A 70,804-nucleotide genomic window follows, 5' to 3' on the forward strand; every position below is an offset into this window, starting at 1 on the left:
TAATCTTTGTTTTAGTTGTGTTTAGTTATGTGCTTCTTGCAGGTGCCTGAATCAGTGCCAGGAGGAGAGAGACAAGAATGTTATCGCCTTCACGCCTTCTTGTTCGTCCTTGGAAAACTTTTACTTCTCACACTCCGGCCTTTTGTTTTAGGAATGGAGGGAAGGCTGGGGCCCGGTGGAAGGGCTTACCTTGTAACTATTTTTGTGTTAGTCATTTTTGATAATTCCACAGCTCAGCCAAGATCAAATGGTGCAATGTGGATTCCATCTGTATGTTTAACTATCATCATAAAAGCCCTTTTGAAATCAAAGGACTATTGTCTTCCTTGCAGATCAGATAGACTGCAGCTTTTGGCACACCACAGTCTAACATCTCCTTCCTAGCGCCTAATAGTTAAAAGAGATTATGACTGAAATCTCAAGTTGTCTCAACATATGTATGTAAGCTTAAAAGTTATAATGTTTTGCCTTTGTTAAGAAGCAACAACGTGCTGTCATGTTGGGTTATGGTTTAGAATTATATGGGTCCAGATAAATGTAAACAAATTTGATAGGAGTAAATCTGCTCAAGAAAAAGCAAATTCAACCTAGTATAAGTATCCAAGAAAGCAAGGCTATAGAATTAAAGGTGTTATGTATTGTATTACCTTCTCTCATCTGTAATCTGACCTGAAACTGAAATTTAAAGTATATTTTCAAAGATTCTTGGTATTGTTTTCCTAAACAATTAATCATGATTTTTGTGTTTAAAGATGTTTCTTTCAGGAGTGAAGAGACCACTAGTAAGCAGAAAAGACATGTAGTCATCTGGCTACCAAATTATTTATTTTGTTTTTGGATCTGATCTTTCAAAATCATTGTTGTTGTTGTTTTTATAGAGAGACAGCAAGTGACTCCATTCTTAAGCCGTCCTCGGTACATAACTTCATCCATGTTCATGAACCAGGTCCTGAAACCAGCATCAGCATGTGATTAACGTGGTGCACTAATGTGGGGGAATTGAAGTGGTAAGCTCACTCCTAACCAGAAAGACTGCATGGTAAAGATGTGATAAGACATGGGCCTCTCAATCCGATGTGTTTTCATGTCAATGCTCAGTAAAAAGAATAAAAGGAGAATGTGGCTTATTGCACTACAAACCCCCTCTGGGCTTTGGATGTTGACTTCTGGAAAAACAGGTCCTGAGAGAGAGAGAGAGAGAGACCCTCTTAGGGTGCTTGTATTCCAGTTCCCCCCTCCCAACTGTCCTGTTTATTTTTATTGGAGTCCTTGTAATCTCTAAAGGTTTTGTTTATCCTGACTAGCAGGAAGGGCCTAACAGGTAACTCACTTGTTTGTTCCTGCCAACGCATGCCCTCCTAGCCTCAAAAGGTATTCAGTTAGTTTTAAATTTCTAAGGATTATTATTGTTATTAATTATAGCTTGCACAGCGGTCTGCTCTCTCCTCATATCTTAAAATGCCTTACTTGGAAATTGTATTTTCTGTGGTCCTCCAGTTACTTTCTTGTATTTATTTTTAAGTAACTGTTGTTGTTGTTTTTTTGTGCTTACCTTAAATTGTTATTGTTGGAGTTAAGCTAACTTGATCCTGTGCTTAATCCAGTTCCAGCTGTATTTCCTCTGCATTAAAGATAAAAAAACCTAAGCTACCCATTTTCCAGTGTTTAGTTTCATGAATGTCATGGATGCTCTGATGTCAGATTCACAAGAAGGCAATCTACTGGTATTTCCACTCCCCTTTCAGGCCAAAGAGTAAGTTGTGTATGTGTTATTATCTATTTAGAAGATCTACATGAGGCCAGCACTCAGAAGAACTTTATTTAAAAGTAATACTCCTCAGGCCAAATGGACTTGGAGCTGCATTGATAACTTTAGAAAAATGTTTTACTGTGTGATTGGTTTTACAGATACAGCTCATCAGATTGAAAAAAAAAAAAAGGTGACCTGTTTCTTTTGCTAGATGGAATCCATGACTGGAAAGTCTATTGAAAGCTCTGAAGAGTTCAAATAGATGGCACTATGTATTATCCTGCCTGCCTACCTACACTCCTTAGTATCTATGCTTAGGAATGCACAAGTTGAGATACGTCTTCATTTTATGTTGGACTTCTTTCCCTATAGCCAAAGAATAGTATGATACTACAAGATATAAATGTTTTCCATGTTGGAAAGAACAATACCTGGCTCCTGGAAGAACAGCAGTACCTGATTAAAATCCTAACCATAAGCGAAGTCATCCCAGATGAACTATTTGAACTATTAGCCCTTCAGATGAGCACCACCTTTGTGGCTAATTGTCAATGTCTATTTATGATGTTGCCTTTTCTCTATATATATTGTCTTGTATGTCTATTCGGGATTGATATTGAATTTTTGGGCAATGCTTACATATGGTAATTATATTCTCTTGTATATATTTTATACTGTCTTGTAAAATATTAGTATCCGATACAGAATTTGTTCACCAGTATATAGAACACATGTGTCTATGTATAAGTGTCTTAATAATATAGAATGTTTCACTTGTGATAAGGAATCTCAAGAGAAACAAAGGGGGGATTTGTGGGATTGGCAAATATTAGTAAAGACTATGGATTAATCATAGCAATAATGGTGAGCTAGCAAGAGGCATAAGATGGATTCTTTGTGTTTTGAAGTGGCTGGTCTCTGTCTTTGGCCACCACCCCCCTTCTTCTCCCTAGCTGTACATGGAAAGAAAGAATGTCTATCCTTGAAGATAGATAACTGGACATTCCTGCCAGTATACGAACAGGGCAAAGCTAGAAACAAAGGGAGAATTATAAGTTCCACCCCTTCCCCCTTTTTGGAGAAGAGAGTTTGTGTAGAAAAGTAACCAGTTGTGGAATGAAGGAAGATGCTGCTATGGAGACCAAGAAAGGATGGTACATGATGTTGTCGCGAGACTGAACGGTGGACAATAGTCCAATGTAAAGGTATAAAAGTGATCAGGTGCCTTATTCTGAATGTGACTTTCGTTTCTCCAAAATGATGTCACAAGCCCTTAAAAGAAGCATGTGCTCCTTTGTTCTGTGGTACATTCTAAGCTCATTTTGTAAGCTGGTACCCTATATTTGCAAATATACTCTGTTACAACAGCCCTTGTCTGTCTCATCTCTCTTTTGCTCAGAAGATTGGAAGGGGCAAAGGGAAAGAGCACTTTTTTGTGCAACAGTAGGGTGGAAAAAATAACATGCCAAGAACGTTAGTTTCCATTTTTGAGTAATTAATTGTCCTGCATTTTTCCTAGACCCTCCCACTGCCAACCGCTACTGAGGTTTCTTTAGAGCTGTTTTCTTGGACCTTTTCCAGAAATCCCATACCTTTTAATTAGCCCAAGTCCTCAGCATAATTAAACTTGATACTAAGCCTTCAAAACAGAAAAAAAATTCCTCAAGACCCAGTTTGAAAACTGGGTAGTGTTTTTTTTAAAAAAATTATTTACTCTCTTTGCGAAGTTCCAACATAACTTTAAGAAATATAATAAAAACACTCATTAAGATGTTTAAGCCACCACAGAAAGAACACCCCAGCTTTGTCCAGAAACTCAACTATTTCTCAGGCAAAAAAATCTTAGATAACTTCCAGAAGTCAGATACTGGGTACTTCAAACTCCTAGATGAAGAAAGATCCGAAATTGGGGATCAGCCACCAAGAATTACCCCCCTCCCCCAAATGCTTCCATTATTCAAATTTGCCACACAGAAGATACCACTTCCTGAATTCTCAGGAAGACCGAGTTGAAATATGGGAGGAAATGATCTAGAAGGCACATTTGGCACAACACATTTAGGGCTTTATGGAAACAGCAGATCAACTTGTGCTTACACCACATCTCGGAGCCAGCATGCTGGAGCATTGGCCCATGGTCTTCCTAGCAGGTCACCTGCTGGAACAAAAGACCTCTTATCCTGCAGCAGCTGAACAGATCCCACAATCCACACATGAAGTTACGAAAGCACAATGGATGGTCACGGCGTATGATCCCAAAAGGAAGATTCACAGCTTGGAACCAGATGCCGGCTGGATGGAGACCTCCCTGGGGGTCATCTTAAAAGTCTCCAATGATGAATACCAGCCAGCAGTATGAAACCCCCTTTCTACCTCCCCTTTTGAACATAACTGAAGCTGGAGCTCTTGGCTTCCGCAAAGAGAGAAGTAGGTTTTCCACAGCGAGAGCTTGGGGATGGTGCTGGCATGTCATTCCGAGGGCATTCATAAGAAGTGACAGAGCTTTGGCCCAGCCATGCAGCAGTAACATACCTGGACAGGCCACTTGACAAAGAAATTTGGCAAGTGCACAGGCAATTTTAAAACCCCACCTGCGCCCTGGAACAGCCGATCCACACCGTTGCCTTTCTGAGAAGCAGACGGAAGCAACCGGCACCTTTGACAGCCGAGAATTAATTCTTCTGGAAAGTGTGTGACCTGATGAGTCCCATGATGCAACTGGGCAGTTCTTCTGATGGATGACGTGAGCCCGTCTCTTTCAGCTTCTGAGGGTCTTGGCACCGAGCCTGTCTCAGCCCCCGTGATGCCTCCTCCCCACCCAGTGTCCTGGGTGACATAGCTTATTTCCCACTGGATAGACGTCATGTCAGGAGGAAAAAATATGCCTTGGTCCAAACCACTAATTGTCTTTTGTCTGGAGAAGTGTTCCGACTGCAACAGAACTTTGGAGGCTCATTCACTTCTCTGTCACATTTGAGTAACTCCATTGGTACACTGGATGTGACTGAGAGGGCTGGCTGCCCGGATCAATATTTCCCCTCAAAAGCCCCAGAGAAACTACAGAGCAGTGGCACCTAAAATGTGGGACATTTTCAAAAGCTCTTGCTCTCTGTGCCAAATGGCATTCTGCTTTTGAAAGGGCCCTGCTGGGATAAGCCTGTTGCTTCAAGGCACACCTGGGTAAAGTCTTGTTGGCATGTATTGTCGAAGGCTTTCACGGCCGGAGAACGATGGCTGTTGCGGGTTTTCCGGGCTGTATTGCCATGGTCTTGGCTTGTTGGCATCTTTTTGAGTCATTCATTTTTATTATTATTTCATCTTGAAAAGCACCTCAGAACATTTTACCAAAGAGCATACCAGTTTGGTAAAAAAGTAAAATTGAACTGTTAAGGCAGTACGATTAGTTTTCAAAATCACAGGAGTTTTGTTATCTCCCTCCTCTCCCAACACTAAAACACAACACAACCCAAAATTTGGAATATTGTAAACATTGAAATCAGGAGAATGTTATCCCCTCCCCCCCGACACACACGCACACACACCATGCGTGCCCCTCTCCTACCCCTTCTGGCATCACCTCTAGCTTACAAGCCACCTTCTGGCTGAGTATCAGCAGGCAGGTTTTTCCCTTGTCTTCCTGCTTCAAGCTCATCTTGAAAAAAACTTTTTGCATCCCTTTCTTTGCAAACCTGGTGGGACATTCCAGAATGTAAGAGGAAGGCCCAGAAGACAATGTTTTCCAGGCAGCTCTTCCAAGAGCCAAGCTACACGTGACGCCTGACACAGGTTGGACACTTGTCAGCTTCCCTCAAGTTTTGATGGGAAATGTAGGCGTCCTGGTCTTGCAGCTGTAATGGAGAGCCAAGCTGGAAAACCAGGACGCCTCAGAGGACCCCGCAGTACAGAGAGAGTTGGGGAAACAGAAAAGAGTGCCATCTGCCGGCTGTCAAGAATATCTCGTTTAATCTCCCAATTAGCGTCTTGTGAAAGGATTTTGGATGAAGCCTCTCCGAACCGTAATTGCGCTCAGAGGTGTGAGAGGTTGCTAAGCAAGGCTCCGCTCTTGCTGATTTCTCACATGCTACTTAAAAGTGTTTTTGAGCCTCCCCCCTGCGGTGTAAAAGACAGCAATGAAGTTTTGTATCAGGTTTCTAAATGGATTTGTGTCGTGAAGGAAGATGGAGTTACAATCACATTTCAGACTGCCTGCAGTTTGCGAGCCACTTGCAAACATAGGAGTTCGGCACAGGAACAGACTAACTGCCCTCCTGTCTGGTCTGAGGGTTAGACTAACTCAGCATTGTCTACTCGGGGGGGGGGAGCAGCTCTCCGGGTTCCAAGGCAGAGACATGTGTTCCCCTAATGCTAGCTACCTTTACCTGGTATCTGAAGAAGTGAGCTGTGGCTCAGGAAAGCTCATCCCCTACCACTAACTTTGTTAGGCCGAATCCACACGTCTCAAGTTTTCCGCTTTCCCCCCGCCCATTATTCGCTTCTCAGAGGGCTGTTCACATACTCGTACCTCAATCCCGCCATTCTCTCGTGTCTTTCGCGTTGCGCCTCAGACGAATTTGTCATGCGTTCAAACGCTTCTCTTGCGCGGTTCTCACCGTGGATGTGGACAAATAGAAGCGTTTCACAAGGAGACCCCCCCCCCTTCAAACCACCCCTCTTCCGTGTTTGCAGCCTTTCCGGAACACCGTCCCTCTTTGCCGTGCAGTTATCAAGCTTTCCCACTCTCTCCGCAGCATGCCTGCCTACAGGAATGGCTACAGGAACTGCCCAGCCTGCTTGGCCATGTGCCAGATGTAGGATTTTGGCCCAACCCCTCCATCGCCACAGTCAAATGAATATTATTTTTTTTCCAGTTGAATAAAGCTGTCTATGTGCCTTGTAACATACTTCTCCTTCGGGCAAAACAAACAAAAAGAGAGATTTCACCTGGGGAGGGGCTCTGTGAGCCAGCAGCTTCTGATGTCAACCTTAATGTTTCCCTTTGGGCATCTTGAGGACTTTATGACCCAAAAGCCCCCAAAGAGAATGCTTGCTCTGCAACTGGAGCAGTTCCGTCCCCACCTGTTCGAGGGCGGAAGGTCCAGCACTGAAACAAATTCCCAGCACACGAAACCTTCCAGCAGGTATGTTGCACAATACAAAGAGAATATATTTGCAGCATAAGAAAGAGCAGGACACCCCAATATGTGTGGCTTTCCCGCTGACTGTTATAAACTTGCAATAGAGCTGTAAGAATGTAGCATGCAGGGCTGAGATGCAGGTTTTCCTCCGCTTTCCATGCCATGTGCACGATGCAGCAGGGGAAAACCTAGAGGAAATCTGCTGTTATGGGGTAAAAAGGCTGGATGGATCTCCATTCCCAGTGTTGTTGGCAAGGAAAGTCAGTCTGGGACCCAAGACGGATATGTGAGCCGCACTTTCTCAATGAGGAAATTAATCATCTAAACCACGCACTTCAGGCAAATGGCTACTCCAGAAATGAAATCCGAAGAGCAATCAAACCCAGGATGAATCAAACAACCAAAGAAAAACAGTCTCCCACAGGAAAAGTGTTTTTGCCATATATCAAAGGAATTACTGATCAGATGGGAAAGCTTATGAAAAAGCATAACCTTCAAGCAGTATTCAGACCCACCCGAAAAATACAACAGATGCTACGATCAGCAAAAGACAGTAGAGACCCCCTCACCTCTGCAGGAGTATACCGTATACCCTGCAGCTGTGGACAAGTTTACATCGGGACCACAAAGCGTAGCATCCAGACAAGAATAAAAGAACATGAAAGACACTGCAGACTTGGACAACCTGAAAAATCAGCAGTGGCTGAACATAGCCTAACTCAAACAGGGCACAGTATCTTATTCCAGGACACCAAAATACTGGACAACACTTCCAACTACTTTGTCAGACTGCACAGGGAAGCCATTGAAATTCACAAGCATAAGCAAAACTTCAACAGGAAAGAAGAAACCTTAAGAATGAACCGAGCATGGTTGCCAGTTCTGAAAAACACCAGGCTAACAAAACATTCTATCCCTGACAATAGCCCTGCAGAGAAGATTAGCACATCAAGTACCAATCCATATGCAAAAGAACCTCCTCAGGATACAGTGAAGCCTCCCGCCATTAGCATTCCACACCCTGGGAAAAACTTACAGGATGACTCAGCTCAACCCCACCCCTCCTGAGTAGATACAAATGACCTACATCTTTTCCACACTGTGACACTGAGAGATCTCTGTCTTTTGGTGCTACACCTCTGAAGATGCCAGCCACAGCTGCTGGCGAAACGTCAGGAACTACAATGCCAAGACCACGGCAATACAGCCCGGAAAACCTACAACAACCATCTGGGACCCATTGCCTGAGCAACCTGAGGGGTCAGTTGGGGTGGCGATATTTCAGAGGTGCCACCAAAGTGCTGTGTTGTCCAACATACGCTTCCTGGAGCACAGGCATGCCAGTTCGTTAGCCAGGGAGAAAAAGACAAAATGTTGTACCTGCAAGGCTTCAGACATGTCCAAGCAGGCATTTCGTAGGCTCCCTGTTGGAGCTATATTTATATAGCACCAACAGTGCACAAAATGGCAAATTTGTAAGCCTAACAGACAGATCGCTGCCCTGAGACAAGCTACATTTAGACTGGGGATGGGGGGGGGATGAGCACAAGGAAGTAAGAAAGGGAGGAATCAGAGAAGAATTTGAACAACGGCAGTGAGATCTTCTGAAGTTTCATTTCATTGGGGGACGAGGCTGGAAGGACCAAGCAAGAGACAACGATGACGACAACAAGGTACACCCTGAGGAAGGGCTGAAAGAAGAGAGAGAGAGAGGGTGCCCTGGCAATGTTCGGGGAGGGATTTCCAGGCAGAAGGGGAAGTGGGGCGAAATGGGTGGAGCTGTTTAAGAAATAAGGAGACTTGCAAAGGCCAAGGTACTAAGGAAAGGTTCAGGGGCAAAAACCTCCTGGGAAATAGGAGCAGAAAGAGAGGGTAAGGCAAGGTGACCAAGGGGATTTGCGCTGGGTGTGAAGCAATATCAGGGACTCTGCTGCTTAGGTCACACCTGAAACTTCTCGGCAACTAAAATCTCTGCCCAACATCCTTCTCTGGGCTTCTCAGGCTGCCTTCTGAAGGTAGGTAAGTAGTGACTGGAGGAAGGGGCTTTGTGGTGGGGGTACCCCAATTATAGAACATCCCCGCCCCCCAAGCACACAAAGATTAGCTCAGTGCTACCAGTAACATTTTTTATGCCTTCTTGAAGTCCATCCTGTTTTCCTGTGCAATTATTTCCATTTGGGGGCTATTGGGTTTTGAAATCTCTGATTGGTTATATCATAGCTGTTTTTATACTGGACGCACAGATTTGTATTGAGTTCAATTTTTAGGTGTTTTGAATACTTCAGAAACTAGAAAAGTATGATTAAAAAATCTCTTCAATAAATAAAGATTCAGGAAAACAAGTTAAGCAGCCATCCCAAAATCTGTTCCATCCTGACCCCAAGTTCAATGTTTTATTATTTAAAATATGCATAACATTTGAAACTGTAAAATTGTGGTGTGATCCCGTCTGCCATTCAGTGCAAAATATTTCTATCAAAGAGTTCTTGGAAGATAAAAAGCTCCAGGCCTGGACCTCTGGCAAAATATAAAAATACCCTTTTAGTTGTGTCTATTTTTACTTTGCTTTTTGACAAGATGCAAAACAAATTCGTACTAAATCAAGACATCAAAAGATTCGGTAGGGCATAAACATCAGGAATGCTGTTGTGTAACCTAAGGAAATGCAAGCATATATGCATATCGGGTGGGTGGGAAACGTTGGGAGAAGAAGCAAGAATAAACATTGTTTAAAAATGTATAAGCACAGAAGGAATATTTTTTTTCAAGAGGGGAAAGAAACCAAATTACAAAAGAAAAATGTAATCTAATCTTGGCGTGAAAAGAAACTAGGACAGTGTGTGTTTTTTCCAAATTCAAAATAAATAAGAAAAAATAGCAGAAGCAACGATACAGGGTGAAAAACAGACAAAGCCGTTGTGAGGCCTGGCACCTTCAGCCAAGAGATGAAACTAAGATCTGTTTCATACGAGCTCTTTAAACCCACTTTGGCTTCTGAGGGCAAATGGATTTTTTAAAAGGTTTCACAGACCTTAAGGATAAAAAGCAACACAGAAAAAGAACACCAGAGCAAAACAGATTTGGAGAAACCTGGGTAAAACTATCACTAACCATGGGGGAACAAAGTTTTATCCTTAAGCGGTGTGAAACCTTAAAAAAATCAGTTTGCCATCAGAAGCCAGAGTGAGTTAAAGAGCCTGTATGAAAAGAGACTGAACTTGGATGGAAATTCTCTTTTCTAAATGTCTAATGGTGTTAGACATCCTCAGTTTTCCCAGTTTCCATCTAGGCCCAAGCTTTACCAGTAAAGGGCTTTCCTTGCCCAAGAGGGCCAGCTGGAGCACCCCCTCCCCGCTGGCCATCCCACCCACCCACACGAGCGTGCCCCAACCACTGGCAATGGCTGGTCAGGTGGCTCAAGGTTCCCTTACCTAGCAAATACAGCTACAGAAAGGAGGGAGCGGTCGAACCATTGTGCACTCTGTTGGGCTGTATTCTGCTGAGCTCCCTCCCCTTTCCAAAGCCTGCACTCTCCAAACTCCACATCTAAAATCTCCAGGATCTCCCAGCCCCAAGTTCACAGCCCTGCCCTGCATTTTGCTATTACTCAAAATCTAGATGTTCAAATGTGATACATGAATTAACATTTTAACCTTGAATGGATCTCCACAGACTGGCTCAGTGTTGCGACAGAACTCTGAAAAGGTACTCCGCATTCGTAATTAAACACAAATGTAGAACCGGCCCCTGAACAAACAAACAATATGATCTGAACGTTCTGAAGACAGCCTGAAGCAGCAATCTACTTGCCGGATTCCTGTCCCTGAAGATGGGAAGGGGGAGACGGCAAGGCCCTGTCCTAACAGAATCTAATAATGATCAAGTTCTCCAGCCAAAGGGGGCTTTGAGGCGATCTAGCCCAACCTGCTGCTCCATCCAGGAAATCTACAACTAAATCTGTGCAGCCTCTGCTTGGAGACCCTCAGTATGGGGAAACACCCACCACCCCACAGACCTCATTCCACTGTCTCACCCATAGCAAGTTCTTCTCCTCCCCACCCTTCTGCCCATCAGACCCAGCTTTGCTTTCTGGAGCAGAAGGAGACAAATCTGTGCAGCCTCTTCCGTGTGAAGGCTCCCCTGTTATTTGACAAGTGTGCTAGCCTCCCTCCTCTGCCTTCTCTCCTCCAAGCTAAACATATCCAGCTCCTTCTACCTTTCCTCACAGAACTTGTTCTCCAGGCTCCTGACTATTATTCTTAATAATTTTATTCATACGGCGCTGTCAGATTACGAGGCTGTTTACCAAGCTTCATAAGGAAAAGAGGCAACAGTTCCTACCACTAGACGATTAAGAGCTTTGAGACAAACAATCTCCTTATCCCCACCATAGTTTTGACTTAATCCCAATGAGAGCGAAGGAATCTTGTAATCCAGGAGAGGTTAGTCCGTGGCAGCAAAAACAAAAAGAGTCCCGTGACACCTTAAAGACCAACAAGATTTTATCCAATGTAGATTCTGTTTCTTTATTTAAATCATTTATTGGCTGCCTTTCTTCCAAAAGTGCCCAGAGTGGCTTGCAGTATAAAATACAGACAGCATAAACATATTTAAAAACACAGTTAAAGTACATTAAAAAGCTGTCTCAAACAGGGCTTTTTTTCAGCTGGAACGCAGTGGAACGGAGTTCCAGCACCTCTTGAAAATGGTCACATGGCCGGTGGCCCCGCCCCCTGATCTCCAGACAGAGGGGAGTTGAGATTGCCCTCTGTGCCACTCAGCAGCGTGGAGGGCAATCTCAACTCCCCTCTGTCTGGAGATCGGGGGGCGGGGCCACCAGCCATGTGACCATTTTCTCCGAGGGCAACCCACTGAGTTCTGCCACCTCTTTTCCCAGAAAAAAAGCCCTGGTCTCAAATAAGTAGCAAGATTTGAGTCCAGTGGCAACTTAGAGACCAACAAGATTTTCAGAGTGTAAGCTTTTGAGAGTCACAGCTCCCTTTTTCAGGTACAGGGATTTGATAAGTGTGAGCACATCTCTCCTCTGTCTTCTCTTCTCCTGTATCTTGTTGGTCTCTAAGGTGCCAGTGGACTGAAATCCTGCCCTTCTATTGCAGACCAACATAACTATCTTCCCAAGACTGTCCTAAATAAAACAGCCTTCAGCTGCCTCCTGAAGCTACTGAGTGAGGGGCCAGGAGTAGAGATGGGCATGAACCACAAAAAAACCGAATCATGCAGTTTGTGGGTTTCCACGAACCAGGAAGCGCAAACTCCCACGAACTGGGGCAAGTTTGCGAACCAGTTCGTGGTTCATGGGGTTTAAATGCCCCTTTTCAGCTGCCTAGCAACAGGGAAAGGGGCCTTTGATTGTTTAAACGGCCCTTTCCTGCGGCTTGCAAGCAGCAGGTCCCTTTAAACTATCAGCTGGCAGGCGGGGGGAATCCTCCCCACTGCCTGCCAGCTGATAATTTAAAGGGACCTGCTGCTTGCAAGCGGCAGAGCCCTTTAAACGGCTGGTTCGTGGGTTTGGGGGGGGGTTGTATTCCAGTTCGTGCCCATCTCTAGCCAGGAGCACTCCCTGGGGAGATTGTCCCACAATCATGGGGCTGCCACAGAAAAGGCCCTCTTCACTGTACCCACCAACAAAGCTTCTTTGGTTGAGGGAACAATCAGGGGGACTTTAAAGGATAGTTTCATGGACAGAGCCCCCCAAGGGTAAAACTGCACTGAGCAAGCACTCAGAGGCCCACCAGCCACGGTCCTCTCCCAGGATCTCGTTAACATCCCGTTTTCTTTCCACATGGGCCTCATGCCTTCCTTCTCCTATACATCAACATCATAGGGTTGAAAACTCTGGGTTCGGACATTCCTGGAGTTGTCGGGTTACACTTGGGTTTCTGCCATAGAGTCCATAAGGCCATAGTCCACCCTCCAAAGCAGCTATTTTCTCCAGCGGTATTAATCTCCATAGTATAGAAAGAACCCCGTGGCGCAGAGTGGTAAGCTGCAATACTGCAGCCCAAGCTCTGCTCATGACCTGAGTTCGATCCTGGCGGAAGCTGCATTCAAACAGCTGGCTCAAGGTTGACTCAGCCTTCCATCCTTCCGAGGTCGGTAAAATGAGTACCCAGTTTCCTGGGGGGAAAGTGTAGATGACTGGGGAAGACAGTGGCAGACCACCCCGTAACAAAAAGAAAATGTCATGATGCAACATCCCCCTGTGGGTCAGTAATGACTCAGTGCTTGCACAGAGGACTACCTTTACCTAGTATGGAAATAATTTGTAATTCCGGGAGATCTTCAGGCCCCCACCTAGAGGCTGGCAACCCTAATGCATATCTAAAACACATAGCAGAACAGCAATTGAGTGGCCTGGCCTGGCTTATGCCTTCCATGGGCACATTTCCAAAATCAGAGAGATCAGCCATAGTGGTTGCAGGGTTTGAGTCTTCTCTTGGGGTGGCTGTTTCCAACAGCTCCTCGCGGTTTGGGGTGGGGGGTTGCCTTCAGCTCAGGCCCCGTCAACACCAAGCAACGCTGCTGCAGCTGATCCCGCTGCCCTGCTGCTCTGAAAGGCCAGTGATTTACAAAGAGCAATATCTACTAACATGCACATTCTCCACATGTAATTGTGCATGCTTCCAATGCCTGAACAGCAGTGACCAAATTGCCAAGAATGGACCGAGCATGGAGCCATTGTAAGGTGGCAGCGGTGAAAGCAGCAGCAGGGCTGCAAAGACGTAGACCTTTCACTTGTGTTTGGGGCTGGAGATTTGGCTCACGCTTGCAGCTAGGAACTGGCACCACACAGGGGGATGCAGGAGGAATGAGAGCAAAAGCATCCCTTCAAAGGGCAGCAGCACCAGACCCGGCTTCTTAGAGCCCCTTGGCCGATCCAGGCTCCAGGACCCCCTCCCCTCAGGTCTCCTGCTCTCAGCGGCTGTGCAGGCGCATCTTGCTGATCTTGTTCTTGAGGTTTTTCTAGTAAAAACCTCAAGAACTTTTCTAGTAAAAAGACACTGACTGGCTTTTGTGTGCACAAGGCAACGTATGATGTGCATTTTTCAAAACCTCTCTCAACCTCCCAGGGTGCTAGGGTTGTTTGTCACAGGCCTGGGAGCCCAGTCCTCAGAGACAGCCCTCGACTCACACAAAGCCGTGATTGGGAAGCCAATCGGAGCTGAACATGCCATCCAGGTCCCCAGGCAGGGAGCAGTTTTTGCTTCACAAAACTGGCATCTGTTTGAGCTTAGCTGGGAAGGAGTCCCCGAAGATGTGTTTCTTGGAGAGCTGCTGAGGGTTTGTTGAAATAGCCTCCCAACTGTGGAACATAATGCCAGGACTGGGGAGGAAAGCCATACTGACCCTCTTGCTCTGCACTTGGCTCTAAACTCGGGCTCTGAAGGAATCAAACTGCCTGTCGCTCTGCCTAAGAGTTCTTCCAGGATTGGCAAATATTGGCAGCCAGGGTAAGTTTTCAGCAAGGTGCATGGGGTGGCATTTGTTTTGCAAAGTCCTTCTTTGGAGTCACTGCAAGAGGAATCCTGTCCACGCAACAAGGCTTTCCTAAATCCCCCTCCTCTTGTGTCGACCAAAACATTGCTCCGGAGTGCTGGGGGATCCTGCAGAATGGTGTGAGATGCCATGTTGGGAGTGCTTGGGAAGGGGAGGAAGAAATCAGCAGAGAGGGGAGTCCTCTGATTCTGTGAGTTGAAGCTCCTTATCGTCCGTAAAGACACACCCACCCACCCAACAAAGAGACATGGGTGCAAAGAAAAAATGGCAAAAGGCGCTCAGTGTAGCTTCTAAGCTATGCGATCATTCTGTATACGACTTAGTACTCCTATTGTGAAGAAGGGAGGTGTGGTTCACGAAAGCTCACACCCTACCACAAATTGTGTTCGTCTTATAGGTGCTACTGGACTCTTGCTCTTTTCTATTGCTACAGACAGACTAGCATGGCTGCCCATCTTGACCTACTCCTGTTCTGCTCTTCACAATATATATCAATATGCAAATACACGATGCACCAAACAATCTGTGTCTGGGTTCCCTGTAAATTGACTCTTCCCTTATCTACCTGTAAATGTTTGTTACATGAGAAGGGAGGGCAGTAAAACATTAAAGGCTACGAGATGGGAATCTATGAAATCCTATAAGCTTAAAGTGCAAACGAGATCAGAATGGAAACCGTTCACACTTTGTGACAGTGCGGTCCCCTTGTTTGGCTATTCTGGTTCATGCATTTCCTGGCAGCATTTATATCCTGTCTTATCTCCTTAGACTCAAAGCTGCTAACAAACCAGCAACAAGTTGCAAACACATTAAAACATTACAGCCGTCCGTCAAGAAAAGGAAAACACCTCTCAGTAATCGGCTATAGTGGAAGAGAAACCCACAGACTCAATTAAGACCAACTTTATTAATAAAACCTAGTCTGGCAGGATCATACTGGTATCTGAAACTATTTTGCTGAAGAGAGATTTGGGCCAACGGATCAATAGCAGGAACATAAGCACTTTGCAGATAGAGTGCTGAGAACCTCAGAGACTTGGTATTTCCAAATATCTGTCATGAAAGGAATAATCAGGAAGAGACGTATGACCACGACGTATCTAGTGAGAGCTGCTGTAGCACAGTGGTTAAGTGGTTGGGCTGTGAATCAGCACTCTGCTGGTTTGAATCCCACTCCTGCCATGCGCTCAGCAGGTGGCCTTGGGTGAGCCCCTCCTCTCGGCCCAGCTGCCCAGCTGTACTGTGGGGATAATAATAGCACTGGCTTTGTTCACCGCTTGGAGCATGGCACTAATCTGTCTAGAAAAGCGGTATATAAATGCAGTTGTTGTTAATATTAACAGTGGAGCCCTAGCTGGGTAGCCATGCTAGTCTGTGGTAGAAGACCAAGATTCGAAGCCTTTGAGAGTCAAGCTTTCTTCATCAGATACCCCTGCGTAGCCCCAGTAACCAACTCAGAGAGAGATGCTAGAGGGGCCGATGATGCTTGCATGCAACTCCGTATCTCGAGGATGGCCTGGAGAGCTCCAGAGGGAAGAGGGGTGGGTGGGCTTGGGGAAGGCAAACAAAGGTCAAGCCAGGGGGAAAGGTGCCGGAAGGAAGGAAGCAAGGGGAGCCAAAGAGAGAAAGGGACAGGCCAGGGGACAGGCTAAATAGGGAGCAGGGGGATAAAAGGCTTGTGTCTCCTTACAGGTTATAAGGTGACCTTGAAGCATGGGACATAAAATCAGTTTAAAGTAATGGGGAAATAGGCTAGGTTCCCCCCAATATAACTTGGGAGGCAGACCTTTACCCAGACACGGAGCTACTTACTAGGAACCTCAGACCTCTACTGTCAGCGTCCACAGTAGATTAAAACCACCACGTGGTAGGACCCCACCAAGACCTCCAGCCACCCACTAACTCCTAGGCAACCTGCCAGAGGTGCACCTGTTCCCCAGACTCACTGAGACACCTTTGGGTTGGGACTGATGTGTGGTGGCAAAAGGCAGGCGTGGAAGTGCTTGAAATAAAATCAAGAAGAGCTGCTCTTTCAACATGATTGTCTCAGTGGCACTTTGAGGAAACCTGTGATCAAGAACGGCAGCTTCCTGCCCCCGCACTTTAGGGAGAGGCCGAGCTATTCATCTAAATCACATTTAATTTCATGTGCTGCATCTTCTTCAAGTTCAACAAAGGTTCAAAGAGTTCGGAGTATGAAAAAGATGGATGCGTTTGGTTTAGACCCTCCAGGAAAGATCTAGGATGGGTGTATATTGTCACAGCTCCTGGCCAGCCATTTCCTTGCTTGGAGGATTGTTGCTTAATAGTCCCAGAGGGAGCTAATGGTTAGGACACGGTTGTCTGATAGCTCCCTGGAGAAGGTAACACCCCTTCATTTGACCGGAGGAGGCAGAACGACAGCAGAAAAAGGGCAGTTTGTAGTTTTGAAAGCAGAGGAGAGAGAGAGAGAGAGAAAGAAGGTTTGTTTTTTTTCTGGAGCAGGCAGGCTGGAACAGTCGCCAGAGGTGCTCTCTTGGAATCGGATGGCAAATTGGCAGCTGTTGTCTCAGCTTGTAGGAGAGCATTTGCCTCTGCTTTGCACTTTCTAAATAAAACAAAGGAACCACAAGTCTCCCATAGAATCTCATTCAGAGGACTTGGAACCGAGTGAGCAGCCTCTACAGCTGGGAAGCACTACACAGGAGCCATACTTTGCTCCAGGGCTTTTTTCCTGGGAAAAGAGGCGGTGGAACTCAATGGTGGAACTCAGGATTGCACAATGACGTCACTTTGGGTCAGCTGGAACAAGGGGAGAGTTTTTTAAAGTTTAAATTGCCCTCAGCGAAAATGGTCACATGGCCGGTGGCCCTGCCCCCTGATCTCCAGACAGAGGGGAGTTCAGATTGCCCTCCGTGCCAGTGGCAATCTAAACTCCCCTCTGTCTGGAGATTGGGGGGGGGGGGCACCGGCCATGTGACCATTTTCAAGAGGTGCCAGAACTCCGTTCCACCGCGTTCCCGCTGAAAAAAAGCCCTACTTTGCTCCCACTTTGGAAAATCAAACCCTCACCCTCCACACACCCTGCCTCACCTAAAAAAGAGGTCTGCCAGAGAACCAAGCTGCATACCGGAGAGAGTGGTTGGGTTTGCTTCTCTGGCAGCCAAGCAGATAAATAGAGCAAAGGAAACATAATGAGCAGTTGGGCATTAGTAGTGAGAACAGGATGGGGAAAGCATATCTCAGATTTGTAGGTTGACATACTTCTTTATGACTTTCCAAACTGAATAACTTCAAATAATCTTTGTTATGCTAAGGGATATCAAATAGGCCTTTAGATATCAAGCTAGCCTTCAGTTCACCATTCTGACCCAAACCCTAGAAAAGCAGATCTCTTATCAGGGAGCACAATGCAATAAAGCTGGCAGTGCATAGCCATCTGTTCCAACTGTTGCCCTGTGATGGAGAAATGGATGTTTGTCTAGCCTTATGGTGCCATCATAAAACCAGGTCTGTGGGCAAGGTGCTTAGGTGCAGCCTGGCTATGGAGTCTGGGAGGGATGGTCCTCTCTTTCAAGGAGGGAGGGGGCATCTGGCCTCTCTGAGGAGAGTGTTTTAAAGATTCTGCAGTCTTTTATGGTGTGTGGTTCATCTGCAATGGAGAAAGGGGGGAGTAGAGGAGGCTTGCCCCTACTCCCAGAGTATCTTCCAAGAATGGCAACCATCCTCATGGATGGTAAGATGTCTTTGTAACTTACAAGTGCCGTAGCTAGACATTAATCATTTCCTTTTCCTTCTTTAGTGTGTTATATCTTCCTAGATACTGTGTGCTCTCGGTTTTTATATCCTAATGTAATCCAATAATGATGACCTTTCTTTGGTTAAGAACAAGCTGTGTTAAAAAGGCGTCCTTACCTACTGGCCTACGGTTCAGCAATTTGCTAGTACTTTGTGCATGTTCAGAGGTTCACCAGTGTTGAAACAGCAGGTGTGGGCTGGAACTTAAAATGTTTGATGGTGGCAGCGAACAAAGGGATTATGACTAGGAAGGAGTGAGCAGCCCCCCCTCCCTGAAATAATCTGAAAAGAGAGAGCTGAGAGTGTCACAGGATTCAACAAGCGGGCTCAGTGCTTGAGTTCTGCAGGGAATACAGCTGAAGTTGGTTCCCAGTTCCTTATTTGCAGGTCCTAGTTCCTTATTCATAAATCCAAACACCAGTTTGGTGTAGTGATTAAGAGCGCGGGAGTCTAATCTGGAGAGCCGGGATTGATTCCCCACTCCTCCGCTTGAAGCCAGCTGGGTGACCTTGGGCTAGTCACGGCTCTCTGGAGCTCTCTCAGCCCCACCCACCTCACAGGGGGATTGTGGTGGGGATAATAACAACATACTTTGTAAAACTGCTCTGAGTGGGCATTAAGTTGTCCTGAAGGGCGGTATATAAATCGAATGTTGTTATTATTATTATTAAAAATATTGAAGAAACTGGAACAGCTCTGCACCCCCAAATAACATTTGGAGCAGCACATATCATATGTTTCCATGTTCAGGGGACTCTGCCCTCCAAGTGGACCTATGCTGGGTCCTGCTCCAAAGCCCAGTTCTTGTGCTAACTGTTTCAAAGTAGGTTGCCCCCAGGACAAATGCATAGGCAGAAAGGAGGTAAGCTCCGCCCCAAAACCACCTTTGGATCTCCCCGAATCACTCCAGAGACTGTCTCCTACAAGAAGTGCTAGTGCTCTATCCAAATACTGGGTCTGGCACAAAGAGCTTCTATTTTGGCTGCCCCCGAGAAGTTTGTATTGGGGAAAAGATGTTAATAAGGAACTGGAATGGCTCCATGTCCTTTGGACTCCTAATTAAGTCTCTGGGTAGACTTCAAAGGAAGACCTATGTACGGTGCATTACAGTAGCCACGTTTTGATGTCACCACGGCCTAGATCCAAGTAGCCAGATTCGCTGTGTCAAGGTACACCCTGCCTTTCTCCCCACTAGGAACCCAAAGCGGCTGTCCTCCGTGCTATACTCACAACAACCCTGTGAGGTGGATTAGGCTGAGCTTGTATGATTGGCCCAAAGCCACTGGAGCAAGAAGCAGCGTAGGTCCAAACACTAGTTCTGGCCCCCCAAAATAACTTGTGATGCAGCCAGATTCCCAGATTCCATTGTCCTGCATATAAACTTTGGACCAGCACCTCCCTCAGTTTAACATTAACCTTACTTATTGCTTTCTGCAAAACTCTGTTATCTCGAAAGCTATTCAGTCCTTTACATTTTTCAAAAAAGTTAATATTACATTTTGATCACTAGTGTGGTGTTTATCTAGTAATACTCAGTTCTGGTTGATTCCTGGGAAGATATCGGGAGCTGCAAACTTTGAAAAATGCTACAAAAGTCCTATCCATACTGCTTTGATCCAAAGTGTAGCATTCACAGGCCAGTGGCAAAATGGTGTTCGGGGCTTTTAACTACCAGGACAGCACGACTGACATCAAGAGGCTTAGCAGCAGACATGGATGGATGGGTTGCATTCTTCATTTTTCTGTTGATTTTACGAGGAAGTAAACAGAATTATCAGGATTTTTTTCTCCACGTGGCTTGTGTGTGTGATCTTGCATTCTGTGGAACACCCCTCACCTGCTGCAGGTGCCTCTCAACAGCATGCAGAGCAAAGGGACGTTTGGGCCGGGATAGCTGGCTGGAATGGCCGTTGTTTCATCTGGCATCATTTTGCCCCCCTCCAACTTTTCAAAAATTTTTTTTTTCATGAAGTGGCTTGTATGCAGCCCACAACACATCACCACGTGTGTTTTCTGTCTCCTTGCAGTGGTTGTGATGCAGTTTTCAGTCACAGCAAACAGACAAAGGGCCTTTTTGGCTGCGGTACTGGTGGGCCTGGCCATGCTCAGCTATTTTCTGCACAGGACAGAGATCAAGGTAAGACGAGGGACTTTGCCTGCAGAGTGTCCCACGTGCAGTTCATGTGGTGCCTCTGCTTAAAACAGACCTCAAGCAGCAGGGGCAAGAAAGACCTCTGCCAGAGACCTCAGCCAGTAGCTACACATTGGGGCGCGTGTTCCTGGTCTGGGTTTGGCTCAGTATACAGCTGCCACAGAGGGAGGCCGCCCTGTCTCCTGTTAGAAGAGGCCTCTTCATAATTGTCTCATCAGTATTACAGGGGCAAGAACACTGAGCCCAAATACTGCAGTTCTCAAAATGCGGATTCCAAAATCTGATGTTCAATTCTGAACCGAATTTGTGTGTGCGTAAAAATCCTATGGAATTAAGAAGAGCTTTCTGACTGCTTTACCATAAAACATGTGGCTTGAATCACTTGCTTGAGTGCTCTTGGGCTAATGCAAGATTTGAGTCCAGTGGCACCAACAAGATTTTCAGAGAGCAAGCATTCAAGAGTCCAAACTCTGTTCTGCAGACACAAGGACTCGGCTACTGGTTCCAGGCGACTTCCTATGATTTGCACCTGAGCTCTCATTATGGCCCACCCCATTCAAGAGACTTCCAATGGTGAATGTCCAGGGCTGTCGATCACGTAAATGGTTTTGATTGACCAGCTGTCTTCTCATTCATTATTTGATAAAGTGATAAAATACATTTGCAGGCAGCCGCTGACTCGACAGACCCTCGGGGCCAGAGACCCTGGAGAGCTGCTGCTAGCCTGAGCAGACAGGACTAACCTCGAGGCATCCAGGGTCTGGGTCCGCCTATGGCGGCTTCATGCATGCTCATGCGTGTTTTGTTCCTTTACCTTTACTGTAGCCAGTGAAGGGGATTCATGGCACTGATTCTGTTCCAAGCCAGAACTGAAGCCTCAAGTACAGCTAAAAGTCGATGGTTCTCACTAAAATCGGCTTGCAGGCTGAGTAGTAAAGGAAATCCTGCCCACAAGTCTGAGTTGACTTCTGGCGACCTCTGCTGGGGCTTTCAAGGCAGTGTTCTGCCATGACCTGCCTCTGCAGCAACCTTGCTCTCTGTTGGAGGTCTCCCATCCAATTATTAACCAAGGCCGATCTTGCTTAGCTGCTGAGATCTGATGAGATCAGACTCTCCTGGGCTATCCCACCATGCTGAAATTTCTGGGATGTCTGCCTTCCTTGTACTGAGCATAGCCGGGGAAGACTACCAGACTGGCTTTATTTATTTACTTCATTTATAGTCTGCCTTTCTCACTGAGAGCCAAGCTACAAGTGACGCCTGACACAGGTTGGACGCTTGTCAGCTTCCCTCAAGTTTTGATGGGGAATGTAGCCATCCTGGTCTTGCAGCTGTAATGGAGCGCCAAGCTGTAAAACCAGGACGCCTACATTTCCCATCAAAACTTGAGGGAAGCTGACAAGTGTCCCACCTGTGTCAGGCGTCACTTGTAGCTTGGCTCTGAGATTCAAGGTGGATTACATGGTGTAATTCAGCACAATCAATATGCATGTAAATGGATATATACATGTAACTGGCCGTCTTCAGGACCCATATTAGATCATTAGATTAGATCATTTCAGCCCTCTTTTCGGGGAAGAGGTGGACAGGATTCTGCAGGTGGTACGGCCTACCACGTGCCCCTTGGACCCGTGCCCGTCATGGCTGGTGAAAGCCAATGTTGACGGGCTTCGGGATTTCTTGGAGGCGATTATAAACCTGTCCTTGAGCTCTGGGGGTTTTCCCAAGGTGCTGAAGGAAGCTGTGGTACGGCCTCTTCTGAAGAAATCATCATTAGATCCTGCTGACCTGCTCAATTACCGACCGGTTTCCAACCTTCCATTTTTGGGGAAGGTGATTGAGCGGGCGGCAGAGAAGCAACTGCAGAATTTCCTGAAGAAGACCTCGGCCCTAGACCCTTTCCAGTCTAGTTTCCGCCCAGGACATGGGGTCGAGACATTGCTGGTCGCCCTCACAGACGATCTCCGCAGACATCTGGATCAGGGCGGATCAGCACTGCTGATTTTGCTGGATCTGTCAGCAGCGTTTCATACGGTCAATCATGAGCTTTTGACCCACCACCTTGCCGATGTGGGGATTCAGGGGACAGCACTGCAGTGGCTGGTCTCCTTTCTCCATGATCGGGGACAGAGGGTAGCGCTTGGGGAGAGAGTGTCATCTCGTAGGCCACTGGTATGTGGTGTGCCACAGGGAGCGATACTCTCTCCATTATTATTTAATATCTATATGCGCCCCCTTGCCCGGCTGGTGCGGAGTTTCGGGCTTGGGTGTCACCAATATGCGGATGACACCCAGCTTTATCTGTTGTTGGACGGGCGGCCTGGATCGGCCCCTGATGCCCTGGAGCGTGCTTTCGAGGCTGTGGCTGATTGGTTGAGACAAAGTCGGCTGAAATTGAATCCCACGAAGACAGAGGTCCTGTATGTGGGCCGTGGGGAGATGGCTTTGGGACCTTGGCTTCCTACACTTGATGGGGCAGCACTTACACTGGCCCCGAGGGTTAGGAGCCTGGGGGTGATTCTGGATTCCTCCCTGAAGATGGAGGACCAGATCACTGCAGTTGCCAGGTCTTCCTTTTATTATCTTCGGCAGGCCAGGCAGCTTGCCCCTTATTTGTCTCCCCGTGACTTGACTACAGTGGTCCAAGCAATGGTCACCTCTAGGTTGGATTACTGTAACGCGCTCTACGCTGGGCTTCCCATGGGCCTGATCCGGCGGTTACAGCTGGTACAGAATGCAGCAGCGCGGGTCATTGCTGGAGCACCGGTGTGGGAGCATATTACACCGGTGCTACGCCAGCTGCATTGGCTGCCAGTGGAGTACCGAATCAGGTTCAAGGTTTTGGTGTTAACCTACAAAGCCCTACGCGGACTGGGACCGACGTATCTGAGGGACCATCTCTCACCATATGAGCCCCAGAGGACTCTCCGCTCTGGTGGAAAACATCTTTTAAGTGTCCCTAGCCCTAGGGAGGCCCACCTGGCGTCAACCAGGGCCAGGGCCTTTTCAGTCCTGGCCCCGACCTGGTGGAATGCTCTGTCTTGTGAGACAAGGGCCCGGCAAGATTTGCTTGCATTTCGCTGGGCCTGTAAGACAGAGCTATTCCGCCAGGCATATGGCTGACGCCGGGCAGTGCCCGCCCCCCCGTGAAGGGGGGGGTTAAACCATCGCCCCTATGCGAACACAGAGGCATGTATGAACCACTATGCAGCATGAATTGTAATGTTTAATGTTTTTAAATGTATTATTTAATGTTTTTAAATGTTTTTAATGATGTTTGTATTTGTTATCCTCCTTGAGCCTGCGAAAGCGGGGAGGGCAGAATATAAATATAATAAATTAAATTAAATTAAATTAATTTGCAAGATTTAGAAAGAAAGCAAGAAAGCATTTTTTTAAAAGATTTAACAGTGTTGTGGGAGCTACAAATATCAGTTTTTGTTTCTGTTCTTTTTTCTTGTTACATCTTCAAGGTTACTTTCTTTGGAAGCCACTCTGAAAGTTGCATAAAGCAGTTGGCGCAGACAGAGGAAGCATTTTGCCACTCGTTCACTGGGGACAGAATTGGTCAGAGGGACCAAAGTGCCCTGTGTACAGTCTGGGCGCAGCAGAGAAGAAAAAAGCAAGAAATGGAAGATATCCTGACAAAGCTGGACCAACAGATGCCCAGCATCACTTTCAGGGACGTGAAAACCACCACAAGTGCCAAGAATAGCAAAGCCACCCTACTAAGCCACAAGGACTCCTACTGTGTTGGCGATCACTTGATAGTTAGATTGGATTTGTACGATCACTTGGGAAAGAGGAAGAGGTACGGGGGAGACTTCCTAAGAGCCAGGGTCTATTCGCCCGGTCTTAAAGCCGGAGCTTCGGGACAGGTAGAAGACTACAAGAATGGGACATACCTGGTCAATTTCACACTATTTTGGGAGGGGGATGTCAGAGTTTCCATCTTGCTCATCCACCCCAGTGAAGGAGTTTCTGCCATGTGGGCAGCAAGGAAGAAGGGGTACGAAAAAATAGCTTTCACCGGCAAATTTTTAAACGGGACATCGGAAGTCTTCACCGAATGTGGCTTTAATATAACCACAAAGGAGGAGCTGTGTGAGTATCTTGATGAGAGAGACCAGGAGGCATTTTACTGCGTTAAACCCAAGCATGTGCCTTGCGACGCTTTCATCCACTTGAAGTCCAACAACAGACCAATGTCCTACCTCACGCCCTTGGAAAAGAGTCTTTTTAACAGGTATTCACAGCTCTGAAGTTAAGGTTGCCAACTCCCAGTTGGGAAAGCCCTGGAGATTTGGGGGCAGGATTTGGATAGGGGAAAGACCTCAATGGGGTATAGATACGTGTTAGTCTGTAGTCGCAAAATAGTAAAGAGTCCAGTAGCACCTTTAACTATGCATCTGACGAAGAGAGCTGTGATTCTCGAAAACTTATGCTACAATAAAGTTGGTTAGTCTTAAAGGTGCTACTGGACTCTTTACTAAGCAGGGTATAATTCCATAGAGTTCACCCACTAGAACCACCATTTTCTACGGGGGAACTGATCTCTGTAGTCTGGAGATCAATTCCAAGAGATCTCCAGGCTCCACCTAGAGGTCAGATCTGTAATAAATCTACAAGATATTTTCAGTTCCTCAGACAGGAACATACAACTAGAAAGTGCAGGAGATACCCTTGTGCTCCTTTGGCATCTGGAAATATTTGTAGGAAAACAGCATGTGCTAACTTTTGCGAGGAGGACTTTAGGGCAGAAGGGGAATCACCAATCTAGGGACCACTGGGGAACTGAAAAGCTGGAATGGATCTTGGTCAGAGCTCATTAGCCACTCACTCCCCTTAGGGCTGCCACCTCTAGGTTGGAAAATACCTGGAGATTTTGGGGGTGGAGCCTGGAGGGAATGGGGTTTGGGGAGGGGAGGGACCTCAGCAGGATATAATACCATAGAGTTCATCCTCCAGAGCAGCCATTTTCTCCAGGAGAACAGATCTCTGTAACCCAGAGATCAGTTGTGTGATTCTGGAAGATCTCCAGCCACCACCTGGAGGCTGGCAACCCTACTTCTGTACCATAAACCTTTTCAACATGGCTTCTGCTTTGGGATTAAAGAAGCAGCAGGTACAAGAGACACCAAATGTAAGCTTGTATTAAATACCAAATTAATTTGGAAATTAGACAAATGTTTCAGGACACGTGAAGCTGCCTTATACAAACCCTGTTGACGTTACAGAGAATGCACATACTATCTGTGTATTGAGTAATTCCCATGTTCCATTCAACACATGTACAGGCACTGGTCCCTGGTTTCCATTGTAAAGTAAATGCACGTTGACTCTTCCTTACAAACAGATGTATGTGCATTCACTGTAACCAGGGCTTTTTTTCTGGGAAAAGAGGTGGTGGAACTCAGTGGGTTGCCAGCACAGGAGGCAATTCCTGGTGGGAGGTGGTGCCCCTGGTACCATGTGCACATGTGCAAAGTGCGTGCACGCTTCCGGGACCGTGCAATGACGTCACTTTGGGTCAGCTGGAACAAAGGGGGAATTTTTTAAAAGTTTAAATCACCCTCAGCGAAAATGGTCACATGGCCGGTGGCCCCGCCCCCTGATCTCGAGACAGAGGGAAGTTTAGATTGCCCTCCGTGCTGCTCCAGTGGCGCGGAGGGCAATCTGAACTCCCCTCTGTCTGGAGATCAGGGGGCGGGGACACCGGCCATGTGATCATTTTCAAGAGGTGCTGGAACTCCGTTCCCCCACGTTCCTGTTGAAAAAAAGCCCTGGCTGTAACTACTATAACAGGGCTACTGAGTCAGATCACTGGTCTACCAAGATCATCATTGCCAACTCTGACTGGCAGCAGCTCTCAGGCAGATGACTTCCCGTCATCTCCTGCCTGGTCCTTTTAACTGGAGGTGTTGGGGGTGAAATCCGAGACCTTCTGCATGCAAATCAGGTTCTCCGTTGCTAAGCCACAGACCCCCTCTGACTGCTGCAGGTATTGCTTCTGAGCTCTTTCTAATAGCTTCTCCTCACCACAGCTGACTCACAATGCAGGGGCGCATGGCAGGTAAGGCATACTGGAGAGCCAGGGTTGCTCCGTTCACTCACTCACTGCAATTGCTTAGTGGCCTCTGGGGGCAGACCCTCTGCAACCATCTTCAGCACAAAGTGGCATTCCAGGCACCGTCCATCTTGGGCATCCTGCCTCCCCACACTACCATCAGTCAAAGGAGAGGTGCAGCGTGGTACTCTTAAGTGTCTCTCTACATGTTACTAAGTACCAAGGGACGCTTAAGTCAACCTCAATTCACGTGTCCCCCCTCCAACTTCCCATGCACTTGCTTGCACAGTCACACTTCAATTCGCTCCCCATGAGTACATTCACACGTTTCCTATCAGTTCCTCTTCAACTGCTAAAAGAATCCCAGTTTCCCCCACATCCATTCATTGAAATGCAGAACTTGCCACTTTCTCACACCTTAGAGAAATACAAATTGGCAATTCAGAGGAGCCTACAGTACTTGTTCTCACAGCAAAAACAGAGCTGAATTGCTGCTTGGCCCTTCGGAATCACTTGCAGATGCAGCCACACAAAGGGAACTCCCATGAAAGCAGCATTTGCGTGCACCACTGAGCAAGAACTGCCTGCGAGTAAATTGAGGACTACACCTACAATCCCGCATTTGAGCATCCCTAAGTACTTAGTAACGTGTGGAGAGACTCTCAGACACAGGCTCCATCTCCATTTTGGCAGAAACAGATGCAGCAGGGCTGCCACAACCAAATGATGCCCGACGCATCCAAGTAAATGCTCTGTTGAGTTGCAGCCAAGCGATCCCAACGGAGTATCTCCTGGAATTCCTTGAAAATCCAATCAGCTGCAGCCTCACCACTTAGCATCAAGTCCATTGGTGGCGGCAGCTGCAACACCTTTTAGTAACCAGGACTGAAGTCTGGCTGGCTCTCTCTCCTCGTGTGCCATCAGTATACGTTCACGCCTCCTGCAGCTTGTGTGCATCAAAGGATTAGCAGTGTGACATGAAGGCAAATTGGTAAAGGATAAGGTTGGCTGCCTGTTTGTTGTAGCTTATAGGGGCAGGTACATCCGCTCATTGAGAAGGGATGGACGCCTCCATTCAATATTCAGCTCTATACTTGCCCTCTTTTCCCAGCATCATCTCCATAACAACTACCTGTTCATATCCCAGGCCTAACGATCCATGCACCATTTGTCACGGGTGAGGAGGAACGGCATGTCCTAGCAACAGCAGGAAAGGATAAACATTCCTGGATTTAAACAACCAAAAACGAAATGGGGCATTTGCAAGCCAAACTGAGACCTTGGAGTGGTTTCTTAATGAATTCTGCAATTCTGTGCCTTGATTTCAGGGGTGTGGGCACGTCTCCACTTATGCCAAGAGAACATAATGATGTTGTCAGTTGCAATGGCCACGGTTGTCTTTCAAAATGGTCTTTAGGAAGGCATCCCTGCAACTGGCCAAGAGTCAAAATGGAATTTTGCATGACTAGGACCAATTTTTTTTTTGAAATTGTAATCAAACACAATTTCCAGTGATAGTTTCCAAAACTTGATTGTAAGCCAGTTTATGACAGTTTTAAACAATCTTTTCCAACCAATTTTCAGAAAACGATTTTCAGTTGCTATGTGCAGAGTTTCATATGCACTCCCTGATAAAGCTGAGTGTGTTGATCTCCATCTGGAATAGGGTTGCCAGCCTCCAGCTAGTGGCTGGAGATCTCCCGGAATTACAACTGCTCTCCAGGCCACAGAGATCAGTTCACCTGGAGAAAATGGCTACTTTGGGGGGGTGGACTCTATGGAATTATGCCATGCCAAGGTCCTTTTCCTCCCTGAACCCCACTTTCTCCAGGTTTCTCCAGGTTTCACCCCCTAGATCTCCAGGAATTTCCCAACTTGGAGCTGGCAACCCTAATCTGGAACCAGGCTCTCAGGCACCTGACATCTCCTCGATTGCATCCCAAACATATTTGGGGATGTGGCACACAATAAAGTTCTTCTCTCCAGCAACTGGCTTTGCCTCCTGGATCAGGTCCACTCACCTATCGAAGGGGTAATTGGTGGGTCCAGGTTTATTGGTCCCAAACAGCTGTTTGGAGGAGAAGGGCACAAAATTCAGCTCTTTCCCCCCTTGCTCCTTCCAAAGATTATTAGTACTGTCAGATCATCGGTTTAGCACGCACACAGTCACAGGTACTGTTGCTTGCATGCAGCCCAGGGGGAAATAAATGAATTAGGAGAACATATCAAGGGGTAAGAAAATGTCACGATCTGCAAACAGAATTCACTGTGAGCGCTGTCTTTCCAAAATTAGTCTCAACAGCAACCCCCCACCCCCCACCCCCACCCCCCCACCCACACAAAGAGAAGTTAAGTTCACGATATTTCTTGCGCTGCAAAACAAGCCTTGATTGATGGTCTTTCCTAATGCGCTGGTTTCCATTCTTTCTATGTTTAAAGGAGCAACATTGGTGTTGAGATTCCACAGACTTTTGGCAACATTCGTGTTCTGTCCTGCAACAGTAAGTTGCCATTTCCTCCCTCTATGAGTTCATTGATGATGAATATGACCCCACTCTATCAATCTCGTTTTTATCCTTGCTTCAAGGAGCTCTGGGCGAACGATATAGTTTCCTCATTTTATCTTCATCACAACCCTGTGAGACAGGTGAGGCTGAGAGGCAGTGACCAGCCTCAGGTCACCCCGTGAGCTCCATGCCTGAGTAGAGATTTGAACTTAGGTCTTCTCATTCTTTAACCACTAGACAAGACCGCTTAGCACAGGTAGCCATGCTTCTTGGTCCATGTGACTGTAAACTCATTATTCCTCAGAATTCTCTGACTTGCACACAGTGTGCTCTGGGTGTTGCTCAAAGAGCAGAAGAAAGCTCGCCATAGCTTATCACCTGCCCAAAATACATTTGTTAGCCATACAGTGGTGTTTAAGAGGGTGCTGCTGCAATTCCCAAGGAAGCAGAGCTGAACGGACATGGCACATGCATCTGAAATGTAACGTACATTCGAGACCCCGTTGCTTTGTTCATTGCATGTCCCAGCCATTAAAGGCAAAGGTAGCCCTGGGCAAGCACTGAGTCATTACTGACCCATGGGGAGACATCGACGTGACGGAAGCCAGGTTCAGGTAGCCAGCTCAAGGATGACTCAGCCTTCCATCCTTCCGAGGTCAGTAAAATGAGTACCTAATTTCCTGGGGGTAAAGTGTAGATGACTAGGGAAGGCAACGGCAAACTACCTCGTAACAATAAGTCTGCCAAGAAAACGTTGTGTCAACATCCCAGCCACTAATCGTATTGATTTACACTGTTTAATCAGTCTTGGTTCTCAATGAAGGAGGTGGACTACATATGATGCAAATAAATTAAATAAATAAATAAATATTATTACTTATAGTCCAGTTTTCTTACTGAGCTCCAAGGTAGATTACATACTACAAGTGAATCCAATATAATCAATAGCTAGGACATTCGCTGAACCAAATACAGTATGTTCAACAGTTAGGACATCCAATGAAAACAGACAAAATGGTGTATGGTAAGAGAAAATTTGAAAACCAGCATAAAGCCAAACACAAAGATTAAACCTTTCTGAAATAAATCATAATTAGTTAACATGGCATCTTTAGCAACATGGAAAATATCTACAACAGCAAACAAATTTGAAACCGAAGATTTTTCCTTCCAAAGCTTAACGTTTTCAACTGTCATTTCTGTAGCTCCTTTTAGCACACAGAGTGCTTCTTTTATTCATGTTGCTATTCCCAGTTTACAGACAGACAACTTCCTGAAGGCTGAATAGCTTAGTTGAGGTTTGAATCAAGAGCCCAAGGCGAACACGCTGTCCACTAGTCAGAACCCTGGAGGCTTAGAAACATCTTCTCCCCCAGCCCTGGACACAAATCAGTCATGAAAAGGGGATCCTGGAGCACTTTGTACAACTGTCTGGGTGCTTGAGATCTTGCCATGGCTATCACCAATACTTAAGAGAGCTGGTACCAACATCACTGGGAGCTATGAGCTGCTTTCTGGATGTGTTATTGCACGTTACTGGGTCAACGCTGAAACGTTGCTTCACTTTGGTTTAAATATTCATGGCATCTATGAGGGAGAAAGTTTTCAGGAGTTATCTTCTGAACTTTCTTCTCTATGGAAATCCCTTTGTGTGAAACTCAGCAACTGGGGCTGAAACTTTTATTCCAATGGCAAATTTAGGCCCTGATCCAAAGAACCGTGTGTGTGCTCAGTTAAGATTTTCTTTGTTTTGTGTTTCTGAAACAGCAGCTCCCCTCCCACCCAATCCCAGGACAACCACTGTTGAAACTGAGGGACATTTCAGAAGCGGGTAGTGATGTAGCGTGGGCAAGGTTGCCATACGATGGAAAAAGGGAACCCCCAAATTCACTAGGAGTGCCTAAAGCAGCTCTTGGGATCCCAGCAGTTTTGTCCGCAAACTTAGAAATGAAGGATTAGCGCATGATGATTATACCGGAGAAGGTGTTACAGGCAGTATGGGATTATGGAGGGCCACCACCTTCACAGCGGGACAATGAAGAGCATTATGGGTGGGGATGGCAAGTTTCATTTGCAGTTCAGTCTGTTAGCCCAACGCTAAGCACTTCCTGCAAGCCCTTGGTGCTCAGTGATGCTGTAGAGTTTCTAGAAATAATGTCTTCGAGCACAATTAGAAGACAAACGTTTGGCAGGAGACACAGAGTCGAAGGGTGGCATTTCTGAATGCAGGAAAGCCCAAGAGAGTTTGAACAGGCTATTTTAATGTGTAAGATGCCCTCTCTGGAGCTGCTTCTGCATCCCGGATGCCTCATTTCTGCCCCCCCCCCACAGCCCCACCTGTGAAGGAAGGCCACAGCAGAGCCACGCAGGGGGCCAACAGGCTCGGATTTCTCCGTGTTCTGAAGACACTCGTGCTTGAAGCTGAAGCCTCTCCCGCTGCTCATCTGACCTGCAAACCATCCTCTCTCCCTCTTGTTTGTTAGGGAGCGAAACGGCGGCCCGAGAAAAATGCAGGACGGGGATGGGGTCACCCCTCCCCAGTGGCTACGCTCTGGAGAACAACTGGCACCCGGCCTTCTGCTCCCTGTCTGATTTTAGCACCCTGGACAAGATCCAGGCTTGTCTGAAGCGGAAAATGATTTATCTCATGGGGGATTCGACATTACGCCAGTGGATCTATTCTCTTACTGAGAAGGTGACAAGTACGTTCTTCTGAGAGACAGATTATTTTCAGCCTCGCTCTAGAGAATGACTTGCGCTCTTCTTTGGCTTTTGTTTCACAGCCCACTCCTAGAATTCCTTTTTTCTCTGTTTCACTGGTCAGCCTTTTGCCTGCGCGTATACGCTTCCATACTCCTGCTGTGTGGTTTGTGATGAGTGAATTCTTGAGGCAGTAAAGGGAATCATGAGAACCCTTCTGGACAACAGTTAGAATCTTGCTGCTTTCTCACAGTGGCCAACCAGTTCTCCCCAGAAGGCCCACAAACAGGCAACTAAGGCAATACCCCTCTCTCACCAGTCAGATCACAGGAAAGCATACGTCCTTCTCCACCCCTCCGTTTATCTTCACAACAGGCCTGTGAGGCAGGCAATGGCAAGTATGTGGAGCCTGCCCTTCACTTCTATAGTAAAAGATGTGCTTAGATGCACTGAATAAGAAGGCTTAATTAATGCTGTGCTCCTTGAATATATGAAGGTGTCCTATACTAAACCAGATCCTTGATTCATTCGGGTCAGTATAGTCTACTCTGACTGGTAGCCAATGTCCAAGGTCTCAGGTGGAGATCTTTCACATTACCTACTACCTAATACTTGTAACTGGAGGTGCTGGGGATTGAACCCAGGACCTTGTGTGTGCCAACCACATGCTCTGTCACTCAGCCACAGCCTTGTCCCCAACTTGGCAGCCAATCGGAATTAACTGTTGGAGCCAAGGGATGACTGAATTCCTGCTTTAAATACAACAGCCTACGCAGCCAATCTTCCCTTTCCAAAGCTCTGTTAATTTATTTTTTTGCCAGCGCTGAAGTTCATCGACTGCCACAGGGCCGGGCTCTTCAAGACGCACCTGGTTATGGACCCCGAGAGGAATACTTTTGTTCAGTGGAAAAAACACGGGCATCCCTTTGTGACCAAGGAATTCTACTCAATAAAAGATGACCATTACGTCCCTCGTGCCATCGACCGAGTGGCTGGAGGCGAAAGCACAGCCGTCGTCCTCACCCTGGGCCAGCATTTCCGACCCTTTCCGATGAACATCTTTGTGAGGAGGCTGCTGAATGTCCGTGAAGCCATCCAGCGCTTGCACCTGAGGAGCCCAGGCACAAGAGTCATCGTCAAAGCAGAGAACATCCGGGAGATTTACATAGACCCAGAGAGGCTTGGCGATGTCCATGGCTACCCCCAGAACCTCGTCACGAGGAACATCTTTCGGGGTCTGAATATTGGCTTCATTGACGCGTGGGATATGACCACTGCGTACGCCACAAATGACGTCCACCCCCATAACCATGTGGTCTGGAGCCAAATTGTTATGCTTTTAACATATATTTGTTAGCTGGTTTTTACACCCCAAGGCAAAAAAAAGATTCAGGGGCTCTAGTCCACATGGTTCTTCTAATCACGATCTCCACCAGCAGGAGGAAGCTACAGGATGCGGAGATGCCAATGGAAACGGCGATGACTGACTTTCATCTCCATCCCTTCTGATTTGGATAGCTCATGAAAGAAATATGGGGGGGGGGGCTCCTCCAGTAAATCAGGATTCAGGATCAGGTTTAAGGGGTGCTAGAGAAAAGACTAAAACCAGATGTAACTCTCTCTATATATTTGACGTCCTGTTGCCTGCCCCATCAGCCCTTGATCCATAAGGATTAAGATTACAAAAATCTAGCTATTACAAACACATACAAGCAGGCTTCCCAGGGGGAGAAAGGATGCAAGGTGGTGTACCTTCCTAGACTGGCAGGACAGTTAGTTCACTTATGAGTCTCATAACTACGTTTCAGGCGGGTAGCTGTGTGAGTTTGTAGCAGGAGGCCAAAATTTGAGTCCAACAGCACCTTGAAGACCAACAAAAATGCGCAGGGTATAGGCTTAAGCAAGTCGAAGCACCCTTTGTCAGATTCATGGTAGCCGATTCTTTAAGGTGCTACTGGACTTGAATTTTGTTCTACTATGGGGAGAAGTGCCTGACTGGCAGGCTGCTGCACCCAGGAGATTTTGCTCTCCCTGTGAGTAGTCCTTCCCCTCTGAGTAGGCACACACAGGGACAAAATATATCTTTAATGATTATGGCTCCAGCCAGCAACCATCTCATGAATTCCTGCAACCCTTTCTCCATCCATCACTGCCACGGACCTGTGGTTGGCTGAGCCAGTTGTAGTCCAGTTTACATTGGCCCTGCAAACGCAAACCTGGGAACAGTCGGCAGAGCCCATGTGCCGAAGCACAAACCTTTCCTCATCCAGCCCTCCGCATTAATGCACAAACATAAATAAGCTGAGATTAAACATGGCCTTTAAAATGGATTGCCAGTTTCTGGGCGAACGGCTCAGACTGAAGATAAATGTTTAACTTGCAATGGACACTCAAGTCCTTGCTTGGAGAAGCATCTGCTAGAGATGTTCTGTCCACAGGCCAACTGGCACCTATGCTAAGAATAATTTTCTGAAATGCTGTGAACATGATAGAAAAACCTGACCCCTGTTAGTTTTTCAGATTTGTCAGTCTCAACTGTGCATCCAAGTGATTTGATCACTGCCCCTAATTAAAATAGTAGGGCTGAAATAAAACTAGAATATTGTGTGTATGTTTACAGAACTGTCAATAAAGCACCTCCCTTTTTGGACATCTGTTGCAACTATATTTTGGTCGTTTTTCAACACTGTTCTTCTTGGCACAAGTCTCCTCCTTTTCAATATGATCCAACCTGTTGTAACAACCAATGTGATGTTTTCGATGAGGTTTGGCATGTAGCCATCAGAGCCGCTTGAAAACAAAAAAATAAGTCATCACAGCCAATTGGGGAGGAAGTGCAGAGGAAGGCAACGGCACCTGGAAGAACCTGCTACCTAAGGGAACAAAAAGTATTAAGTTCTGGGACGTGGCCCATAGTGATTTCAGCCAGTGATTCCAGCTCATAAGAACATCTTTATTGCCAAAATACAACTGACTCGTGCTCCCGAAGGAGCCAGATATATGCACCCCAAATACACCCCTTTTCAGTAACCCGCCAATAAGCACACACGCCACTAGGATCCTTCATTTGCATGCACTGAATACAACACATCGCATTAACCAAAGCAGCAATTGGCCCGCATCCCGGAGGATCGTTTGGCTGCTGCTAATTTACTACCCAATAGGGTTTCAGACCTGAGGAGCCTTGCTTGACCTGAAGCTGGCCCAATACATAACAAAAAGGGCATCAAAGAGCATCAAAGGATTGCGAAGACTCAGGAAAGTGAACCATTTTTCAAAAGTGTGTTGGGCTGCACCAAATATCTTGATTTTATGGTGATTATGAGCATGAGAAAATACTTGGCACCATCCTGCTAGTTAGTAGTGGTTAGGAAATCTCTAAACTCCTCTAAAAGCCCCCAGAAGGGCAGCACCAGCGATTATCCACCGGTGAAAGAAATGAATGCCTCATCTTACTTCTCAAATGGCAGGGCTCTGCCTGTCATATTAAGCCCCAGTTGTTAGCCTCTACCAAAATGCCAGATTTTAAATTTAAAAATGTTTTCTAAAGCAACACAAGTCATGGAAATAATGTCCAGAATGGGTTTTGGGGGGGGGGGGGCGGTCCTTATGATTAAGTTGGTGGTTTAAATCTACCTGGTAGAACTGCAGTGAAACATTCATGAATCAGAAAAAAACACCCCCCAAACCAAAAGGACTTAATGAAAACGTGCCCTTTTGTTTTAATGTCAGTGAAGGATGCTTTTTTAGAAAGTACTTCACTGGTTCCATAAAAAGAAAACAGATACACACATGATGGGGAGGGGGCAGGTACAAAATACAGATTTTGAGGGAAAGGAAATAACAGCTGGAAGCAAAACCAGAGCAGACTCCTCATAAGCTTTTCTTGCCCATGTAAGCTCTGCCTTTATGAAGCTCCGCAGAAGCAAAGACTCCCTCTCTTGATCAGCTTCACAAACTGCAACTGGCTTTTTCTGTTCCCAGGGATTCCTCCAGCAAGGCGACCAAGGCGTGGATTCCACAGCCCTTCGCATCTTCCTTGCAATCCCTCTAGCGGACCCAGAATTCTCAGAGGCGTGTCCCTTGTTTTCTTTTGCCAGGCACCAAGACAACACCCAGAGAGAAATGTGCTGTTGGGACGAGCTCCCCGGTGCCCAGCGGCTTCGTGTGGCAGGCTCAATGGCGCCCTGCTTTCTGCGCCACGTCGAGGCTCAGTACCTTGGACCAGATTAACGCCTGCTTGAAAGGAAAGCTTATTTACTTCATGGGGGACTCGACGGTGCGCCAGTGGATGGAGTACCTCACAAGGAGAGTGAGCAGTAGGTTCCCCTCTGGGCCCATCCATTGCTCTTTGCTCAGGCCCACTTTGGGTGCTGCTGCATTGCACATCCTGCCGTTCTGCTTTTCAACCATCACTCTTCCCTTTTGCTTTCTAAGGGAGCCAATTCCACCGAACACGGGCTGCCACTTTTTGTCTGTCTGTCCTACCGTTCCAGCTCCTTTAACTGCTGCATGGAAGTCTCCATTACCAGTAGGCGCTGACTTCGTACTAGGAGCAAGGCACAGCACCATATACAATGCCAGGGCTCTGTCTTCCAGAACTCCACGCAAGCTGAAAAGTGGGAGTGGGGAGGACCACATGACATTTCCTGAGAATCTCCACTTCCATTTTTCAGAGAGACATTTCTAGCTTTTCATGACTGTAGCCAATGCTGGTAACATTTCCAGAGCCAAAATACTGTCTGAGGTTGGGGCAAAACTTCACCATCCCACACACAGGCTTCCTGCCCTTCCACCTGACTTGGTTAAGGTGATCAAATAGCTCAAAGAGTAACTATGGCAGTTATTTAAACTGCTTTAGCTTAAATAATGTATACACATCCCAACACTCAGCTTCTCTTTGTGTACAATTTGAGCTCACAACATTTTTGCACGTGCAGAGCCGTCTTTACTCTATCTCCGACATTAAATTCTCATCTTGTCAGACTATGGATGACAGGATATGGTAGACAGGTCTCTGTACCATTGCAACAAGAAATCCAAGCTCTTGGTTAAATGGTTTTATTCAGAAATCCAATCATTTCCATATATATGTCCATAGAATTACTGAGGCAAGAAAGCTTCTAAGCAGTACACGCGTCCTTGATAGGAATAGAAACTTGAAGAAAGTACAGCTCTAAATGCTCAGTCCTCCCTCCCACTTAGACCTCAAGTTTGCGTGGGAAAGGGTCTGGGAATTTCTTCTGGAGTTTATACATCTGCCTAGACAGGACAAAGAGGCATAAGAGAAGTGGCAACATTTCAGATAGTGCAAGGTCACTTCAGTGAGCGTCAGAGAAAAGAGATAACACAGCTGTGTTCTCAAGCTGCTAGAGGGAGAAACGAGTGATGGTTAGAGCATTTGCAAAATGAAATCAAGGCACAGCATTAGCAATGGCTCAACACATAGAACAATGGCATGGATGTAGGGCCGCAGACATGTCACGTCTTGTAAAGTGACCACAGTGGATGCCTCGGCTTAGCACTACCCACAAAAGCAGAGTTCAGTGGTTATCAAAACTCAGCCAGAGCCACAAAAGGCCCTTTCTCTGGGATGAACAGTTGAGGGAAGAACACTGGCTTTCACCTGCCGCCACAAGCAGATTCATGTGACGGTGACCGATGTTATCTTTTAGCCATAAGGCAATAAGAGTATGCTGCCCCTACCTAGAGCTGCTGTGACCTAGGGAGACCTTTTGCTTATTTGGAATCTAGGCTGGGAGACCCTGAAGGAAATTCACTGGAGGCAACCGCTTGGATTTTCCAGACAAGCCGACTCGCTTGGGCCTCTAGGATTTGGACTGTGGTCCCATATGGACCACTGCCCCATATCCAGAATACTGGGGAAGGTGGTCAAAGGATGTATTTACATCATCCATCCTGAAGCAATGAAGTCACCTTTCGTATAGCCAGCAGCAGTCTGGTTTTGGTTAGTTTTCACAGGCTTGGATCAAATGAAAGCTTACTATACTGAACAGATCTTCCTTACAGAAGAGAGTGAGCAGTTGCTTCCCCTGCTAAGTCGAGGGAGATTTGCCACCGTTTCTTGCTTAGAAAGACCATGATGGGTTAGTATCTGAAGAAGAGAGCTGTGACTCACGAAAGCTCATACCCTACCATAAATGTTGTCAGTCTTATCAATGCTGTTTAACTCTTGCTCTTTTCTCTTGCTTAGAAAGTTTGCTACCTGCTCAATGTTCCAGTCTCCTTTATGAATCCTTACTATCTGCCAAATCCTTAATACTCACCTATCAGTCAACTGTTAACCCTTTCACAGGAGACAGCCTCCATGACCAGGGTCTGATGTGTTTTGCTTTCACATAAGTACCAGTGCGGGTGCAATAGTCTCTGGTGTCAGTCTATGACTGATGAGACCCAGATTCAAATCCCTCCTCTACCATGGAAGCACACCGGGTGGCCTTGGGCCAGTCACGTACCGTCAGCCTGACCCACCAAACACAATTACTGAGGATAAAACCACCCTCCCATACACCCATTTTTCGAGATGTAAAGTATCTTCTACTGTACGTCATTACCCCATATAATTAATATTGTTTCATTTCTTTGCCTTTAACTCACACAAATTCTGTGCCTCTTTTCTTGTTAGCCCTAAAGTTCTTTGACCTGCATGGAATTGGGAAGCTCCAGAATTTGTTAGCAGTGGATATGGCCAGAAATGTTCAGATCCAGTGGAAAAAGCACGGCCATCCCATCATCACTGCCTATGACTACACAGCGAAAGATCACAGCTACGTGGCTCGGGACATCGACAAGGTGGCAGGAGACAGAGACACGGCTGTTGTCATTTCTCTGGGCCAGCACTTCCGACCCTTCCCCATGGAGCTCTTCCTTCGAAGGATGCTAAATGTTCGGGCAGCCGTCCAGCGCCTCCTCCTGAGGAGCCCAGACACCAAAGTCATCATCAAAGCAGAGAATATCCGGGAGATGTACATAGACCCAGAGCGATTTGGTGACATCCACGGCTACACCCAATACCTTGCGCTGAGGGGAATTTTTCAGCATCTCAACGTGGGTTTTATTGATACGTGGGACATGAGCATTGCTTGTGCCGTAAACAATGTCCACCCGCCAGAGGAAGTGGTTGGGAACCAAATAGATATGTTTTTTGCTTATATCTGTTAACACGGGAAGGAAAGTGGAGTAGGGGAAAAGAGAACGTTTTGGCCCACAGATGGCACATTTGTGTTGGGCCCCCAGACAAGTCCCCCACCATCAAAGGAGCTCTGGGACTGCGTCACCTAAGCAGAAGCTCCAGCAGCCACACGTTTCATGCTGCACAATAAATCTCTTGAAAATGAAAAGTGAAGTTTGTAATACTGGGGTGGGAGGGAGGGGCAGGTTGCCCACGAAAGAGGTAAACACTGAAGTTCCACTCGGTGTGCCAAAATTAATTCTTAAAAAACCACTACTACAACCTTATGGCATCCATTGAGACAAGAGAGGGTTGCTTTCCATGACAACGGAGCAGCTGGAAGCCGTTTTGTACGGGCTCTTTAGGCGATCTTGGTGAAATTATGCAAGTATGTGCTATCAAGTCGCAACCAACGTATGGAGACCCCAGCAAAGGGCTTTCAAGGCAAGAAGCAGAAGTGGTTTGCCATTCCCTTCCTCTGCAGAGTCTTCCTTAGTGGCCCTCAATCCACATACTGACCCTACCTCAATTCCAAGATCTAATGAGCTCAGGCTATACCATGCCACCTTCCCCCTTCTTTGGCCAAATCAGTATTTGTCAAACCTCCAAAATCCAGATTACATGGAAACCTGTCTCACTATCTTATTGTTTGAAAAAATATAAATACTAGAAACAGAGTCCGTTGTGCAAATAAATACAACGGGCTCCAGAAAGCTGGGGGGGGGGGGGAGTGGTTAGGAAGGGCTGGCAGGTGGGGGGCAAGGGGGCCTGGGGAGAGGTGAGAAGCAGTAGGGGTCTGGGGAGCGATGGCAGGTAGGGAGGCAATGGGGGTCTTGGGAGGGTGGAGAAGCAGGAGGGGGTGGGGAGGATTGGCCAGTAGAGGGGCAAGGGGGGTCCTGGGAGGGTGAAGTAGCAGGAGGGGTCTGGGGAGGAATTGCAGGTAGAGGGGTAAGGGGGGTCTTGGGAGGGTGGAGAAGCAGGAGGGGGTGGGGAGGATTGGCCAGTAGAGGGGCAAGGGGGGTCTTGGGAGGGTGGAGTAGCAGGAGGGGGTGGGGAGGATTGGCAGGTAGAGGGGCAAGGGGGGTCTTGGGAGGGTGGAGAAGCAGGAGGGGGTGGGGAGGATTGGCAGGTAGAGGGGCAAGGGGGGTCTTGGGAGGGCTGAGAGGCAGAAGGGGTCTGAGGAGGAATGGCAAGTTGGGAGGAAATGGGGGGGTGGGGAGGGTGGCATGCAGGATGTGGAGCCAGCAAGGGTGGGCAGGTGGAGAGCAGCACGCCGTGGCTCCTGTGGGCCTCGTAGGGCGGCAGCACCCCACTTGCGCCCCCTCGCCCCAGGTCTGCGGAGAGCGGCACACCTGGCTCCAGTGGGGGTCAGAGGGCCACAGGCGCTTCTCCCCCGCCATGGCTCCCCTGAGGCTTGCTGGCACGCTGCCCTTCTGGCCTGCCGCCCACTGGGCTATGAAGCCGGCGGCAGCAGGCCGGGCCTCCTCGCCAGCCCTCCGCCGCTAACGGCGCCCTCGAAAGCGGCCTTCCACGGCGCCCTTTTACGCTGGCGCGCCCGCGCAGGCACACCAGCATAAATGTGCGTCGTCGGAAAGACGCTAAGGGAATTATATAGTAGGATATGCGCTTAGCAAACCCAAACACACAAAACTGCCATGGCCAATAAGGCTGGCCTAAGTGAAAAAGGAGGCAGAACAAAGGTGACAGAAGAAACCATGACTGAAAGCAAGGAAGCAGCCCCAGGTGTTCAGCAGAGTGGGTTTATTCTGTAGCAAAAGAGGGCGCCTAAAAGCAACCAGAAGGGATTCTCCAATGCAAAAGGTTCTTCCAAAGCAAACAACTGCGAAGGCTTCAAGGCCCACAGCTCAAGCGCAGAAGAACACGCGCATCCAGGGCTCGATCACTCTGAACCACCTTAGGGAAGCCAGGGAGCACAGAAGCCGTCGTCTTGGACGTGCCAGGAAGCAGCCTGAGGTCTTGGACTTTTCCTAAGGAGTGAGGAGGGCTATGAGATCAACTGGTGGAGTTCTCGTTTTCGCCATTTTCCACTAGCTTCCTTTTCTTTTCATCTGTTTTCCCCTTGAAGATGCTATTTCTGTAGAACTGAAGCTCTTTGATGCTCTCCCGGATGTCATCAAGAGCTCTAAAGAGAATTACAGAGAGGTCGTATGTATGCGTGTGCGCGTGCGTGCACAATTCACTTCCAAATACTCACACAGGCTAAATACGGAATCTTGGAGGTGTGTCTCTCTGCACAATTTGGACCTGAATACTTGCAAGCCAGCCTGGCGTGCTCTAACCCGACGAAGGGGGGGTGGGGGTGCAGGGAGCCAGCGCCTCATCCACCTGGTACGAAGCTTACTATGCCGTCCTGTCTGTTTCCCTGTGTTTCTTGGGGGTGGGAAGGAGATGGTTTTAGTTTAGAATTGTAAGCCGTGACGGAAAGGTGGGGTATGTATCTTTTAATAAATGAATGTATCACCATGCTCCTCAGGCCAGCTTGGGGGGACGGGGCGGGAGGGACGTGAGAATGCTGTACTGAACTAAGCATGCATTCAAATTAGCCTTCAAATGAGAAAAATACGACCACAAAGGGAAAAACAAAGCCCCGCCTTTTTACCATTGATAGGAATTTATAGGATGAAATAGATTTAGCTGACCAAAAAGTCATTTCCATGCCCCAACAGACGAATTTCCTGCAGTTCTTTCTGTGCCACCACATGGTGGCGCTTTTGTCGAAAAAAGGAGGCAGCACAAAGGACACACACACACACACACACGCCAGTCCCTCACGCTGTGGCCTTCCTGTTTTAAAAACGGATTCTTTCCAGGGACCCGTTTTGTTCATGGATTTTTACAAATTCCATTTCTATGAAAACAGATCCAGAAGATGGTTGTTGGGGGTTTTCCGGGCTGTATTGCCGTGGTCTTGGCATTGTAGTTCCTGACGTTTCGCCAGCAGCTGTGGCTGGCATCTTCAGAGGTGTAGCACCAAAAGACAGAGATCTCTCAGTGTCACAGTGTGGAAAAGATGTAGGTCATTGTATCTACTCAGGAGGGGTGGGGTTGAGCTGAGTCATTCTGTAAGAGTTTCCCAGGGTGTGGAATGCTAATGGCGGGAGGCTTCACTGTATCCTGAGGAGGTTCTTTTGCATATGGATTGGTGCTTGATGTGCTAATCTTCTCTGCAGGGCTATTGTCGGGTGTGGAGTGTTTTGTTGGCCTGGTGTTTTTCAGAACTGGAGCCCATGCTCTGTTCATTCTTAAGGTTTCTTCTTTCCTGTTGAAGTTTTGCTTATGCTTGTGAATTTCAATGGCTTCCCTGTGCAGTCTGACAAAGTAGTTGGAAGTGTTGTCCAGTATTTTGGTGTCCTGGAATAAGATACTGTGCCCTGTTTGAGTTAGGCTATGTTCAGCCACTGCTGATTTTTCAGGCTGTCCAAGTCTGCAGTGTCTTTCATGTTCTTTTATTCTTGTCTGGATGCTACGCTTTGTGGTCCCGATGTAAACTTGTCCACAGCTGCAGGGTATACGGTATACTCCTGCAGAGGTGAGGGGGTCTCTGCTGTCTTTTGCTGATCGTAGCATCTGTTGTATTTTTCGGGTGGGTCTGAATACTGCTTGAAGGTTATGCTTTTCCATAAGCTTTCCCATCTGATCAGTAATTCCTTTGATATATGGCAAAAACACTTTTCCTGTAGGTGACTGTTTTTCCTTGGTTGTTTGATTCATCCTGGGTTTGATTGCTCTTCGGATTTCATTTCTGGAGTAGCCATTTGCCTGAAGTGCGTGGTTTAGATGATTAATTTCCTCATTGAGAAAGCGCGGCTCACATATCCGTCTTGCACGATTAGTGGATCGTGCAAGACGGATATGTGAGCCGCGCTTTCTCAATGAGGAAATTAATCATCTAAACCACGCACTTCAGGCAAATGGCTACTCCAGAAATGAAATCCGAAGAGCAATCAAACCCAGGATGAATCAAACAACCAAGGAAAAACAGTCACCTACAGGAAAAGTGTTTTTGCCATATATCAAAGGAATTACTGATCAGATGGGAAAGCTTATGGAAAAGCATAACCTTCAAGCAGTATTCAGACTCACCCGAAAAATACAACAGATGCTACGATCAGCAAAAGACAGCAGAGACCCCCTCACCTCTGCAGGAGTATACCGTATACCCTGCAGCTGTGGACAAGTTTACATCGGGACCACAAAGCGTAGCATCCAGACAAGAATAAAAGAACATGAAAGACACTGCAGACTTGGACAGCCTGAAAAATCAGCAGTGGCTGAACATAGCCTAACTCAAACAGGGCACAGTATCTTATTCCAGGACACCAAAATACTGGACAACACTTCCAACTACTTTGTCAGACTGCACAGGGAAGCCATTGAAATTCACAAGCATAAGCAAAACTTCAACAGGAAAGAAGAAACCTTAAGAATGAACAGAGCATGGGCTCCAGTTCTGAAAAACACCAGGCCAACAAAACACTCCACACCCGACAATAGCCCTGCAGAGAAGATTAGCACATCAAGCACCAATCCATATGCAAAAGAACCTCCTCAGGATACAGTGAAGCCTCCCGCCATTAGCATTCCACACCCTGGGAAACTCTTACAGAATGACTCAGCTCAACCCCACCCCTCCTGAGTAGATACAATGACCTACATCTTTTCCACACTGTGACACTGAGAGATCTCTGTCTTTTGGTGCTACACCTCTGAAGATGCCAGCCACAGCTGCTGGCGAAACGTCAGGAACTACAATGCCAAGACCACGGCAATACAGCCTGGAAAACCCCCAACAACCATCGTTCTCCGGCCGTGAAAGCCTTCGACAATACACAGATCCAGAAGAGTTAGCCATGTCAGTCTATAATAGCAAAATAGTAAAGAGTCCAGTAGCACCTTTAAGACTAACCAACTTTATTGTAGCGTAAGCTTTCGAGAGGCACTGCTCTCTTCGTCAGATGCATCTTGAAATCTTATGCTACAATAAAGTTGCATCTGACAAAGAGAGCCGTGGCTCTCAAAAGCTTACGCTACAATAAAATTGGTCTTAAAGGTGCTACTGGACTCTTTACTATTATGAAAACAGAGGTGTTCTCTAGCCTTGGAAAGGAGTCTTGTACCTCTGGAGAAATCCAGGAGCCTATTAGGAAAGCCTCACCTGTGAGAAGCAGCCTTCTTCGGTGCAAACTCGTAATCTTCTGGGAACCAGCGTCTGTACACACACACAAAAATTCAAACCTATCAGTGAAATCTCAATCATCTGCACCCAAATTAAGTGCCAAGAGCAGGGGTGGGTTTGGAGAAGGTACAGAATGTGCCCAGTCAGCCCCACTGAAGCACTGAACTCACCTGCCCAAAAAACCCAGCACCATAAACATGTCGGTTGTCATAGGAAAATAAACGCGACCCCAGCCTTCGAACCATCAGCATTTTTTAATTTATTTACTTTATCTGAGAACCCAAATTGCAGAACCAATTACACAAATGCAAGGGGATGCAATTTGCATTACTTGTTGCGACGGTAGAAACAGAATCTATTAAAGGAGTCTCCAGTCCTGACGACTGATGCTCTGGAAACACATCCCACAAAATGCCCACAAAACCACCTGAACCGCCGTTGCTGGGCATTCTCTGGGCAGCCTTGCCACTCGTTCCAAACTAGCAACCACCATTAGCGGATCTCTCCCCTCGAGCCCTTTCTGCCTTACCCTGCCACACCCACAACACCCACCCACGGCGTGCTAATGCTAAGCTGTCACCCACCTGCACAGCTCTTTAACAGTGCTCACGTCAATGATCCGGTAGTGAAGATGCTTCATAAATTGGGGCATGTGTTTGTCGAGAAACTTCTTGTCTGCATGAACCGAGTTTCCTAAAACACATGTAAACACACCAGTTTTGTTTATGTGCAGTACAACCAGCTAACAGGCGGCAAGGGTTGGAGGAGGTCTCACTTTCACCCCATCCAAGGACCGCATCACCCTCCCACACATGGACTCCTGACTTTGCCCCCAAATTTCGGGCAAATGTATGCTTCGGACACAGGAAACAAATGTTTCTTCTCCAGTTAACATCATTTTTTTCATTAAATAACACATTTGCCATTTTATGGTCGTTAAATACCACTTAATAAACAATCAGGCATTTATTATATAGAATTCCACGCACTTAAATGCAGTGTGATATCCACTGGCAGCTGGTTGCTGACTGTCCATTGTGAGGAAGTGGGCAGGCGAAGGGTTCACAGTAAAGTGCCCTTCCCCTAAGAAGCAAATCGAGCAGGAGCTAAGGATAGATTCCTCTCCTGCCACGTAGGCTCTGAAACTCATTTCCTGGAGAGGCCCGTGTTGAAAGACCAGAAGCGCCTGCTAAAGACACTTCAAGGCCTCCCATCCAGACTCCGACTGGAAGCCTCCTACGTATCTGAAGAAGTGAGCTGTGGCTCACAAAAGCTCACACCCTACCACACATTTTGTTAGTTGTATAGGTGCTACTGGACTCTTGGCTCTTTTCGACTGGAAGCCTCCCGCAACGCTAACAAGCACAGCCAGATAAATAGGCGGCACAGGAGAGCCCCGGGCAGAAGCAGCGACTGAGAACTGCGAATCCACTTTTAAAGAGATTGGCAGTCTCCTGACGAGCAACTGGGACTAATAAGTGGCACTATGTAGGTGTTTCGGTGCAGGGGAAGAGCAGGGAGAACTCCAGAAAGGAAGACCGAGAGACGGCTGTGTACGGATAAGGAATGTCCCTGGCATCAAGGAAGAGGGGCTCTCCAACCTCAATAAGGAATACCAAGAGCAGCCCAGCAGGAGCCGAGAGATTCAGGGAGAAACCTGCACTTCCGTTGAGAGGGAAGAGAGAGGGAGCGGCCCAGGGCACAAGTCCACACTAAACAGGTGGAAGAGGGTCGGAGATCAGCAAAGAGGCCTAGGAGGCTACAGCGCCGCCAAACCACCGTCAAGCAAGATAGAAGACAGCCGAAGGCCAGCAGAGCAAGCCCCTTGGCCAGTCCATCAGTCCCTGAAAGCAAGAATTCGGAAACGAAAAAGGTATTTAAGGACGCTCACGCCACACCTGTAACCATCTCCGCAAGCAGCACTCGATGAGATCACAAATTCAAAGTGTGCTGCCTTGTTATTTATCACTCCAGGAACCCACAGGGTAAACACAGCCCTTCTAATCAGCACAGGGGGGCCTCTGACTTTCTCTCCTTCCAAATATAAATTGGACACGGAGGAGGAAAAGGGATGACTGTTATGCAAAAACATAGCCAGGAATTCCAGCATGACGCTGATGAATCAGAAGCATTCGTCGAGTGGGCGAAAACGCAGAATATGAACTCGGTTGCCCTTCTTCAGCCAAAGAACTTGACAGAGAGAGACCTCAGTGTGAAAGTGATGCAGAGGGGGGGGGGGGGGTTGGATTTCATTTCTGGAGAGCTGAGCTTGAGGTTGCTGTGAGCCTCTCTCTATTTAGCCACTATCAGTTGCTAAATAGAGCGCCTCCCACTATCCCAGAACCAGGAAGAAGACAAAGCTGTTTCCAGGTGGGGAATGGCACGTGCAATGTAATCCTGCAGACAGCGCAGGCTGGCATGCCACCCGAGGGGCACAACCAGAAGAGCTCAGCCCTTTGGACAGCCCTCAGCCAAAGCCATGCACGCCCACCACCAATTGTTACAGGGGGCTCTGCCATACTTACTTTGCTTGAGGCCAAGGTAGTCATAATTTATTTGGGAAACAGCAGCTTTGATCTACTGTTGGAATTTTTTTTGCTGCAATTAACTGGGCCAAAAGAAGGGAAATGAAAGAGAAAGAAGTGGGGAAGATGAAGAAATGGGTCGCTTCTGACTTCTGCACTGCCGCTTCCAGGAACTTGGCTTGAATCTCTTTGAGGCTTATCTGCTATCGGTTTCTCGGTCAGTTGCAGTCTTGCTGTGGCTTTCCCAGTCATGCTTGCTTCTCAGATAAAGAAAAGCACTTTCTAACATGAACTTTTGCTGCTACTCACGTAATTAACCAGAAAAAAAAGAGAAAAGGAAGAAAGAGAAGAAAGGAAGAAAATAAATGCATTTTTTGAAATGTCTGCTCTATCCCGTTAGGAGCGTTGATCTTTCAGACTTCTTGCCTAATTGCAGGTTCTCATTGTGGTGTTTTTTAATATTGACATCTATCATTCATATGGGATTAATTAAAACAGAAGGGAAGAACAAGAGAGATGAAGAAAATGTACAAAAAAATTCCTTGTTTTTATATCCCTTGATGTTCAATACTGAAGTCTGAGATCAATTTCAGAATCAATTACTTAGGTCTTACAGTACAACTGAACACGACTCAATTAGTTCTAGTTGATATAGGAACACACACATAAACACACACAAACACAGGGGTGTAATGAACGATCCACAGGACTCCCTAGAGCAGGACTTCTAGATTTCCTCTTGCTGCTGTCCAATGAACCCCCCAAAACTTCTGTTCTTGGGGGTCAGCCAGGGTTGTGTGAAACCCAATGGGAGCTTCGGGGTGGAGACATGGTGGTGTCTACGCCACGACGTATCTTCTGAGAAAAGTGCCGTTGGGTAGCTCTAGGAATCACAGGTGATTCGTAGAGCTGCCTAGAGGCATTTCTGGGTTTTCTTTTTAAAAAAAGGGGTCCTTGGTCTCTGGTGCTACGGGAGGGAGGAAGGGGATGGATTTCTGCATTCCTCCAGCTATTTGGGAAGAATATTGCAGTCGCCTGTTCGACGGTCCACCAATGAACGAAGAGCTGCTGCAGGAGCAAGAGATGCTCCCAGCTTGGCCCAGAGTCTTGCCTGAGGAGACAGAGACTTTAATCAAGAAATTAAAAATGTCTGTGTTTCCTCTGGAAGTGATGTCATGCCACCAACAACGCCGACTATTTTTCTCCTGCTGCCACGCGGCACAGCAGCAGTCCACAAAGGCTACCAGCAGAAGGTCGCCCAGCAGAGGTGGGCGGCAAGGTGGCCCCAGGGTCAGCAGACCTTCTGGAACAGCACTGGCAACAAAGTGGGGGTCTGCAGAGGAAGGGGAGGGAAAGGGGTAGGAATCACAATTGCATTGCCGGATACGTGTCACTAAAGTAACGGCCTGTCCTCTTACTTTCATTCTGTGAACAGAAGACATGATAAAGAGCAAACTTCTGCTTCCACTGACAGTGCTCACCATCTCTTAGGTGAGACAAACAACAGTTTTACATCTGAATGTCAAGTTTTAAAGTAAATATTCTGCACAAGGAGAGGAACTAAAAATGAGAAATGAATGTAACACTGGGCAATCTGGGATGGTAATTCAAATACGCTAAGCAAATAAAATGTTTAAGCAGCGCAGGGAAGCTCTGGAAGAAATTAAGATCAAACACAAAGACCTATTTCATGAGGCGCTTCGATTCAATTTTCAGTGTGTAGATGCTGTCTGTAGAATTAACAATAATCGAGTCAGTGACTGACAGCTACTGATGGAGCAAACGGATGACAGAAGCAGGAGTAATAGTATAAAGTTTAGTTGGAAAAACTGCTGGGTACAGTTTGATTACATATTCAAAAGATCTGTTTGCCTTTTGTATTAGTTATGACCTTAACAACTTGTGATTGACGGTTTCACATTACTTCTTCCAAACACCTTGAGAGAGACATTCTTGTGATATTTCGAAATCTGTACTCCGAGGATAAGTCAGCATGTGAAGTAGGGAATAACCCTGACATCATACACTGAGGAGAAATGAATACAACTTCTGTCTGACCAGTTTCCCCCCATAACCTTGAAAAAAGGTCATACATTTCTCAGAGAGGAGCTGCGGAAAGTAAGAATCCAATACAAACGGGGGATCCCCTTCCAAGCTGACTTTCCAATTTAACCAGAAACTTTTAAAATAAGAACTAAGGAACTCGCCCTTTCTTCTGAGGGAACTTTCAGTTGACAAAAAGTTTTCCAAATCTGGAAAAGTTTTCCAAATCAGTTCACTCAACAAGTTTCCATTTTCCTACTACTGAATCTGTGGATATTAGCTCCTTCTTGAAGACTTCCAGATTGTTTCCCCTCAATCCAAATCCTGGTAGAAATCTCAATTTGGTAAATTTAAGATGATATTTAAGACTAACTAATAATACTTTGGCAAGAAATATCTACGCTTCACCTCTCTCTCTCTCTCTCTCTCTCTGAATCTGATAAAGGTTTTGATTTTTTAATGTTAACGGCCTTAGCCATAACATTAAAAAGTTGTTCCAGTTTTTGGAAAAGCAGAGAATAGCTATCATCTACAAGAAGCCTGCATCAAGAAAGAACAGAACTATTTGGTGGCCACTAAATGAGATGCTACGTGCTTAACCAAATCAAGAGGAGTGGCTATTTATATTAAATCTACCGTTATTTTTGTTTCAAGTGGCAAAAGAAGTTATCCTTTATTTATTTCATAAGGAAGAATTAGTTAACCAAAAGATGTACCATGTTAATTTTTTATGAAGATTTTCCAAGAACTGACAGATTTTGTTGCTGGTGATAAAATATTATGAATTAATTTTAATGGTAAACATTTTTATATATACTAGTGGTGTTTGCTGAAAGTTCATTTTTACCCTTTTTCTGTTTTAAAGGAATTCTATGGCTTTCCTTAAGTGATATATGGAGGGTTTTTTAAAAAAAGAATCATAAATTATATCTTTTATTCATGGCTATCTTTTATTCATGATATATTCTTGGACATACATTTGCCAAATTATTCTCCAAAGGCTCATGCTTGGCGGCATAATTTGGATTGATGAGTAAGTCAGAAGTTATATACTAGTCAATCATCATCAGTTTACGGAGATCAATAACATGGGATACATTTCTTGGCCAATACTGTGGGATGCAGCTAAAGCTTATGCTAGTGAATTATTTACCAACATGTCATCACGCTTTAGAGTTACATTCAGAATCCAAAATTAAGCTATTTCAGAACATGCAACAGCGTGAAGCTGATTATTAAAAATTCCTCAGATGAAATCATCTTGTTGTCCACAATGAAATGTTTTATGCAATGTTCTGATGAAACAAGATCTATCCCGTTCATGAAGCAATGATTTGGTATAAGGCAGCTTCATGTATTCATTCGTTTATCACACCCCTGAAATTTAACAAGTACCTGAGATTTGGAAAACGTTCAGTTTGGTTCTATTAAATCCTTCAACTGGGCTAATTAATAACTTCTTGATTTCTTTCATTTTGCCTAATAGCTGGAATTATGCCAGAGAATCACTAACATAAAAGTGAAAGATCTTCCCAAATTGCCTTGTATCGACCAATTTCCTTATTATATCAAGATTATGAGATCTATAAGGTATTTTATCTAGAAGACAGAATAATTTTATTGCTGATGATATTCAAAAAGTCAAGCGGGCTTCATATGTAGCCAACACGTGTGATAATATTGGAAAAATGATTGACTATTCATCTGCCATTTTTTAAAGGTGTATTTATGGCCTACTTCTAGCCTGAGTGAGGACTCTTTCATTCATATCATTTTGGACTACTGAATGTGATTTTAATGATTTCTTACTGATAATTGTTATGCCTTTTTGTTCATGATTTTAATTTGTGAGCCATTTCAAGGAGGTCTCTGCAGAGATGGCTCATAAATTTTCCAAATAAATTTATATATTAATGTGAGCAGCATACAGTAAACCTGATACTACCTTACAAGGTCCATAACGGCCTTTTAAACCTATATTGGGGTTTGCTCTTTTTTATTTTTATTGAGTCTCTAGCAATCTTGATGAAATCAAACTGGAAAAAACTTCTGGAACGGCTACGAATGTTCTTGCGGGCAGATGGACAAGTACTTAGATTCATGACATATACGGTGTAGTGTCTGGCTATGTGATCAACACCAGCCCCCTCCCTGCAAAATATGATGTGTTTCAATCCTCTTTAATGAAGTGTATTTTGAGGGGGCGTGGCTTCACACACAGAAGGTCCCAGGTTCAATCCCCAGCATCTCCAGTTAAAAGGACCAGGCAGGAGGTGATGTGAAAGACCTCCGCCTGAGAGCCTGGAGAACAGCTGCCTGTCTGGGTAGACAATTCTGACCTGGAGGGACCAAGGGTCGGATTCAGCATAAAGCACTTCGTGTGTTCATTAGTTTATCACAGCCCTGAAATCTAACCATTACCGAACTGAGATTGGGAAAACATTCAGTTTGGTTCCATTACATTTGCCTTTCTGATCCTCACTGTTTAGACTTTTACCTCTACCCCCAAGGATGGTGTGTGTGTGTGTGTGTGTGTGTGCGCGCGCGCCATCTGAAGACACACTTCTTGCATCTAATGAATGGGGTGGTGGGCTCTCCTTCTTTGGAGGCTTTTAAGCAGAGACTAGATGGTCATCTGACAGCAATGCTGATCCTGTGAATCCAGGCAGATCATGAGAGGGAGGGCAGGAAGGGTTACATCAGTGCTTAGTTCTCGTGCCCCCTTCTTACATGCCGAGGGTAATGCCAATCGTCACTTTGGGGTCAGGAAGCAATTTCTCCCAGTCGAGTTTGGCTAGGGATCCTGGAGGTGTTTTGCCATCTTCTGGGCATGGAGCAGGGGTCACTGGGGTGTGTGTGTGGGGGGGGGGGGGAGGTACTTGTGAATTTCCTGCACTGTGCAGGGGGTTGGACTAGATGACCCTGGAGGTACCTTCCAACCCTAGGATTCTATGATTATTCTTTGAATGGGGTTCTAGTCCACAAAAAACTATGCTACAATAAACATGCCAGTCTTTAAGCATCCACAAGATATCTGTTTGGTTTTACCACAACAGGCTAAAAAGGCAGCCCCTCTGGGATTTGTTTAAGGTATTCTAGTTGCTGTTAATTTTCAGATTAGTTTTGAATGATTCTTTCAAATTGGTCATATAATGATTTGTAGGATTTAGAGCTTTTTAAACCATTTTTTAAATTTTTTTAATGGCTTGGTCCGTTTGCTGCTTGGGGAACCTGCCACAGACAGGAAGGGTACATGATACTGTAAATAAATCAATGCAAACGTGAAGGTTTTTCAGAAAATGAAATGCCTCTTACCTGCGAGAGGACAGAGTCCCGGTGGCGTCTGCTGCCGGATAAAAGACAGAAATTCGTACTCTGCTTGGCGGAGAGATATTGTGCTGTCTTTCACCGCTTTGGTAAGGCCAGACTGCAAGAAGGAAACAGCCAACATTAGGCAGGGTGCCACATTTTCAAATCATTGAATCCTTGGATTGGAAGGTACCTCCAGGGTCATCTAGTCCAACCCCCTGCACAATGCAGGAAATTCACAACTACACTTCCCCCTCCCACACACATCCAGTGACCCCTGCTCCATGGCCAGAAGATGGCAAAACACTGTCAACCATTTTGCTTAAGATTCAGAGGAGTTAGCCATGTTAGTCTGTAGTTGCAAAATAGTAAAGTCTTCAGTAGCACCTTTCAGACTAACCAACTTTATTGTAACATAAGCTTTTGAGCACCACAGCTCTCTTCGTCACATGCACTATCAGCTTTAGAGAACCACAGCTCTCTTTGTCAGATGCATCCTTAGATGCATCTGATGAAGAGAGCTGTGGTTCTCAAAAGCTTATGCCACAATAAAGTTGGTTAGTCTTAAAGGTATTACTGGACTCTTTACCATTTTGCTTAAGAATCACAGAAAGAAGCTGCAGCACTTTTACCTTCCCATGATGCTCTTTGCACCATTCCGACATGCTCTCCAGTAGTTCATCTGGCTGGTTGATTATCAGGTTGGGACCCTGTTAGTGAGAAGGAAGAGAGAAAAACAAGACATTTCGGATCAAGGCCTTGGCAGAAGAACTGCAGCTTAACCTCATCTTTAAGCAAATTCCCTGAGCACGACTTTCCTCTACTCCAGGTACGAAGGGATATTTTTGAGATTTTCTGAGCGTACAAAGAGTGTCTTCCTTTGCCACAGACGTTCATCATCCTTAAGACAGTTCCAACCACCGCCACTCAGGGGCCAAAGACAGCCAAGGACAACTTCTTCCTCTCTCTGCTCTCTGGCTGAGGAGCAGAGAGAGGGAAAAGAGTCCTGTGCTACCAGAAGGAAAGGGGGACTTGATCCAAATAACGCCAACGGCAAGGACTGCTGCCCCCTGCCAGAGGGGCAGGGTTGACCGCAGGCCCTCCTGGGTTCCTGAGAGTCGTGGCCGGGATCCTTGCTGGAGGAGGGAACTCAGCTGGAATCTCCAGGGGCTTTGCAACAGACCATACAAGGAAGCTTTTCTGCCCGCTTCTTTGTGTACCTGCTTAACTGCCAGCCTTGCTTTTCGCACCGGGTGATGGGACCTTTGTGGGAAAGGCAACACCCGCAAATGGGGGGCAGACCTCTGACGCCTGCTGGGGCCACGTGCCTTCACTCCAGCTCACTTTGGTCACACCTGATGAACAGGGCTTAATTTTTTTTTTTTTGCATTGCAATTTTTCAGCCATGTCAGAAATCACTTCTTCAAACTTTTTAGACTAGAATTTCAGGCTTTTTCAATCAAATTATGGAAAGGTCACTTTCTTTTTTGGCAAACGATGAATGGCAAGTGATTTTAAATATTAATATATCTTATAAAGTGCAAGAATTATTTTCGTTCAAGACCTGACATGTAACAGCACCAAATGATAAATAAGTGCACACTTAATTCCAAGCCACAAAGTAAATCACTAAAAACCGTTTAACCGGGTGTCAGACTTCACAGCAGCCACGAGCAGCCCTAACCCTTTGAATCCACAGAGACATTTCCCAGGCTGCCAACATCTGGAATTGGCATGTCCAGAAGGGGCTTTTAGTCAGCCAGCTGTTATGTAAAGCATTCAAACAGGCTAATCCCCTTGTAAAGGCAAGCCCTCCCACGGCCAAGACAACCACCAAGAGGGAGGGAGGGAGGGAGGGAGGGAGCCCGCACTCGCCTGGCACCCATTCAAAACGCAACCTACTTCAGCCAAGATATTTAAGTCTGAGTCGGTTATGAGGCAGGCCATCTCGATGATCTGGTCTTTCTCAATATCCAAGCCGGTCATCTGTAGGAATGGCAAAAAGTTAACACGCATAAGATGTCAGGGAAACTTTATTCCACCAGCTAGGGGAAAAAAGCGCATTTTAACAAACCTTAATCCCTTTGCACGGCCTGCTGCTCGAAGGTGAAGCAGCCATTCGCAAAAGCCTGTAAGCGGAGGGAATTTGTAGAGGGGGGAAAGCCCAGTGAAGTGTTACAAGAGAGTCCGTGCCACGGACAGCTCAGAAATTAATGCAGAAAAGCAGCCCCAAAGCCTGGCTTAATTTGGGGCAAAGCCCCAGTGGCCACTGCGGCAAGTGCAACCTTTGTGCAGCTCAAAATTCTAAAACAGCGATTGGAACGCCAATGTTAACCTTGTCACCACAAGGAGAATCCATGGACTGAGTGATGCATCCTGCTTTTATGGGAAATCCTAATGGCTGTCACCATTAACTAGATGGGCAAGTTCATTCCCATACGCTTGTTGAAGGCTGTGAGTGAAGAAAGGTTAAAAAAACCCAACAGGCTCACAGGCCGTATACCCTTAATTTCCAGGAGGGAGAGATGAGCAACATAACATGGCGATCACCACCAGGATCCACCTGACTGGCTGCTCTTGATGACAGATAACCGGACGAGGGACTGGATCCAGCAGATTAGATCTGTCCCCTCCTTTGACACAGATGTCAGTGTTTTATGTCGGGCAGGATCTTTCAGCCAGGAGGAAGTCCTACCACTGGCAGAATGGATCTGTGGGATCCAGTTCAAGATCCCACATCGAGCCAAGCAAGCAACCCACCTGGCCCTTGGATGAATGTTATGGTGATGCAGGAAAGGTCTTGAGCTACTGCCCGACTGCTGCGGTCAAACACCTAAGACTGAGCCACCGAATCCTGACAATACAGAGGTATGGAGGGATTGAGAAATGGGTGTCATCAGCAAACTGTTGATAACCAGTTACCAAATGACAAACGAGTTCTCCCAATGGCTTTACATAGAGGTTGGATAACACAAGGGATGAGACTGCACCCTGTGGGACCCCAGAGGACAAATCCCACAACGATGACAAGTCTCCACCAGCAACTCTTTGAGCCTGATCTGTAAGGAATGATTTAAGCCAATCCAAAGCACATCCCCTGATACCAACTTCTGCATTCCAACATCTCAACAAGACGACACGGTCCGCTTCCACTGTATCAAAGGCTGCAGACAGATCCAACAGGGGCGACAGAGAGGCACGGCCTTTCTACACGCAGAGGGCAATCATCAATCAAAGCCACCAGCACCCTCTCCATGCCAGAGCCCGGCCTGAAACCGGGCGGAAAAGGGTCCACCGCTGACGAGTCCTTGAAGACGTTAGTTATTCAGGAAGACGGATAACCACCTTTTTGAGTGGCTGACGGAAAGTGCCTTGAGTTGATAATTGATTTATAATGGACATAAAGGACTCATTTATGTATTTTATTTACATCATTTATTTACTTTGTTTTATACTCCACCTTCCTCCCCAGTTGGGGACTTAATGGGACGTACAAAATTCTTATTTCCTCCATTTTGTCCCCACAACAACACTGTGAGGTAGGTTAGCCTGAGAGTGTGCGATTGGCCTAAGGTCACGAGCTACCACGGCACAGCGGGGCTTTGAACCTAATTCTCCCAGATCTTCGTTCAGCCCATCAACCACTATACCACACTGATGATTCTTACATGATTTCAGCAGTCAGGGTGGGCAAGGATCCAGAGCATAAGTGGGGGCTTTCAGAGATCCCAAGTTCCTGTCAAAAACTGGGGCAAAATGGTCCATAAATGGACAGGGCAAGGCAGTAGACGTTTCTTCTGCCTGAGCTATGTTTCAATCACTATCCCATCTGAGAGATCTGAGTTTTGAAAAAAACTTTTCAAAAGCATCACAGCTGTTCCTAAGACAACAAAGGCTTGCATTTAGGAGGACGCGGATAGCGACGTATCTTAAGCAGCTGGGATGGTCATGAATTAGATGATACAACAGTAAAGAAATCACATTTTTTGCCACTGTCGCTGCTGCTTCGTAAGTCGAGGGACAGCCCTGCAGACAGCTTCTAGGAGCGTCACGTCTCAAGTTCCTACCCGCAGCCTCAACAGAGCATGTGTTGGGAACCCGAAGATTCCCCTAGTGCACTCTGGAATTCAGCAGGATCTATAAGTCTCCATGCGCAGAGCACTGCAGCCGCATTCACCCGTCCTGAGTAGGCAGCAGTGAAAGCACGGCTCCGCTTGAGCCTCCACCCCCTGACACCAGACCCTCCCTTGAAGGCTCAGGGCAAAAGTCCCAGGTGGGACCTTCTCCCATGTGTTGGGTCCGTCAGAACTTGAGAGACCCCCACGGCTGCCAAAGAATCCACAAAGTCCTAGGCTGGTGCCGGCATGAATGCGGAAGTCCCCCCTGCCCGCATCCAGGCGTCTCCAGCACCGTGCCCGAGAGCGCTGCTGCCAGCTCAGGCAGGGCACCCATTGTGGTGTTTCTGTCAACGTGTTTCCTTTCGTCAAGGCTGGTGACTTAGACTGCGCTAGTCCACTCCAGGGATTTGCCAGGGGAGGGACAGAAAAGGAAGCTGTTGTCACTGTAGCTCTACAGAGAGAAAGAACCAGAGCGGTTCCTGTTTGAAACTCTGCTGCCTTCTTTTTCTGATGCCCAGCATCAAAGGGGCCATGCCCCCCTTCCTGTGCAGTCCTTGCCTGGGGAAGGGGAATAGCTTAGAACTTCCACATGCTCAAGCACAAGAGTACTGCACTACTGGGTACACCCCATACACTAAGGTGCTATTATGGGCTGCAACTTCTCACCCATCAAGCCCCCCCCCCGACTCCCCACTGAAACCTTCTGCTCCTTCCTGCTCCCCAAATGCTGAAGGAAGAACATAAGAACATAAGAACATAAGCAAAGCCATGTTGGATCAGGCCAGTGGCCCATCCAGTCCAACATTCTGTCACACACAGTGGCTAGAAATCCAGTGCCATCTAAAGGACTGTCAGTGAGGCCAGGACACCAGAAGCCCTCCCACTGCCTTCCTTCCAGCACCAAGACAACAGGGGGGGGAATCACACTTGCTAGACAAAACTAATGGAATCGAGGCAACTTCCCACGTTCTGGGATGCACACGGCTCCTAGAGTGCATTATGGGATGGAGCTAGGGTTACCACCTCCAGGTAAGGAGATTCCTGGGGATTTGTCGTACTGTGTGTCCATCAACCTATTTGTCGCTGTTCAGCAGCAGGACGCTGCCCCGTAATCCTTCCTAACCATGCGGCGAGTAGGCTTGCCAACTCAAGGTCGGGAAATTCCTGGAGATTTGAGAGTCCACCCTCCAAAGCAGCCATTTTCTCCAGGGGGAAGCGATCTCTGCAATCTGGAAATAAATCGTAATTCTGGAAGATCTCCGGCCACCTCCTGGAGATTAACATCCCTCGCTGAAGCCCCCACGCCGCCGCATCTGCCTTCCCGGGTGGCATCAGGCCACACCCATGCACACGCAAGACCCCTCCCACGGCACACGTGTCCCCCCTGGCAGGCGCCTGCCCTCGCGCCTCCTCACCTCCAGGTCCACCCAGACCATCCTCTGCCCCATCGCGCCGGCCTCCGCCATGGCGGCGCCTCCGTGCCCCTCCGGCGCCCCCCAGAACCGCCGCCGCCCTGCCGGCCGGCCCAGCAGCTGCACCCACCGCCAGGCCCTTCCGCCGCCGCGCATCGCCGCAACGAGGGGCCAGGCACTACAGTTCCCAGCAGGCGCCGCGCGGCCTCCGGCTCTCCCGAAGCGGCGGCTGCGTCCCGAGACTTGCCGGGAGGTGTAGTTCGTGCGCCGAAGAAGCCGGTCGCTTAGACGGGCCGCGGGGGATGCCGGGGGTTGTAGTCTCAGGGCCGCTAGCCACTCTCCTGCGCGCAGCCGCACTGCCCACTCACGCGGAAGCTCGCCGGTGGGCAGTGGCATCGCTAGAGTTGCCAACCTCCAGGGCGTGACTGGCGATCTCCCGGGATTGCAACTGATCTCCAGACTGCAGAGATCAGTTCACTTGGAGAGACTGGCTACTGGGGGAGTGGGGGCGACTCTATGATATCACACCCCTGCTGAACTCCCAGGGCTGGGAAATCTACAGGAATTTCCCAGGCTTGAGTTGGCAACCCTAGCAGGCATTATAACCCACGGAGAGCTCCTCAACCCCCCTCTGCCCAAATGCCAACCAAAATTCTCCAGCAATTCCCCAGCCCAGAGTTCGCAACCTTGGACTGAGTAGACGTGTGCCAGTACTGGAGAGCTGACCCGGCGGAGTAGAGAATGGGTCGCCAGCCCTGGCCTCCACCTGCCCAGAGGCATCCTTGGTCCTCCCCCTTCTCCTAACCCCATCAGGCAAGCTCGGCTAAGAAAACGCCACTTGCCACCATCAGCCAGCCCCCTCCAGCTGTCGGTGGGGATTTGAACCCAGGTCTCCCTCTTGAAAAGTGTTCAAAACCCAGGGGTTGTCGTGGGCCCTGGAGGAGGAGCCGGAAGATCCAAGTCTGGCTGCAAACATGCTGGGATGGCTCTCCTGAAAAGGTCTGTTGGATTAAGGAGCTGCTTGCGAGGGGACCCAATGCATCGTGTGGGGCCAAGGCGAAGCAGGGCGGCTTCAGGAAGCTGCCCAGTCCAGCCCTCCCCATTTCCAAACCTTTCCTCCCTCGAACTGACCAATGTTCCCTTTCCCTTTGCCCCCTGTGCAATTTGCAGGCACTGGCAGAACCCTGACAACCATCAACCCATGAAGCAACAGCTTCCAGAAGTGGCGCTACCTTGAGCTGCATTCAAAAGCTCAGGCATATCAGGCACTTCAACAGAGAGAAGTAGTGTGCAGTGGTTAGAGCATTGAACAAAGACCCACTGAGGCTCAATGGATGACCAGCGAGACATCTGTCTCAGCTTTGTTGCGAGAACACAATGGAGGAAAGAAGACCCACAGATGGGGAAAAGAATGAAAATCAGATAAACTAAATAAGCAACAACTATTTATTATGTCATGTATATCTTGCCTTTCTCCCAAATGGGGACCTGAAGTGGCTTACATCTTTGTCATTTCCTCCATCGCAGGTTAGGCTGAGAGTGTGTGACTGGCCCAACGTCACCCAGTGAACTTCCACAGTGGGGTGGGGATTGGGCCTCCCAGCTCTCAATTCCCAACACCACACTGGCTGCAAGCCAGAAAGTTTAGAACCCCGGTTTGTGGGGAAAAAACAAACTGCTCTTTGTTAAGCTGACCAATTCTAGACATCATGACAAGTAAATAGAAGCTCTCTCTCTCACACACACACACCCAGGAAGTTGGCAATCTCAGCATGGTGCACAATGGGAGGCCGGCATCTGCCTTTGCATCACAAAGTGGAGTTTGTTTAGAAGGTCTGATGACAGCCAAGGCATCCACTTTCAGGGTATTTAACACTCAGTGGAAGGAAGGAGACCAAACTCCATTTTTGGATGCAGGAGTTGCATAGCATGACTACCAACCATAATTTAATCCTTGGGAACCTTTGTTTTAAAAAAATATACAGCCAAAAGCAAGTGCATTTTAATGCTCTAAACAGTACTGGATGGTAAAGTTTAAACTGCGTAAATACTTTTAAACAATGTTAACATCTCTAAACTGGTGAACTTTTTTACCATCATCATCACTGAACTTTATTGCATTGGCTCAAAGCCTTAGCCAACCACATTCAAAGAAAACAGTTCAAATAATCACTGTATGAATTCAAAGCCATAAACTAGCCATTAAAACAAAATACATAATAAATATTTAAAATTATGAGCCTTAGTAGCAAAAAGAACAAAAATAACATTAACGTGCTATGCTTATAGTAACATCATACCCAGTATAAGCTGACTATCCATCAGCCAAGCCAACAAAGGATTTTGACTGAACCTTTATAACGATGTGATAAACTTTGCCATTTGAAATGTTACTGTCAGCCGCTGCCATGAGCACCACTATGCTGGGCACCGGCACGCCTGACTTTGATTCTGGGAAGCCATCAGGGACAGTGCAGGCTCATGCTCTGTGGAAGGAGGGGGGTATACATCACCCTCACTCCCTCTCAGTCCACTCGCAGGCCTGCTCAACCTGACAGAGTCCTGGCTGCCTCACCTTTCAAAGCCCCTGCCCTCCTCTGGGCTTGCTCTTCCTCCTATTCTTCATCTCTCTCACGCCTACTTCTTCCAGAGTGTGTCTGTCTCTCTCCAAACTCCATCACACTCCTACACAACCCACCACACCCTGTGGGTGGACTTCCTTTTTATCCCTTCATCTCTTCCCGGCTCCACCTATCAGCCACGCCCCCCCTCCTGCACTCTGGCTGACTCAGGCAGTTGCACCTGGGCTTGCTCTGCTGGCTGATTGGGGAAGGTACACCTGTGCCTCCTTGGCTGGCTGCCAAGCTTTTCTTGCAGATTGCCTCAGGTGGTTTCACCTGGGATTGTTTTGCTCTTGGCTTCTGCTGGACCAGGCTACTGCCTTCAAGCTGGCCTGCAGGCTGGGGCGTGGCTCTGTGCTGCCTTGGCTGCCTCTTCTCCCTGTCTGGCAAGGCTGCTGGCTGACTGCCTTTGCTTCCTGCGTCTCTTCCCTCGGGTCTACTCCCCTCCTGGGGGTCCTCACTCCCTCTGCCCAGCCCCCCGTCTTCCCACCAGAGGGTGGGGCTAGCTAGCTTCCACCTGCCTTGCCTGACTCTCTGAGGCTTGGGCACTTCTTTGCCCTCCTGTGACGGGGATGCCTCCTTCCCCCCTTCTGTTGTTGGTCTGCTCTGATCCTGGGTGCCAGTTGGGGTGGCTGGGTGGCTGTCCCCCAACTGCCTCCCATCCTCTTCTCCCAGTAAGTCTGGGAGCTGAGCCTCAGACCCTGAACTGTTACCCATTTATTTCCATCACCAAGCAGTATCTCAAGTTTATTCTGATCCAACCTTAAAGTACTTCCAAGCTATCTTTCATGTTCTACTGCAAATCTTGGACACTGGAAAACCCCATGAGCTAAATCCTCAGTAGCCCCCTGACCACAGGAACAAACACGTTCACTATACAGGATCTTATCATAACAACCTCTCAACATTAACAGCCGTAAAATATCCAAATATGCCTTTGTAAATGTTTTTCTATGCTCACAATTTAGTACATTGGTAAAATAAAACAAGAATGGAAGGAGAAAAAAGCTACTGATAAAGAGGCTGTTCTCAGGGTACCTAATAACGTAGCATCCACTTGAGCACTTATATCCAACAGTCTTGGTTTAGTTGTTTCGTTGCAGAGAAATCAAGCATCCTTAAATATTCTGAGAATCCAAGTTTGTCCACTGTAGTTAGTATATGGTTTCTCCCTGAGTTAGCTTTCATCCCCTAATAAACAAAGGTTAAAAAATAGGGACTTGGGCAAAAAGAGTTTTCATGCAAAAATTAATGGCAGCTTTATGAGCTTAAGACAATATTGAGAGCAAGGACAACTCCGATTTGACTATAACTGATGATGTTGAATTAGGAACTGTTAATAACATGCAAGGGATTTTACTTTGGGTAACTTCTAGTGGCCATAAATGTCCAAACCCCCAGTCTGGGGCGCCATATAACAACTGGGATAGCACCTTTGTTCTGCAAATTTCTAGTATTGGAGACACCAAACAGCCTCCTGTTCTTCTATAAAATCTAATGTCAAACATGAACTTTTTGAAATTCAGCTTTGCATGTTCAATGTGTGCTGACCAGCAGCCAGAATTATGGAAGATTACCTCTAGATAATTAAAGGAGGTCACCTGCTCTAATGAGTTTCCATCCACTGTCCACTTATGAGGGCGGGTCCTTCTGTTATAAGTCGTATTTTGTTTGATCATAATTTACATTCAGTAAATTACTTCTACAATAATAAACAAACTGTTCTAAAAGCCTTCTAAGGCCAACTTGGGTATGGGATATAAGTAAAGTATCATCAGCATAAAGGACTAGTGAAGGGGCCTTCCCACCAAGCCTAACTGGGAAAAATTGTGCTCCGGACAAAATTTTTTATATATTAGCAACAAAGCCCATTGCATGAAAAAATGCAACAGGCTCTACTGAATGGCTGGAAGGGGTGCATCGTGCCAGGCCTGCCACCACTGTGGCCTCTGGAGGGACATGCTGCCTCGCCTGACCTTTCCACCATTGTGGCCTCTGGAGGGACACGCCACCCGCCTGGCCTTCCCACTGCCGTGGCCTATGGAGGCCTGCCACTTTGTCTGGCTTTCCCCCCACCACAGCCTCTGGAGGCCATGTTGCCGACAACTCAGATTTTAGCCTGGTTCTCAGGATAAGAACTGAGTTGTCACCAATATGACTTGGCTTTTATACGGTAGGGTTATATAGCTGCTCAGGATGTGTCTAGGGCTGAAGGGGCTCGGAGAGCCAAACCATACCTTGCCATGAGATGCCCCTGCTGCCCCCTAATTCTGCGCTGGGTCCGACTCTCTCCAGATAGACCAGTCACCCCAGTGTAAAACCTTGGGAGATGGACTTTGGGCTGCACTGACAGAACCCCACATCAGTGTAAGGATGGGCTTTGATGGACTGTAATGGCCTGACTTGCTATAAAACAGCTTCACGTGTTCAGTTTGTACTGGAAATGTGGGGAATTTCGTTTTAAAACCTACTTCCTATGACTTTCATTTTGATGAACAACATTTGAAGCCAGTAGCGCCTTAAAGACTAACAAACCTTTCCAAGGTATAGGCTTTCCTGAGTCAAAGCTCACTTCACCCGAGAGGCACATTTCATACCGGGGCTCCAAGAGCACCCCCTCCCCCCAAATCTTGCTGGTCTCCAAGATGCCACTGGACTCGAATCCTGCCCTTACTGCACAGCAACACAGCTACCCACCGGACATGTTTCATACTGTTCTTTCCCCACTTAACTTTTAATTTATTTGCCGATATGCACTATATTCTTGGTTTGTGAGAACTCTATGCATGCTCTGTGCGCAGCTTGGTTGCGCCTGGCTGCCATGTGAACGCATACTTGGGCCACTACCCCCGTGCTCTCCCCGCCAGCCTGCACGTCCACTGAGCACCAGATGAGCCTTTGGGCAGCAGGACTGGCTGCACGGCACCTCACCTCTTTAGCGGCTGCAGTGCCGCTGGAGTGCAGTTCTGCCTCTAGTTCCTCACACGCCAAGGGTGAGGCAGCTTTGAAAAGCTATGTAGCAGCCGAGTGCATGGGAGAACTGCCTCAGCCCTCGCAGCCTCTCCGCTGGTGCTGGCAATGCCCACCTGCCTATAGCAGAAGCCAGCGGGAAGGCTGCTGCGCCTTGGGCTCCCACTCACCTCCCTGCGGCTCTGCTAAGGTGGCCAGCTCCAGCTTGAGGAATTCCTGGAATTTGGAGATTGAAACTGGGGAGAGTGTGATTTGTGGGTATAATGCCAGAGCGTCCACCCTCCAAAGCAGTTCTCCAGGGGAACTGATCTCTGTCATCTGGAGATCAGTTGCAATTCTGGGAGATCTCCAGGCTGCACCTGGAGATTGCCAACCTCATAAACAGGCCAGTTTATTGGGGGGGGGGTTGATCTTTGTTTGCTGGAAATAACAGTTGTAAATCTGGGAAATCTATGTCAGACTGTGGCTAGATAAGGCACTCACTACAGGTTTCCCTTTAGAAGCAAACACGAGTCCATTGTTTGAATAAGGAAACTTTACTGCAGAAAAGGTCCATTATAGTCCACTGTCCTGAATAGGAGACTCAGGATGGTACATGGTCATTGTTACCAATGAAGGGCAAAGTATTAGGTACAGAGTGACAATACCCATCTGGATTTGCCTCCCCCCACAGTTCTCAAAACAACATCTCTCAGTCCTGGGAAGCTGCTCTCCTTCAAGGCCAATGCTTGGTGGAATGGTGTTAGACAAAACAGTCTCCTCCGGTGGGAATGCTGCCCGGGAACTGGTGCACCTGGGAAGAAAGCACTTAAACACTAGAAGCATTAGAAAATGGAGTCAGTACAGTTTAGATATACACTGGACCTGACATTCTGCCCCCCTTAAAATAGATCCCCCCCTGATTTATATGGGTAGCGAGTATGAAAAGCTTTGGTTAATCTAGGAGCATGAACATGTACAGAGTTCACCCACTCATCGTAACCAGAATCAAAGTCCTTCCATCTAATGAGGTAATAAAGCTGATTTCGTTTGAGTTTAGAGTCCAAAATTTGTTGCACCTCATAGTGTATTTGGTCGTCAATCAAAGTTGGAATGGGTGGAGCTTTGATGTGCCATTTGTCGTCGGTGGGAGCTTTCTTTAGAAGACTGACATGGAACGTATCATGAACATGGCGCAAGTTCTTGGGCAAAGTTACAGCAACAGTCACTTTATTTATTACTTTGCGCACAGGGAAAGGTCCCAGGAACTTTAGAGCGAGTTTGCGGCTTGTCTGAGCTAGTTTCAGGTTCTTTGTGGAAATATACACATGATCTCCAGGTTGTAAATCCCATTCGGCCGCACGATGGCGATCTGCATACTTTTTGTAATCCAGTTTGGCTTTTTCGAGGTGTTTCTTAATAAGAGTCCACTGTTGCGCCGCCTCCCCCCACCACGAAGACACATCTGGCAAACTAGAGGAATGGAGAGGGGGAGTGTCCAACGGGAAGGGATTGAAGTGAGCTCCATAGACAATTTTGAAAGGGGCCTCCCCAGTTGAAGCATGTACACTGTTGTTATATGAGAATTCGGCCAGAGGGAGAAGGTCCACCCAATTGTCTTGTTGGAAATTAATGTAGCAACGAAGAAACTGTTCTAGGATCTGGTTTGTTTTTTCGGATTGTCCGTCGGTTTGTGGGTGGTGGCTTGAGCTGATGCCTTGCTCAATGTTCAACATTATCAAAAGCTCCCGCCAGAAGTTGGCAACGAACTGTCCGCCGCGATCCGAAATCACCTTGGACGGAAAAGAATGTAATTTTACGATGTGTTTTAGAAATAAATCCGCCAGTTTTCGAGCGGTGGGTATAGCAGTACATGGAATAAAATGAGCTTGTTTGGAGAACAGATCTACCACGACTAAAATGCAATTATGTCCTTTTGAAAGGGGCAGATCAGTGATAAAGTCCATAGATATTATCTCCCAAGGTCTGTTGGGTGTTTCCAATGGTTGTAGGAGACCCGGAGGTTTTCCTTTTCTGGTTTTGGCGCTGAGGCAAACAGGGCAGGAACTAACATATTGGGAAATGTCTTTGCGCATGCCCGGCCACCAGAATTGCCTTTGGATTAGATGCAACGTTTTCAGATACCCATAATGACCAGCAGTGGGAGCATCATGACAGCGCTGCAAGACCTCCCGCCTGAGGCTGTCTGGGACATAAAACTTGCTCCCGGCTAGCCAATCCCCCTGTGGGGATTGGACCAGTTTGTTTCGTGGAGCTTTATCCCCCTCCTTTTCCACCTCAGTTTTAAGTTTCGATTTCCACTCCTGGTTGGCCAGGAGGGGCTGCCTTGCTTGGCTGCGGGTAGTCACCACGCCTCCCAGTTGCGTAGGTGAGAAGACCGTGTCGACAGTCTCCTCCCGTTTGCTTTTGTGTTGGGGCATGCGCGATAGGGCGTCTGCCAGAAAGTTAGTTTTGCCCGGGAGGTAATTTAGAGTGAAGTTGAATTTGGAAAAGAATTCCGCCCACCGCAATTGCTTGGCATTCAGTCTGCGTGGGCTTCGGAGGGCCTCCAGATTTTTATGATCTGTCCAGACCTCGAAGGGGTGTCGTGCCCCTTCCAGCCAATGTCTCCAGTTAGTAAGGGCCGCCTTTACTGCAAAAGCTTCCTTCTCCCACACATTCCAATTCCTTTCTGCCTCCGAAAACTTTCTAGACAAGAATGCACAAGGCCGCAATTTTCCATCCTCCCCCTTCTGCAATAATACTCCCCCTATTGCCGTATCGCTGGCGTCGACTTGCACTATGAAAGGGTATTGTTCGTTGGGGTGGCAGAGGATGGGTTCTGTTACAAATTGCTTTTTCAGGCATTCGAAAGCAGTTTGGCAATCGGAGGTCCATTGGAGTTTGGAGGAGGGTTTTTTAGCCTGGTCCCCTTTATTTTTTGTTTTCAACAATTCTGTTAAGGGGAGCGTGATTTGGGCGAAGTTTGCTATAAAGTCCCTATAGAAGTTGGCAAAACCCAGGAAGGATTGCAGTTCTTTACGGGTGGTGGGTGTTTGCCATTCTTGGATCGCTTGTACTTTGGCTGGATCCATTTTTAAACCCTCTTGGGAGATGCAATACCCAAGGTAAGTGAGTTCAGTTTTATGGAATTCACATTTGGACAACTTGATGGGCAGTTTATTATTCATCAAGGTGGCCAGGACTTTTTGTACCATTTGAATATGTTCTTCCTCTGTGTCCGAATAAATTAAGACGTCATCAAGGTACACCACCACCCCGTTATATAGGAATTCGTGCAGAACTTCATTTATCATTGACATGAATACAGACGGGGCTCCCGTCAATCCAAAAGGCATAACTAGGTATTCATATTGTCCGAGGGGCGTATTAAACGCGGTTTTCCACTCATCCCCTGCTTTGATACGGACGTGGAAGTAAGCATCTTTTAAGTCTAATTTCGTAAAGATCTTACCTTGGGCCACGGCGTTGAGAAGGTCTCGGATGAGTGGTATAGGATAGGCGTTGTTGGTGGACACCGCATTAAGTCCTCTAAAGTCCGTGCACAGTCGGAGTCCCCCATCTTTCTTCTTCACGAAGAGAACCGGAGCGGCGTGGGGGCTGTTGGCTGGGCGGATGAACCCTCGTTGAAGGTTGGTGTCAATGAATTTCCGGAGCTCTTCCCGTTCATGGAGACTCATGGGGTAGAGTCGTCCTTTGGGCAGTGAGGCTCCGGGTAAAATTTCCACCGCACAGTCAGTTCGTCGGTGTGGGGGTAAAGTATCAGCTTCTTCCTCGGAGAAAGCATTCAGAAAAGGCCAGTACGGTTCGGGAATTTGGTTAATTTCTTCTTGAGTGAGAAGGGCCTTTTCAGTGTGAGTTGGATTATTGCCCCAGTTTTGGTTCCAACGATGGTTTTTGCAGTTGGCGTGAGTGAAAGTGATGCTTCCTTCTGCCCAGTTTATGTAGGGATTGTGATCACATAGCCACTTGCTGCCTAGAATTAACGGGTATTTAGCAGTGGAGCTGATGACAAAAGACCTCTTTTCCCAGTGTTGTCCCATGCCTGTGATCACTGGGATGGTCTCAGTGGTAACAGGGTTCATATTGGTGCCATCCATTTGTTCAAATATTACTGGATTTTGCAATTCCCGAGTTGGTAAGACTAGTCCGTTGACTAGGGCTGGGGCGATGATGTCTCTCGAACAGCCCGAGTCGATAAGGGCTTGCACTCGGATGTGCATTTTCCTCTCTGGGTTAAGTAAAGTCACTGGCATGAATAAGATGGACCCAGGCGGCCGGTTCCGTGCAGGGACGGGCTTGGGATGGATCTGTCGGTTGGGTCCCTTTACGACAGATCCATTTCGTTTCCCGACTGGGGGCTTTCTGGATTTCCCTCGGTATTAGGGGAAGCGGGGTCGTATTCCATAACTTCTTCCGCTTCCAGTCCCCTTTCTGCGGCGGGTCGCTGGGAAGCTCCCCGACCTCTGTTCGCTCGTGGAGCGGGCACAGGGCGTTGGAGAGTTGGAAATGGAGCAAGGGTTGGACGCCTTATTTGAAGCGGGGGTCTTTGCACAGGCCGGTAGGGGCATTGTGCTGCAAAGTGACCGGGTTGTCCGCATTGCAAACACAGCCCTTGTTGCCATCTAGCATCTCTCGCTCCACGGGTGGCATATCCAGCTCCTCGTCCTCCCCTCTGCAAAGTTAAGGGTTTTCTTTGTCCCGTTTGTTGTTGTTGTTCAACCAAACGGACTTCCAAAATGCGATTTTCGACTTCACATGCTAGCTGGATCCAGCCTAGCAACGTCGGGGGATTGTCCTGCATAAGGGCTCTGTCCAGAAGTCTCGGGTTTAGCCCTTGCTTGAACAGGATAATTTTGGTGGACTCCTCACACCTAGGGCATTTGGCAGCTAGTTGTCGGAATTTTGTAATATAGTCTCTTGCCGACATGCTGCCTTGTTTAAGGGCTTGCAATTCTGTTCGGGCCCGGGTTTCCTCTAAGGGGTCTTCGTATTGTGTTCGGATAGCATCTACCAACCCCTGGAGAGTATTGAGTTCGGGGGCCCCGATGTTGTATAGACCTACATACCAATCTGCTGCTTTGCCTTGCAAGCGGGAGCCGAGGTGCTCAATTTGACTGGCCTCGCTGCCGAAGAGGTGTCCCCACCGGTTGAAGAATTGCACCACTTGCACCAGGAAAAATCCTAGTTTGGAGGGATCCCCATCAAAAGTAGCTTCCAGTTTCACCCAGCCCATCGGGAGATCTTGTCTCGGAGCCGGTGCTGGGTAGAAGTCCATCGGAAGCATCAAGGGCACCTGAGGTGCGAGGGGAGGTAATTGGGGCCCCGGTTGGGGCAACGGCGCTGGTTGCATTGGCGGCGGCAACACCGGCTGCGCTGGCAGTGGCAGCCTTGGCTGGGCTGGAGGGGGTAGTCTCGGCTGGGCTATAGGTGGCATTCTCGGCTGGGCTGGAGGTGGCCTTGGTTGGGCCGGTGGCTGCAGTAGTGGCCGAGCAGGCGGCTGTAATCTTGGTCTGGCTGGCAACACGGGAGGCGTCGGCAGTAGCTGTCGAGGTAGAGGAGGCCGGTGTGGCTGAGTGAGGAGCGGCCGTTGAGGGACGGGTTGGTGGGGTCGTAGTGGTGTAGCCCCCCCCCCGGTTGATTCGGAGGTGGTAATACGGGCTGATCCTGTGGCCAACGGATCGGCTGCTGCAAAGGTGTGAGCTGCGGTCGAAGCGGAAGGGGCCGCAGCGGCGAAGGCCGGATGGGTGGCAGGCCGCGCGGGCTTGCCCCTCCAGGCGTCGTTATTCTGGGAAGCAAAGGCTGGTCTTGTGGCGCCGGTAGACCGTCCCCTGGAGTTTGCAGGATGGGGACAACTTCCAGCGGTTGTCGTGGCGCTTCCTCCCCAAGCGGAGCCGGATGCTCTTCCGATGGACCCGGCCGGACCGTTATTGGAGAAGTAGGAGGGGGTAGCACCGGTGTCTCGGTTGGCCTTTCTTCCCCTTCCGTAGGCCGCTCAGCGGGGGTCTCAGCTGGAGTCTCCTCCGAAGGTAGATCCCCGTCCGATTTAGGAGGTTCAGTTGGAGCTTCCCCAGGCGATTCAGCCGGAGTATCCCCTCTAGGTGGAATTTCGTCTAATCTGGGGAGTTCCGTGGGCTGTTCTCCCGGTTCTCCAGGGCAGGGTTCCTCCTCTCCCGAGGGTGACGGCTGTTGCAGCACGACCTCCACCGGATAGGAGATAACACTTTGGAGGGTAGCTATCTGTACCGCCATCTCTTCAGGTGATAGTCTCTCTCCTGCCCCCATCGCTGAAATTAGGTGAATGGCATGAGCCAGACTTTCTTCCATGTCGATCAGTCTAGCTTCTAACTGTTGCATTCGACTTGGACCCGGTTGCCCCATCATGGAACCTCCGTCGGCTGCACTCACCGGGGAAAACGGGCCCCAAGGCGGAGGGTCTCCTTGATCGACTCGCGATCTCGCTGCTAGAATTCCCTTGGCTAGGCCCGTCACTGCCGAGATGCCGGAATCTACAGCATGGGTGCGACTTTGCATCTGCACCCAACTTTGTTCAGGAACTTCCGTTGGCTCTTTCCACGGGGCAAGTTCTGAATAATCCCAACTCAGGGCGCCGCGGTGGGATGTGTCCCCCTCCGTTTGTTCGGTCGTCCTGTTCCAATATCGCCATGGTTGGCTGCTATCCAGCTCAGGGACAGTTTCTAGGCTTCGGCGCCCTTCCATCGAAACTCGTGGATGTAGTCCACCGGCCCGGCGCTCTCTCGTTTCTCGGGGTCTGGCTCCCCACTCCGACGGGGTGGGTAACGAGATCAAGGGGAGAGCGGCCGCCGTCGGCCTTGTCCCTTCAGCACCGAGGTCGATGAGAGGCGGGGTAGAAGTGGAGGCTCCGGTCCCGGCTGGTCCCTGCTCCTGAGAGTCTTGGGTTTGCGTTGGTTGACTGTCGGGAGACGCATACGGATCAAACAAAGGATCCCTGTCCGGGACAACCTTGGATTCCGCTGGGCCCGACTCAGGCATGATTGGTAACAAAATGTCAGACTGTGGCTAGATAAGGCACTCACTACAGGTTTCCCTTTAGAAGCAAACACGAGTCCATTGTTTGAATAAGGAAACTTTACTGCAGAAAAGGTCCATTATAGTCCACTGTCCTGAATAGGAGACTCAGGATGGTACATGATCATTGTTACCAATGAAGGGCAAAGCCTGAGGTACAGAGTAACAATACCCATCTGAATTAGCCTCCCCCCACAGTTCTCAAAACAACATCTCTCAGTCCTGGGAAGCTGCTCTCCTTCAAGGCCAATGCTTGGTGGAACGGTGTTAGACAAAACAGTCTCCTCCGGTGGGAATGCTGCCTGGGAACTGGTGCACCTGGGAAGAAAGCACTTAAACACTAGAAGCATTAGAAAATGGAGTCAGTACAGTTTAGATATACACTGGACCTGACAATCTATGGGCCCTACCTGGAGATTGGCAACCCTACCCACCTCACCTCAGCGTTTTCTGCAGAAGAGCTCTGTGCTGCCCGGGAGCTTGCATGCTCCCTCACTTACCCTGAGTAGTTGAAAGCAAAGGTTTCCTCTTCCCTTCTGATTTGCTACATGACTCCTCTGAAGGGCGGTTGCAAACGTTTGAGAGGGGGGCAGGCTGGTGCAGAAACGAGTTCTGCAAACTCTGTTGCGAATGTTTTCAGGGATTTTCCTTCTTGGGCCCGGGCGAGATCTGCCTGGCAACAGCTGATGTAATTGGCACTGGTTTCCTCCCCGGGAAAGTCAATCCCAGCAATACCCAGTTCCTGTTGCTCTAGCAATGCC

General features: G+C 47.6%; 2 protein-coding genes across 5 annotated transcripts; one reads left to right on the forward strand and one right to left on the reverse strand.

Moving 5' to 3' along the window:
• Positions 1 to 8,779: 8,779 nt before the first annotated feature.
• LOC129341846 (NXPE family member 4-like) lies at positions 8,780 to 38,957 on the forward strand. 4 transcript variants are annotated; one of them, XM_054997187.1, is made up of 6 exons: positions 8,780 to 8,904; positions 20,208 to 20,317; positions 23,806 to 24,578; positions 28,839 to 28,900; positions 35,707 to 35,925; positions 38,253 to 38,957. In XM_054997187.1, the coding sequence occupies exons 2-6, from the start codon at positions 20,216 to 20,218 to the stop codon at positions 38,786 to 38,788; spliced, it is 1,692 nt and encodes a 563-aa protein (XP_054853162.1). In that variant the 5' UTR covers positions 8,780 to 8,904; positions 20,208 to 20,215; the 3' UTR covers positions 38,789 to 38,957. The 4 variants fall into 4 exon arrangements, with proteins under 4 accessions (XP_054853162.1, XP_054853161.1, XP_054853163.1 ...); XM_054997186.1 differs by having other exon boundaries at positions 8,780 to 8,900; XM_054997188.1 differs by lacking the exons at positions 35,707 to 35,925; positions 38,253 to 38,957 and adding an exon at positions 32,428 to 32,963 and having other exon boundaries at positions 8,780 to 8,900.
• A 1,587-nt stretch (positions 38,958 to 40,544) lies between these two features.
• Positions 40,545 to 57,564, reverse strand: REXO2 (RNA exonuclease 2). Its single transcript, XM_054997840.1, has 7 exons — positions 57,406 to 57,564; positions 53,775 to 53,858; positions 52,505 to 52,582; positions 51,879 to 51,990; positions 44,580 to 44,688; positions 43,975 to 44,028; positions 40,545 to 40,941 (listed from the first exon to the last, which is right to left on the reverse strand). The coding sequence occupies exons 1-7, from the start codon at positions 57,556 to 57,558 to the stop codon at positions 40,812 to 40,814; spliced, it is 720 nt and encodes a 239-aa protein (XP_054853815.1). The 5' UTR covers positions 57,559 to 57,564; the 3' UTR covers positions 40,545 to 40,811.
• Between the last annotated feature and the right edge of the window lie 13,240 nt (positions 57,565 to 70,804).

Source organism: Eublepharis macularius, chromosome 14 (assembly GCF_028583425.1).
Source record: "Eublepharis macularius isolate TG4126 chromosome 14, MPM_Emac_v1.0, whole genome shotgun sequence".
Lineage (NCBI taxonomy): Eukaryota > Metazoa > Chordata > Lepidosauria > Squamata > Eublepharidae > Eublepharis > Eublepharis macularius.

Bases quoted from the DNA above. Each gene is read 5' to 3' on its own strand.
- LOC129341846 (XM_054997187.1), top strand. From the start codon at position 20,216: ATGCAGTTTTCAGTCACAGCAAACAGACAAAGGGCCTTTTTGGCTGCG. The intron at 20,318-23,805 runs GTAAGACGAGGG...TACATCTTCAAG, and splicing joins TGCACAGGACAGAGATCAAG to GTTACTTTCTTTGGAAGCCA. The intron at 35,926-38,252 runs GTAGGTTCCCCT...TTTTCTTGTTAG, and splicing joins CCTCACAAGGAGAGTGAGCA to CCCTAAAGTTCTTTGACCTG.
- REXO2 (XM_054997840.1), bottom strand. From the start codon at position 57,558: ATGCGCGGCGGCGGAAGGGCCTGGCGGTGGGTGCAGCTGCTGGGCCGG. The intron at 53,859-57,405 runs GTGAGGAGGCGC...CCATTCCTACAG, and splicing joins TGGTCTGGGTGGACCTGGAG to ATGACCGGCTTGGATATTGA. The intron at 44,689-51,878 runs GTAAGAGGCATT...CATGTGTTTTAG, and splicing joins GGGACTCTGTCCTCTCGCAG to GAAACTCGGTTCATGCAGAC.